At 34.3% G+C, this 58493-nt stretch overlaps 7 protein-coding genes and 1 long non-coding RNA gene across 10 annotated transcripts; 5 read left to right on the top strand and 3 right to left on the bottom strand.

The window, feature by feature from the left end:
- Positions 1-2675: 2675 nt before the first annotated feature.
- LOC133702951 (homeobox protein SBH1-like) lies at positions 2676-8023 on the top strand. Its single transcript, XM_062127298.1, has 4 exons — positions 2676-4020; positions 4411-4654; positions 6842-7086; positions 7612-8023. The coding sequence occupies exons 1-4, from the start codon at positions 3595-3597 to the stop codon at positions 7813-7815; spliced, it is 1119 nt and encodes a 372-aa protein (XP_061983282.1). The 5' UTR covers positions 2676-3594; the 3' UTR covers positions 7816-8023.
- A 2446-nt stretch (positions 8024-10469) lies between these two features.
- On the top strand, positions 10470-13223 carry LOC133702570 (uncharacterized). 3 transcript variants are annotated; one of them, XR_009843768.1, is made up of 5 exons: positions 10470-10680; positions 10783-11121; positions 11981-12130; positions 12422-12529; positions 12637-13223. It is a non-coding gene; the product is annotated as an uncharacterized LOC133702570 (long non-coding RNA). The 3 variants fall into 3 exon arrangements; XR_009843769.1 differs by lacking the exon at positions 11981-12130 and having other exon boundaries at positions 10472-10680; positions 10783-10844; positions 11002-11121; XR_009843767.1 differs by lacking the exon at positions 11981-12130.
- A 1632-nt stretch (positions 13224-14855) lies between these two features.
- On the top strand, positions 14856-19122 carry LOC133703107 (chromatin remodeling protein EBS-like). The gene is made up of 5 exons (XM_062127532.1): positions 14856-15190; positions 15367-15709; positions 15822-15890; positions 16947-17085; positions 18865-19122. Exons 1-5 carry the CDS (start codon positions 15091-15093, stop codon positions 18889-18891), a joined length of 678 nt encoding a protein of 225 aa, XP_061983516.1. The 5' UTR covers positions 14856-15090; the 3' UTR covers positions 18892-19122.
- Positions 19123-20717: 1595 nt separating this feature from the next.
- On the top strand, positions 20718-24195 carry LOC133703582 (subtilisin-like protease SBT2.4). Its single transcript, XM_062128199.1, has 10 exons — positions 20718-20911; positions 21056-21200; positions 21299-21696; positions 21796-21891; positions 21997-22066; positions 22166-22448; positions 22611-22951; positions 23033-23300; positions 23380-23652; positions 23729-24195. Exons 1-10 carry the CDS (start codon positions 20718-20720, stop codon positions 24139-24141), a joined length of 2481 nt encoding a protein of 826 aa, XP_061984183.1. The 3' UTR covers positions 24142-24195.
- Positions 24196-24466: 271 nt separating this feature from the next.
- LOC133703106 (O-fucosyltransferase 15-like) lies at positions 24467-29589 on the bottom strand. The gene is made up of 10 exons (XM_062127530.1): positions 29151-29589; positions 28688-28777; positions 28426-28519; positions 28190-28251; positions 27959-28047; positions 27449-27569; positions 27206-27349; positions 26758-27092; positions 25559-25799; positions 24467-24959 (listed from the first exon to the last, which is right to left on the bottom strand). Exons 1-10 carry the CDS (start codon positions 29421-29423, stop codon positions 24651-24653), a joined length of 1758 nt encoding a protein of 585 aa, XP_061983514.1. The 5' UTR covers positions 29424-29589; the 3' UTR covers positions 24467-24650.
- A 1510-nt stretch (positions 29590-31099) lies between these two features.
- Positions 31100-37053, bottom strand: LOC133703766 (protein STRUBBELIG-RECEPTOR FAMILY 8-like). The gene is made up of 16 exons (XM_062128415.1): positions 36668-37053; positions 36064-36196; positions 35899-35970; positions 35730-35795; positions 35565-35636; positions 35406-35477; positions 34764-34835; positions 34577-34642; positions 34432-34497; positions 34027-34337; positions 33458-33714; positions 32830-33101; positions 32614-32749; positions 32344-32483; positions 32060-32216; positions 31100-31545 (listed from the first exon to the last, which is right to left on the bottom strand). The coding sequence occupies exons 1-16, from the start codon at positions 36768-36770 to the stop codon at positions 31393-31395; spliced, it is 2148 nt and encodes a 715-aa protein (XP_061984399.1). The 5' UTR covers positions 36771-37053; the 3' UTR covers positions 31100-31392.
- An 11459-nt stretch (positions 37054-48512) lies between these two features.
- On the top strand, positions 48513-55320 carry LOC133703837 (uncharacterized). The gene is given in 16 exon segments (XM_062128536.1): positions 48513-48758; positions 48854-48951; positions 49084-49174; positions 49260-49386; positions 49486-49672; positions 50364-50508; positions 50600-50690; positions 51183-51241; positions 51311-51388; positions 51849-51932; positions 52217-52395; positions 53184-53312; positions 53691-53763; positions 54043-54128; positions 54720-54804; positions 54940-55320. Coding segments are annotated over 16 exon segments (1608 nt in total). The 5' UTR covers positions 48513-48695; the 3' UTR covers positions 54973-55320.
- On the bottom strand, positions 55285-56773 carry LOC133703838 (chaperonin-like RBCX protein 1, chloroplastic). Its single transcript, XM_062128537.1, has 6 exons — positions 56426-56773; positions 56252-56346; positions 56032-56149; positions 55873-55889; positions 55698-55760; positions 55285-55595 (listed from the first exon to the last, which is right to left on the bottom strand). Exons 1-6 carry the CDS (start codon positions 56571-56573, stop codon positions 55518-55520), a joined length of 519 nt encoding a protein of 172 aa, XP_061984521.1. The 5' UTR covers positions 56574-56773; the 3' UTR covers positions 55285-55517.
- Between the last annotated feature and the right edge of the window lie 1720 nt (positions 56774-58493).

The raw sequence follows: 58493 nt of genomic DNA, 5'->3' as shown, positions 1-58493 counted from the left end.
AATATTTAATAAAAAAATCTGAATCATATTTATTTATATGGAGAGCCTTTTCGTTTGAACTCTATGTTCTCGTACTTGCTTAATTTCTTGTGTTATTTTCATGCATGTCACAAAAATATAATATAAATTTGTTTAGTAGGGATCTAAAAATCAAAAAACTACTTGGTAAAGAAAATTACTAGATGTCACATGTCAAATTAATGCATCATATAATTTCACTAAAGGACATAAAAAAATACACTAAATTATTAAAACACTATAGCAATTCAAATAACTCAAAAATGTTATTCCATTTTACTTTTTTTTTATAGTCATCGAGAGTATATTGAGAAGGCCATAAAGCGAATAGCCAAAAAGAAATACAAGCGATATAAAAAAGAAAAAAGAAAGAAAAAAACTGATCTACAACAAACAACAAGAAGACTACCTAAGATTTCTTATTACACCATAATTTGATGTCATTAGAAGATCTTAAGAGGTCATTTCCTGTATAATTGAAGTTTGAATCTTGAGTATGCAACCAAATAGCAACCCGATGAAGGATGGTGGAGAAACAATCAAACAAGTTTATAATTCCCTCCTCAAAAACAATTTTGTTCCTCAGCAACCATATACTCTAAATAGTACTACTTGAAATTAATTTCCAAGCTGATATTTGGAATTTGCCATGAACCATTTCAGTTTTATTCTGTTTTACTCATCGTATTTTTTTCAATTGCAATCTTTCATGACTGAATCAATGACCAGTTTCTTAAAACTTGTTAAGGCAAAAGATGACCAATTTGTAAAACAAGTAAAAATCTCATGGTCAATCTCAAATTCGTTATAAAATAGATATATTTAGTTTATATACTTTGTTTTTTCTTACTTTATAATCTATTTAGTTTTTGCAATTTTTATTTGGTAAAAAAATTTCGTTCTTATAACATTTCAATTCACGAGTTTTATAAATAAAAGAGAAAGTCACTTAAAATTAACAAATGATAGAGAAAAATGACAAATGATTACTTTTCAATGATAAAACATGTCATTCTTGGTATTAACAAGTCCATTTTGACGAGAAAAGTTTGATGATGGTGGGCATTTTTCTATAAACATGTATAGAAAAGAAGATCGAGCTCCACTTAAATTTTTTTATTTAGTTGATTTTTATTTTTTGAGTTATTTTAGAGTCATTAAGTGGTCTATGAAGATTTTTAAAATGTTTTTTAGATGTTTTCGAGTCACGATTACTAGAACAATAAGTTTTTAGGTTTTAAAACTTGAATCTTATTTATTTTTTCTGATCAATATAGATAATTAAGAAACATAACAACATGCGATATGTCGCATGCTATTGGTAGGTTAAATAGGGCCGACTTGAGTAATTTTTTTAATTGATTTTTTTAATTTCACCATTAAACATTAGGTTTATTGATAATTAAGTTTTTAAATTTATTTTAATTTATTTTGTATGATGTTAATGTAGTCTCATAATCTAACATGTAAATTTAGAGGTTAAACTAAATTGATATAATATGTTTTGTCTTGATATTTATATAAAACAAATTTCACATTGAATATTTATTTTAAGTCAAGTTATATTATCATCAATCTGGGATGTTTTTAGATTTACAGAGTTGATATGGTTTGTCCCCGCAATCATGGGTTTTATAAAAATAAAAACAAATTGTTATTAGCCACAACAATTGGCCACCAAAATAAAATAAATGAAAGCATTTCAAATAAATTAATGACACTTGGTGTTAAACACTTACAAGTATATCTATCTTCTATTTACACTAAAAAATGTAGCTTTTCACTTTAATATTTAATTAGTACTAACAACTTTTTTTTATTTATAAGTTCATATATTTCTCAATTTACTATACAAAACATAAACATCATCTTTTAGTTTCCAAGTTAAAAAGAAAATCATGTTAAGAATCAAGTCTCTTGTGACTTATTTTAGTTTGTTTTCTATAATGTTTATTGTGATTTTAAACAAATATTTCAATATTGAGTTGATGCTTGATTTTTTAAATTAATTTTTTATTATATAATTAAATAAAAAATAATTTTATAAAAACATAAAGTTTTTAAACCTAGTAGATTTTAAGATCCAAATCATTGTTTTGAAGAGTTAATTTAGTTTGATTAAATTATTATTATTTTTAAAATTAAAAAATTATATTATATTTTTACTGTTAGTTTTCTTTATACATTATAAAAATTGTTCAAGGCACATTGATTTGAGTCATGAGGCAGATAAAAAACCATAATTTGGATATAACATAACCTAATTTTTTTATTTATTTATGTTGAAAGAACTTTATCCGACGCAACGTACGTAGCGTGGATTAGTTCACCAACAAAGACTTTTAGCTAGCATATATTTATTTTTATCATCAAGATTTATTCTTCACAAGAGATTTGTGAAAAAATAACATAGCATGATGAGTTGGAGAGGGGTGGCATTGAAGAGCTCGAAGCCCACCGAAACAACAAGAAGGACAAGTGTGGCCACTGTCACAGCAAAAAACGAAAGATGAACAAGAAGAAGGGGAGAGGGTTGGTGGGCATAACACTGGGAGTTTTAAGGCCCTAGGGTTAAGGTTAAGGTGGAGAAGAGGACAGCATATAAGTTAGGGAGAATATTAATGGACAAATTGCTATCAAACCCCCGCATTAAATATTAGAGATGAAAGGAAGAAAGAAACTGTAGTGTACTCTACAGATACTGTATGTGAGTGAGAGAGAGAGAGAGAGAGAGAGAGAGAGGAGAGACTTGTGTAGGGTTATATTGATAACCGTGCCCCATCAAAACCTCCATTTTACACCACAAAGAGACTAGAGGCGGATTTCTTTCGTGGCTGGTTTCTCATATTTCCTCGATTTGATCGTTCATATTTTTCTTTCTTCGCAACTTTGGCTTTCTCTCTCTCTTTTTTCTTCTTTGCCAGTAATGGCAGTGGCAGTGCAAGAAAAGAGGGAGGTAGAGACTTGAGTTTTCATTGGGAAGGTAAAGTTTTGGAACAGTCCCTCAAAGATAACCCAAATATTTCCTTTCATTTTACCATCTATCAACCCACCGCCACATCTGCTGCTGCGGCTTCTCTCTCTCTCTCTCGCGTGCACTCTGCTATTACCCCTTTCTTTTTAAAGACCAGAAACTCACTCGCTCCCTCACTCATTTTCCAAAGGAAATCTGTGCAGTCTTTTTTGGCAGACAGAGACTCTTATCTCGCTTGCCAAGATAGCACCAAACCCTCTTACCAACATATAACAAGATACTGACTCTTTTGCTACTTCTATCTACACTATCACTATTTAGGATTTCTCTGAAAAAGTCTGTTCTTTGAAGCATAAATCCCGGGAGAGCACTGCACAATACTAATACTACACCCCACTTTTCGAGCAAAGAAAATACAAGGTTTTGCATAGGTAGGTGGGAAGAAAAAGAGAGAAGAAGAGAGAGAGGGGGGGGGGGATGGGGTTAAAATTTGTAGTACTACTACTAATACTTCACTAGTAGCTACCAAGTTGCAAAGCACACAAGTGAACAACTAAGAAAAAGATAAGATAGTGAGAGAGAGAGAGAGAGAGAGAGAGATAATGGAGGGTGGTGGTGGTGATGGTGGTTCAAGTACCACTTCATGTATGATGGCTTTTGGAGACAACAGTAATGGACTATGCCCTATGATGATGATGACGCCTCTCATGTCTTCTTCGTCTTCTGCTCATCATCAGCATCCTCATCATCATCATCGGGCTAATGAGGGCGATTCGTCAATATCAAATACCTTATTCCTTCCTCTACCTCCTACAAACAATCAAGGCCATAACCGTATCCATAGTAATGCTAGTGGCTCTTCTTCTATGATTATTGACGATCACAACCGCAACCACAACAACACTGTCACTGCTACTGGGTGTTATTTCATGGATAACAATGATGGTAGTAGTTCTTCTGTTAAGGCCAAAATTATGGCTCATCCTCACTACCATCGTCTCCTTGCTGCCTATGCTAATTGTCAAAAGGTGAAGAACGAAGCTGAATTTCCAGTCTCTGTAACCCTATTAACTAAACACCCCAAACCCATATATCTGTGTTTCTTCCTGCTCTCATGCATGTCTAGTAGCAACACTCTTTCTCTTGTGGAAGTAGACTAACTCAGTTATCCTCAAATTTATCCAAAAGTTCTTGTAATTATGGATCTAAGAAGTAAACATCTCCCAATTCCTGAACTCTTTCGGGGTTCATTTGATGCATCCAAGAAAAATTCTGTTGCAAAGAAAGTGAGAGGTCAAACCCTTTTAAGCAAATACACATGATAGAGACATGAGCTTAATTAGTTCTCCTCTTTCCTTCCTTCCCCTTTCATTCATGGGATATATATATATATCTCACACATGTCAGTATTTCTTCAGGTTGGAGCACCACCTGAAGTGGTGGCTAGGCTAGAAGAAGCTTGCGCATCGGCTGCTTCTATTGCCCCCGCTAACACAGGCTGCATCGGTGAAGATCCAGCCCTTGACCAATTCATGGAGGCTTACTGTGAGATGCTGACCAAGTATGAGCAAGAGCTCTCTAAACCCTTAAAGGAAGCCATGCTTTTTCTTCAGAGGGTTGAGTGTCAATTCAAAGCTCTCACTCTTTCCTCTCCAATTTCTGGTGATCATAACCTCTCCCTCTACCCCCACCCCCTCCCCTCTTTTTCTTTCCTTCTCTCGGTGTGTTAAGGTCTTTTGAGCTCCAAATTAAAATATTTTTACTTGTTTATTACTGTTGATTTGATTCTTTATTAAAATACTAATAGGACTTCATGCATGTGTTTGTTTCCAAGAAGGATTAATTGACAACATCGAAGAGCTTGTTTCCCAAAGTGGGTGCTGTTATATTTATTTCCCTGGCATGTACATTTTTTTTTCTTCCCTAGATGGAACTGTTTGAGGTGATAGGGTATCCATAGAGAAGACGGTCTTTCTTGCCGAACATCGATGGGGTGGTAGGGTTAATGTTCTCTGATTTGATTCTCTTCTCGGTGCTTGTGTATTTTGTTTTGTTTTTCTTCAATTCCACTTCCTGTATTGGTAGATATTGACCCATTTATTTCCAATCAATATTGTACTAGTACTGTTGTTGATGTTGTTGAAAGCTAGGTTCTTAAAATTTATATGCGTTTTTGCCATACAATTGTAAGTACTTTTGGAGATTGCTAGTTTAATATCTGGCTGCTAGAGTCTCGATTGCATAGAAGATTCTTCGTAGAAAGCAACTCGTACATCTCGCTGATAAGATGGCAATTGCAGGGCTTGAATGTTTAAAGTTTTGAAAATACATGAGATACACTAGTGATCATATTTTAGCGAGTTGAGGGATGATATTGTTCATATTTTTAGGGTTCCTTTGGAATTTTAGTGTTCAGATTATGGATCACGAGCTTGAAACTTTTAAGGATGACGGAAACATGGATGGGGGTAATGCGATTAGAGGTGGATGATTTGTGATATGTGAAGGAGATCTGCATCCATTGTGAAAGGACCTTTTCACTAATGGTTGTGTATTTTATGGAAATCAGAACAGCTTGTAGTGTCTTTCTTTTGTTATTTTGACAGCAAAGCACTAGTATTGCTAGAATTGGAGTAGGTTCTCCCATTTGATACGTAAATCACAATACATGTCAAGGGACTAAATTTGATTCACAATCTTTCATTTATTTCTGTAGTGATAACCGTGTATTTAAGGGACGATGTCTCTCCCTCTTGAAAGATTTCTGTAATACAACTAACAATTTCTTTGCTAAATTAGAGTTATATGAAGCTGTGAGAGCTTATTTCCAACCTTATTATAAGGTAATTGTCTTCTTATAATGAGTGTTGTGCGTTAAATGTTGCATCTAGGTAGAATTTCTTGATCTATCTGGTTCTGCATGGACAGTAATGCAGTCCTCTATGGATTAAGATGTATGCATATATTCTTCTTACTTTGTTGGCTTCGGAGCAAGATATACTGAGTCGGAAAACAAGCACTTGTAGGCCTTTAATGGACTTGGAAATCCATTTGTTGTAATTAAAATGCAATCCGTTTCATTTGCATCTCCTAAATATTAATGGACTTCATTCATGCTCACTAGTTACAGTGATACTGCCATGATTTCTTTAATTATAATGTAGGATCGAATGAGCGTGAACAAGGTGTAAGAGTTTCTGGATTGCTTTTCAATCTTAACAACGAAACCCTAATCTGCCTGATGAATTTTTCGAAGTCAGTACCATGATGAATTTCTTAGTGCTAGAACGGTGCAGAACTTGTATTCAGATTATCTCATCTTTTCCCTCTGCAAATATAGGGCAAATTCATAATGAGGTGGTATATGTTGAGTTTTGTCGATCTATTTTCATGAAGCCTTACTCATTGATGCAAGGATCTCTTTCGTTGTCTTAGTTTATTGCTATATATAGTATAGTTCACTCCAATACTTTTTGTATACCTTTTAGGTAAATGGTTGTTTGATTAGAGTTTTAAGGATGGTTCATCAGAATCAGATGTCATTCAATGTGTTACTGACTCTTTCATTGTAATTCATGAAAAAAGTAAGAAAGGATAGGAGCAGTAAATATATTTGAAGGACTAGCTTCCCTCTTTTTTAATGAAAATGGTGGAAGTTTAAATAATTGTATATTTCCATATGTAAGTGGTTATGGAGCAAGGTTTTTCTGTTGAAGCAGCAGTATGGGTGCTGCTTTACTGTCTTTCAATACACATTTACTACGAAAATATCATGCTAGTTGATGCAGTAACTTTTCATGGGACCTTTTAATGCGTTTTGGGATGCTAACTCATTTATGTTGTCTTCAGGTTGTGGTGATGGCAATGATAGGAATGTGTCATCTGAAGAAGAGGTTGATGTGAATAACAACTTCATAGATCCTCAAGCTGAAGATCAAGAACTGAAGGGTCAGCTACTTCGCAGGTACAGTGGATATTTAGGCAGTCTCAAGCAGGAGTTCATGAAAAAGAGAAAGAAAGGGAAGTTACCGAAAGAAGCCAGGCAACAGCTGCTGGATTGGTGGAGCAGGCATTACAAATGGCCATATCCATCGGTATGTATGTTTTTTATCATCTAACTTCGTCAATGCCATTCCTTGTTGAGCCTTAGTGTAAGAATTAGAAGCCGGGGAAGCATTTATGACCCTCTTCATGTCATAGCACCGTAAAAGCTAATTTTTCTCCTCTCCTTTCTCTCATCATTTGCTTCTGTTTCATGCGACAAGTGGTTCGTGAAGACTTTTACTGGATCTAAATGAACCCTTGTTTGCTTCCCCTCGGTTAATTACCTCTTGGTTTAGATTTCCTTGTTTTCTCAAAGCTGTTTTTGGTGTCTGCTGGATGATTCTCAAACCTTCTCTCACAAATTTGTTTGTGCCGAGTGGAATTTTATTTAAAGTTAAAACTACAAGTAATTCAACTCTTGTTCGGAGATTGCATTATGTTTGACAATTGTTTATGTATATTTTTGTTCATAGATATTTTAGTTGTTTTATTGCATTATGTTTGACAATTGTTTATGTATATTTTTGTTCATAGATATTTTAGTTGTTTTATTCGTTGAAACATTGCGTCAACAGGAGTCGCAGAAGCTGGCCCTTGCTGAATCCACTGGTCTGGATCAGAAGCAAATAAACAACTGGTTCATTAACCAAAGGAAACGACACTGGAAACCATCGGAAGACATGCAGTTTGTGGTGATGGATGCCGGCCATCCTCATTACTACATGGATAATGTTTTGGGCAATCCTTTTCCAATGGACATCTCTCCCACAATGCTTTGAAGATCATGCATGATACATGGTTGATCTTTACTGCTGGAATGCAAGTGAATGCAAGTGAAATTCTTAATACGCTTGCCCCATTTGACATGCAAATTATATATGTTGTGTACTTTTTATGCATCCAGAGGCTATCTAATGTAGTTGAATGTTGTGAAACCAGCCCGTCTCTTAATTATATACATATATAGTATAGTAATGCTGTTCTCAAGTGCTGTTTATAGATGGGTGTGGTCAAACCGGTGCCTGGTTCCTGCTAGGTCAAGACTCTCAGGGCATGAAGAAATGTCAATTTTTTACTGGGGGCTCCTTGCATGAATCATAACCCGCTTAAGCCTGTTTTGGAGCCATGGATATCAAATTGAAGCTTACGGGTTTCTACGCTTGTCATCGGTGCATGGCTCCATTTCCCGTTTACACTTGACTCTTTTTTGGCTGAAATGAAATTCTTGCTCATGCGATAGTTCATGTCCTATTTATGAAGTTTTCATGTCAGTCTTTTTTGTTTCGAGTGTTGATCATCATGTTATGTATCTGCTTTTGCATGTCCTTGTGGAAGTCTTGAAACTTCCTGTGGGTGAGTTCGATAACAGACTCGTATTTACTTTCGACAATTTTGGGATCTAGTCTTGAAAAAGGGGGCCATATCTGGTGACTTGGTAGGGGGTCCGGACCAGGCTTTGAAGGGTTAACTTGCAGGGCTAGATCTAGTTTAATGGCTACATCTGTCACAATGTATATAGGGGCATGAGAATTTACTAGATTCTCATTTGATAATGCACAAGCAATGTATCATTCCTGCTACAGCCACAGCACTCGTAAGATGGTTAATTTGGATTTTGAACTTGGGATTTTTTATGGGAATTTTACGAGTTAGAATATCTGTTAAAAGGAAACAAGATTGAGAAGTAAAATTTTTAGAATGTAAGTCATGTAATTTTATAACTGGAAAGAATTTAAATCTCATGTAATTTTAATTTATTGCAATATTACTCTTATTAATCCATTACAAGCTCTATAATAATCTAATCGATTCTTCATGCCTGTTGACTTCTACAACTATAATTATTGGCTTTGGTATAGGTTTTTTATTTTTAATAATCAACTTTATATTTGAATATTTTGTGTAGTACTGAAAGGGTTACAGAAATTGAGGTATACTTGTTTTTGGGGTTTGGATGGTGAGAAATTAGGAATTATTTTATTTTTATGAGTGTTGATCATTGATCGAATGTTCTGATATTACGAAATAAAAAAAATATAAAATAGAAAAAAGTAGAATTATAAAGAGAAATTTCCTCGTGTATATTAAATTGTGTTGATGGTCCAATTATATACAATAATTAAAAAATATTCTAACTAACTTATTCTATACAATATCAATATTACAGAGACAACAAATAACAAAGTAACAAAATTCAGGTAACCATGTCATTTTTTTTTTCATTTAGTGGTGTGGTGATGATTCATCATTTAATAATTAATTTTATATCTTTTTAGAAAAATTAATTTGAATATTTTGTATAGTACTGAAAAGACTTTTATGTATACATCCAGCTATTTAGAAATTCTTTTCATCTGTATGATATACTTGCTTTCTTTGATTTGTAATTGTTTTGAAAGAAAGTGGATTTTCTTCCCTTCTCTTAGATGCTCTACCAATACATTTGTTAAATCCATAATTTCATCTTATAATACTTAAAAAGTAACTGCAGAAATCATAATAAAACTTAACTTTAAATTTTCCTCCAATACCTCATTTACAAATACTATATATCTAGTACCTATAATAGCATAATATTTTTCATAACCTAGATAAAATAACTTCACTGCTAACATTTCTTCTTGAAGAACAAAAATATTATTTATATTGATGGCAAACAAGGTATGAATAGATCAATATCATGCTTGCTAACACTTTATTATCATGCATACTCAAGTATTATCATCTAAATATCATGAAATAATGCATCATACGATTTGACTGAAAATGCTTTATGCGTTCTTATTGTAATTCTCCATTTGAAAAAAAAGAAACCCATAAGGAAACTTCTATTTGAAAAAAGATGCTTCTATTAAATTGAAAATGGATGATTTTTTTGATCCATTTGAAAATTACAAGCTAATTTTTGAATGAAGGGTTATTTTTTTCACTACCATGCATATTCTCTAGTTATAAAACGTGGGCTGATCTAAGAGGTGGGTTGTATCCAGGTTGATTTGTAACCTGATTTTTTAAGATTAGTTGATTTTTTTTGTCAAAACAATATTGTTTTGATCATTGTTTTTTTATATTAATTCGAGTTAATTTTTTTGATTTGGAATCTAGACCTTTTCATGAGTGAATTTAATTATTAGGTTTTAAAACCATCATATATTCTTTACCTAATGGGACCTTAAATAATTTTTTTTTTACAAAAAACAGCATATGTTTCGTTTTTGAAAGCAGCCCATAATTCTCAAAGCCTTCTTGTCAAGAGAGGAGTGGCCCATTAAACTTCCCACGAATCCCCGTTTTAAAACTATGATATATTCTTTACCTAATGGGACCTCAAATAAAAAAAAAATAAATATGTTGGCATATGTTTTGTTTTTGAAGGCAGCCCATAATTCTCATAGGCTTCTTGTCAAGAGAGGAGTGGCCCATTAAACTTCCCACGAAATCCCATGGGAAGAAAGCTTTGAGTAATAGATGAACAAGTGAAGTGGCATTGGCTTGCTTGGATCAGTGGAGTTGTGCTTCTAGGTAGTTAGAGTTATGAATGTCGATTTCAAGAAGGATTTTGCGTTCTTTTGGATACTTCTCTCGGCTTGGTCGCTGTGGTGATTCTTCAAGTCTCACTAGTCAATCATTTCGAGCTTCTCACGGTAAAGGAACTTGCTTTCCTGGATTTTTTCTGTGTTTTTTTTTTTTTAGATTTTTAGCTTTTTAGCTTTTTTTTTAAAATTTTGTTACCTTTGTTGTAACAGATTTGTATGGACATTTTTCTGGGGATTGTTTATTTTCTGCAGAATCTTGTAGCTTTATCAAGGTTTGTACTCATTGTTTCTAAATTTTTTCCTTCTTCGCCCACATCAAATTCTGAACCTGGAGGATGTCGCTTATTTATGTGCAGCTTGTCAAACTCGTTTTGGATTTGCATCGACTGGTAAACTCATGAACTGATGGTATTGCATGTTTTAATGTAGGGTGGGGGCTCTTCCCTTGCTTATGGAAGGGTTTCGACGTCCAACCTGAATCTACTGATGGATTGTTTCCTTCTGATTTATTATGTGCAAAGAATGTGGTAACGCCACAATGTGAGATAGGTACGGACTATGAAGAGAGTTTAAATTTCACTTGTATGGCAATGCAGTGATATGCTGTGCACTTGTTTTGCATTTCTCCACATTTAGTTCAATGGAGTCCTCCCTGTGGTATTAAATGATAAAAGGGTGATTGGGATTGGAACATTTATTTTTTTAACTTGCTGCTGAACAGAGACTCTCGAATCAGCAACTTAATATGGTTCTGGTTTCAACTCTTTTGGTGTGGTTACACAATATTATCAAATCCTGGTCATGTAGTTGGTCTGGTTGTACAATTATCTAGCTATTTTTCTAGATTGATCTTTTAGTTGGATGTTTCTTGATTAAATGAGAAAAAAAACCAAGGAAAAGGTAGGTAGAATAGTTTTGACCTGAGTTCTTAAACAGTTTTATCTTACTTCAGATTTTTATTAATGATTACCACTTCTCCCCCCATCAAATTTATAAGGAAGAGGAAAAAGAAAAAAAATCACATGCTGAAGGGGATTCTAACTCTTTTGCAATATTTTTTTCCCTTCTGCCAATTCACCTATTTTTGCATGTTATGTGTCCTCCATGATGTTTAATCTCTTCCATGGAACATGCAATATCATGTGAATACAATCCAATAAAAGTTCACTTTTCTTACTGGTTGACGCTGCATCGTGAGTTTTGACTCTTGGGAGTGATTTAAATACAGTTTTAGTTATGTTCTTTCCTTTTGCATATATAAAATTGTGAGAATGAGATTTATCTTATTGGGCTTATTGGTTCACTGCATAAGTTTTAATAGCTCTGAATTTAATTGTCTTCATCTTTTTTTTTTAAAAAAAAATAATTACAATTAGGCATATTATATTAACATGATGTTTTGATACAGGACTTTATCAGGACCTTGTAATTCCAGCGACAAATTTTCATAACTAGTACAAGGGCTTAATGGTTTTTGGCTGGTGATGTTTTTGATTTCCCTATCAGGAATGATATTATTCACTGTGTCGTGTGATGGCAGCTTGCAAAACAACAATAGGTAGTCTCAAACCACCATGCTTAAATCTTCAAAGAAATTAATGGATTATGACAAATGTAGAACTCTCTTCCTAATCATATCATTGATAAAACCTGTTGGGTTTGTTTTTATGAAAATCTGTCTGATGACTTGCTAGTTCTTATCTTGCTATGTGTCATGGACCGTGACAAGTATTTTGTTCCTAATTGGATCAACTTTCATGTTCTTAAAAAAATCTGCTACCTGCACGTTAAGCTTTCCTCTTTATAAAGTGGAGGCCTCTTATACTGGTATCAATTGATTTGTCGACAGGAAGCACATTCAACTAAAACAGTCAGTGAGGTTAGTGGGACTGGAAGAAAGCCATATAGACAAAAGGGCACTGGCCGAGCAAGGTATGGAACGTTGTGTTGGCCCCAGGTAAAGAGCCTCTTTCACCCTTGTTGATCTTTGTTTTATTTGAGTGTCAATGCTTCTTTAACTTGAAGATTAGTTAGGTGGGCCTAACATTAATGTTTGGATCACAGTTTAGAGGTGGTGCTGTTATGCATGGTCCTAAACCACAAAGTCATGCTATTGAATTAAACAAGAAGGTGAGGCGTTTGGGGTTGAAGATTGCTTTGTCAGCTCGTGCAGCAGAAGGAAAGCCATGTCTCTCTGTCTCTGCGTCTTTGATTTTTGCACACTCCAATGAAACGATGAAGCGCATGCGATTTAGTTTGCACTGTAAGCTCTGTTCCATGAGGAATCCTTTTTTACCTTTCACAGGAGAACAGCCAACCAAAATAATTCATTTCTTTGCTGTTTTTGTTATAAGATTCAAATACGTGGCCAAGATGTTCATTCCATGCATGCTAGTTTTGTCTTCGAGCTAGGAATTTTTACAGTTGAATTTTGGTGGGGTAGTTAAAACCTAGGCATGGCTTTTTTTGTTGTTTTGAACATGGCTTAGCTTTTGCAAATTGTGCATCGGTAATTGAAGAGGTTATTAGGGTTGCGATTTTATTTTCTCATAATAGAAGATTTTATTTCCTCGGAGATGAAAATTGTTAATACTGAGAAAACATGTAAATATACAAAAAGTTACTTTAAAATTATTTATTTTATATTTCTGTCTCTTCTCTGTCTGTATTTTTTGGTTTTGTAACACCAAAAAAACAGCCTAATGTACTCAATGTGCCTCAGGACAAGCCATTCGATGATTAATATTTCTGAGATATGCATTTCAAGATGAAATTTGGCATTGACGCTGTGAAATTTGTTGAGGTTGAATTGATACTCAATGCCACATGGAATCCCACTCAGGATTATGCGTGTTGCTAAAGCTATAAGCTTGGCAACATAATGACCGTTGTCAGGTCAAGAACACAAGGCTTAAGAGTTGGTGCACTTTAGGGCCTAGCTAGTTGCTGTGGTCAATCGTGTGATTTGTTCCGTTTCTGTTTCGGGTTTGACTCTTTATGTGCATGCCTGTCATCCCCGCGGTGCCTAACCTGTCCCTGGGCTTGCAGGATATCCAGTGAGCCATGAGGAATAATCATGGTGCGTGCAAGCTGGCCTAAACACTCCACATAAATAAAAAAAAAAAAAGTTGGTAGGTCAGCATCACATCGTAAATTGTGGGCGTTTTGATTTGGACATATCATACATGTTGAGAATGCGTAAGGATCAATGTCCTCCAATGGCCTAAGTTCACTCTTATGGGTCGCTTCTCATGCCAGGACAAGATGCCCTGAAAACTTTTGAAAATTCTATCATCAAGTCAAGATGGGTCTGACTATTCCGTAACAAAATTGTTAATTAGAGACTAGGTTTGATTGAGTCTTTTGAATAGTTTTGATTTAAAAAGTCAAAATTATATTAAAAAAATAATATTTCAGTCAATTTATTTTTAGAAAAATATTTGAATTTTATTATTGAACATATAATTATACTATTCAGTTAATTTAATTTATATCTGAATGGTTTTAAATTGAATTTATATGATTGTAATTTGATCTTAGAATAATTAAGTATGAAAATTAGTGTTATTAAACTTGATTTAATTTAATTTTTAAATTAAATTAGATAAGAATTAATTCGATCAAACTTGATAAACTTAGTCAAACTTGCAACATTATTAAACTTGATCTAGCTTGGTTTTTAAATTAAATTAGGTAAAAATTGATTCGTTAAATTTGTGTGATTTGATCAATTTAATCAAAACTTGGTTTGATTTATTTTTAAAATAATATTATTTTAATTTTTTAAAATAAAAATAATAAAATAACAAGATTTTAGATTGAGTTAAGTTAATTCAAATTAACTTATCTAATATATAAGGGGTGTTTTGCAGCGCAGCTAAAATTTTTTTTGTTAAAATTTTAAATTTTTTAATATTTTTAAATTATTTTAATATGTTAATATAAAAAATAAATTTTAAAAAATAAAAAATTATTTTAATATATTTTTAAATAAAAAAATATTTTAAAACGCTAGACTGACAATAATAACTTTATTCGACGATAAAACAAAAAATATATTTCAGTGTCAAGTAAAATTACTAAACTGCCTCACATTTATGACCATTAGATTATTTACGTGGGATGGGACATAAAGACAAAACTCAGGAAAGACAATCCAATATTTACACAAATTGGGTTACATGGCAACACCCCATTAGCCAAAACCCAATGACAAAACTTAACCAAATACAAAACCAATCCTCGAAGGCTTAAACTCTTACAAGAAAATGAAAATCCATATCATTACAACCAAACTACATAGTTTGTGGTTATTTAAGCTTACACACACACGCTTAAGAAAAAAAAAATGACACTGTAACAGGTCAAGGGTCACAGCATCTTCTTCTGTTGTCTTCTCTCTCTCTTCAATGTCAAGAAGCTAGGGTTTCTCTCCCTCCAAAATCTCCACTCCGCTTTCTACCAAAATCCCTCTTCATCAGTATCAAGAAGAGAAGACACTTGAAGTCTTAAGGTCCCATGGCTAAAACCAGACCAGGAGGCATCATCTCCAAGCCTAAAACAGGCAAGAGGGACCTTGACTCCTACACAATTCGTGGCACTACCAAAGTTGTTAGAGGTAATAACATTCTCAAAATGCGTTTTCGCAGTTATATTTATCTGGGTTGTTGTAAAGTTCTGATTTTCGTTTGTTTTGTGGTGTTTCTGATAATGGGTTGTTGTCGTTTTGGTGTATTTGATAATGGGTTGTTGTAAAGTTTTGATCTTTTTGTGTGTTTTCTTGTGTTTATGTAGCGGGGGATTGCGTATTGATGAGACCATCTGATACTGGTAGGCCTTCATACGTGGCAAAAATTGAGGCGATTGAGGCTGATAGCAGAAACAATGTGAAGGTTAGAGTGAGATGGTACTATAGGCCAGAAGAGTCTTTGGGAGGGCGCAGGCAGTTTCATGGAGCAAAAGAGTTGTTCTTATCAGATCATTATGATGTACAAAGTGCTCACACCATTGAAGGGAAGTGTATAGTTCACTCTTTTAAGAACTATACTAAGCTCGAGAATGTTGGAGCTGAGGATTATTATTGTAGGTTTGAGTATAAGGCTGCTACTGGAGGTTTCACACCAGACCGTGTTGCTGTGTGAGTTTTTTCTTTCAACATGGTTTAGATTTGAGTATGCTGGAATGTGTTTTATTTTTTTGTTAGTGTGTTGTTGTTTGATTGAGGTCCTAGTGCTTTTTGATATTTGAAGGTATTGCAAATGTGAGATGCCATATAACCCAGATGATCTCATGGTGCAATGTGAGGGTTGCAAGGACTGGTAATGTAGCTTTCTTGTTTCTGTTGTTTTTTTTTTTTTCTTAATTCTCCTTCTCTCTTTTTGGTTATTTAGTCAGTTAGTTTTCTCCAAGGTAGTCCCGTGACAATAAAAGTTTTGGGAAATGTGTTCTATAGGAAGTTGAAAATGGGGAAAAATAAAAAAAAAAGTGAAATTTTGTGTCCTAAGGCAAAGGAGCTAAGGACGACCACTCTTAAACCCATTTCCAAGAGAAGGCTTGTAAATTAAAAAAAATAAGAGTTTTGTTGGTGAGGTTCTCAGCCATTCAATTATCAATGCTGGACAGAGAAAGGAGCACAAGGATTAGAAAGAGGCAATTCTCCGTATCAAGAAACAAAGTGCAAATATACAAAAACAAGTTGCTTGATGTGGGACAATTGACTGCTATTTGAGCTGATAGCTTGATCTCATCAAGTGTTATCCTCCCTATGCCCACCTTTTCCCTTTAGATCATAAATCTGGACTTTAGTGGGCAGTTATTCTAGTTAAATTTTACAAATAATATTGGCATCATTCTCGGGCCATATATTTTTGCTTTGCTGTTCAACACTATTTTGTCTATTGCTTTAAGTCGATGGCAGTGAACAAGATGTGATTTTTCTGGTTTTTCCTTTTCCCCATGTAAGATTGTTACCATTTCTATGGGCTTTTATGCTCTCAAATACATCTCAAACATCATAGTTCTAATGGTATTAAACTGACTCACCCATGTGTTATATCTACTTGCACGTAGAAGACGCAAAACGCAAAACGTTCTTTGTCGTGCATTTCTAGTGCTTACTAACCCACAGAGAATGTAAATTACTTTGCTATACTCCCAAATTCAGGCCTTTTGGATGTAGTTTGAATGGCAGGGGATAGTATGCTTTTATAGTTATGCATCTATTACTTTTTGGAGGCATTGTGAATAGTTATGTTTCTATTACATTTTGGAGGTATCGTGAATAGTAAGGGAATTTCGTCTATATGCTCATGTGTGATAGCCTTAAAAAAGGTTTTAGTCTCCTTTAATAGTTATGCTACTCATGTTCTTTGTAGGTATCATCCTGCTTGTGTTGACATGACAATTGAAGAGGCAAAGAAATTGGATCACTTCATGTGTTCTGAGTGTGCATCTGATGATGATGTGAAAAGATCACAGAATGGATTTTCAGCATCATCATTAGCTGAAGTCAAGGCGAGACTTTTCTCTATCCTGTTTCCTTTTTTCTGGAGATTCATTTTTGTGGCCTTAATATACCCCATTTACCGTGCATGACATGCTGTGAGCTTGTTTTCTGTGATGATTTTTGGGTTGTGATTTAAGAAGTTAACAGGATTTGTTACTAATATTGTGTGGAGTAGGTTGTTGATATTAGTGTTTTGATAACTCTAATGATTGGTGTATGGTGTGGATAAGTAGATAAGTAGTGATACATGAGTCTCCATTACCATTGTGGCATCAACCATCCTTTTGGGTAAAATGTACTGAACATTTAGCTGGTACCAAAGAATATATTTGTAGGATGCACTACTGCTTTCATGTATGAAATTGAATACATGGGTTGGGGCTGCATTTTGGCCGCAATAGCTTGCTGATATTGAAAAGAAAAGAATTTTTTACCTGTAGTAAGCATGATCCATGTATTTCACATAGCAGTTTGGCTTCATGCTCATGTTCATTTATTAATCTATATCTTATTTGTTATGGACTGTGATTAATCAATCATTTATGTTTCTATTACTTTGTGTTAGAAATATCTTGCTCTTATATAGTTTCATTGGTTGTGCTACACTGGCAATACAATTTTCACTTCTACACTTGCCTGATCCCTATCTTCTTATGGAATTTGAAGTGTAGGTTGGTTTATAATGCTCAGAAGATTGTAACTTTGATGCACACATTACCATTTGAAAATTTGAGTTATTGTATTGATTTGCTTGGATGAGATGGATCTGGGTCCAATAGTTGCATCTTCATCTGAATTGTTGTGATATAGTGGGCTATGCTTGGGTGGTGCAAATGCTAGAAGTTGTTTGATATAGATTTTTATGTTCATTTCTCTTTCCAATCCTGCAATGTACAAGACATCCTGAACTGTCAATCTAAATTTGGCTCCATGGTTACAGAGTATAATTAGAAGTTTGGTCTGTCATTATATCAAAATCCACAGTGATATATTTACCCATTTTGTCCGTTGTGTGCTCAATACTGCCACTTATTGGTTCTTTTCTAAACTCCAATATTCCTGTTTGAAAACAAGTTCTTTTCTGTGGCAGAGTTTGATTTTGTTGAAATTAAGGCGAGGTATTCACTGCAATTATGAATGCTCATTATTCCCATTATAACACATTTAGGATGTTGAGATTGGGATATAATTTAAAAAAAAAAGGAAGGTCGGGATATGATGTTATAGTCAGTTGGAGAGTGTACCTGCATGTTTCTACATGGAAGGCTACTATCAACTTCATGTTGTCTTCAAGGCATGTCAGAAACATTGAGCCATTTTCACATATGGTTTTCTATATGTAATCCATATAAAACCTTCATGGTGCGATTTTGTTTACAGTCACTTCTAGCTTCTTACCACGATCTTACAACTATTTTATTTCATCATCATTTATTGGAATTAAGTTATTTGTCTACGCCAAGGGATTCCAATCCACAATGGATGGATGGCTTTCCGTCTTCATCCAAAATGTTGCATTAGGGTATTGGAATTTGGAAATATTATGTAGAGACACCAATACTGTTCTTGCAAAGTTTGGATGTTATTGGTTAGGGAAAAATATCAGGGTATTGGAATTTGGATATATTACATGAAGACACTCACTAATATTGTTCTTGCAAAGTTTGGATGTTGGTTAGGGAAAAACATTGATCACATACATAGCCCAATCTTCATAAATGATGGCATGTTTTCCCTCTTTATTGTTCTCTGAAATGAATGATTGTTGAAGTCTCTGAACTTTACAGGTAGAGAACAAGCGCCGGAAGAGATGATGAGTGCAGTTAGGTCAGTGAAATGCACAGGGAGACCTAAATCTTCTTGCAGGTTTAACTTGTAGATTGTCAGTGTTTGAGATGTATAGTGCAAAAGACCATGGTGTGCTTTGCTCAAACTGGGCTGTCAGTAATTTCTTGTGTTTTGTCATGTGGAATATGTAAGCTATGCTAGGTTCAGGACATAATTAATTTATTATGAATCTATCCTGAAAAAGGTTTCATTTTGGATGTTTTCTGACATCAAACCTATTGCATGGAGTAGACATTCTTAGTTTCTGGTTTTCCCTTTTTTGAAGCCAAGACAGAAACCCCATTTATGCTGATGGTTCACTTGCCAGTTTGATAGCAACCAGCTTAACTTATGTTGTAGTTGCTCATTTGTGGTCTATGTTCCACACGCAAAGTTTTCACAACAACTCTCACTATAGACTTGTGATGCATTGCCCAAGTCTGAACTGATGGCCACAAACTGAAATGAGGACCTTAGTTCGAAGCAGGAACGCCTCCTTGATTTTCGTTTTTACACTGTTAAAAATCATGTGGGCTTAGACGAAGAAAAATGGTCCCAGCTTGGGTCTTCTTTCCTACACTATTTTCATTTTCGAAAGCTGACCTCAAGATCTTGGAGCCTGACTGCCGGTGGGCCTTGCTGTCTTTTTGGTTATTTCTTTATGCTATTCATTTGGCAAGATTAAATTGTCAAGTCTACAACACTATTCTACCACATCAGAGCTTAACTACATGCACAGGGCTACAAACAATGGAGTATAAATCATGTGGCCCTAGGGCACCGCTTCTTACTGTGTGTTATTGGATTAGGTGATAATGCGAGCGTTACTTGGCAATCTATGAAGTTTGCAATCGAGACATCCGCCTTTCAAAACCGTGGCTAAGAGCCTAAGAGTACTATATTTGTACCCAGTGCTCGAGGATGGAGTGCAAAGTGTGCAGCCCATTACAGTACTGAAAACCCTCTGGAGTTATCCTGTTCATATTTGTCGAGAGGATTATAATCGACTTAAAAAGAGTCTAAATCATTACATTATTAGATTAACTCATGGGTTAATCGTTTTTATTAAATCTTTTAATTATATTATTTTTTATTAGGCAATATTAAACAGATCACTAAAAATTTAGTTAGATCAAACTGGTTTTTTCATATCAATATTTTATCTAGCTTAACTAGAAATTCAAATTATGTTCTTAGCCCGTGTTTTTCGGATCATTTCGTCAAGTTGGGTTGTATTTTACAACCTTATTTCGTCCTTCCTACATGTTTGTAATAAATTCTTATTTTGACAGGAGGCCTAGAAGTTGCCAATCAATCCGACTGTGAAGGTCATTTCATTACCATATTTGTTTCAATTTCATCAAAATTTAATCTATCAAAATCCCTCCTAGATTAAAAAAAGGAGTCGAATTTAATCAATAAAGAATAGAGAACCTCCCAAAATCAACATATTGGTAGTAAATATTATCGGTAAGTCCTAGCAACATGCTTCTTGTCTACATAAACCAGGTCTCTAGTAGTTTTTTTGATACGCATGGCAGCATGCATGCCCAAGTACCTCTAAAAGCCTTTCCTCGATATTCTCCACCATCTTTGCATTCTATACAAGGTAATAATCAAAGGGAATAGTAACGGTTTAATTAAGTCCAAAGCAGGGCTTCCTTTCCATATCAGCTAAACCGTTACTGCTTTATTCACATGGACAATGTGTCTAAGAATTATTGCTTTACGTTTTTGCATGCTGTGTATATGGCAGCTTATTTTTCTCAACATCCTGGTGCCTGAGCTCATGTTTCCTTCACTGAAAATGATCATGGCAAACAAGGTTGAGACATCGGCTTCTTCGAGTTATTATGCACTTCTGATTACTGTCCTTGTCTTTGTTATTGTTGGTACTTGTTGTGCAGAAGAAAGATCAGTATACTTGGTCTTAATGGAAGAAGAGCCAGTGGCATTTCATGGAAGCCATTTATCTCATGAAGGACGAAAAGTACTTGCACTTGACAGGTATTACTACTGTTGTTTTCCTGTCTTGAACATCTTACAAATTTGTCCTAGACTTCTAGGGCAAGGGAGAGGATGTAGATTTTTAGGGTTGAATTCATTTTCTTCTATTGTTACTGATCAGGATATATATTTTTGTATGGATAGTGAAGTTTCCAAGGCTCATGCAAAGCACTTGGTGGATTCTCATGACCAACTTCTGCAAAGCAATCTAGAAACTGGAAGCTACAACAAGCTCTACAGCTTCAAACACATTGTTAATGGCTTTTCTGTTCATACAACCCCTTCTCAGGTTTCTTTCCTAGTTTCTTAGCCTTCTCTTTCTCTATATATATTTTCTCAAAGTTGACGGTAAAAGTAAATGCAAGTTTTGTTGGTTGAAAATTCCAGGCAAACAAATTGAAAGTTGCTCCTGGAGTGAAGCTGGTGGAGAAAGATAGAGGAGCCAAATTGATGACAACATACACTCCTCAATTCCTAGGGTTACCTCAAGAAGTATGGGCAAAGGAAGGAGGAGACAAAAATGGAGGTGAAGGGATTGTTATTGGTTTTGTTGACACAGGAATCACCCCAGAACATCCAAGTTTTACGTATGATCCCTTGAATCCTTTCACATCAAATATTTCTCATTTTTCGGGTGCTTGCGAAACGGGGCCTAGATTTCCATCTAGTTCTTGCAATGGTAAGATAGTGTCAGCTAGGTACTTCTCAGCTGGGGCTCAAGCAATTGCTACTCTCAACACTTCAGTGGACTTCCTCTCTCCCTTTGATGCTGCTGGGCATGGCAGGTACGTACTGCAATGATCACTATGTAAAATGCTCTTGAATATAATCAAATAGCCATCTGCTGAAGATGTCATTGATAAAAATGAATATACTATGTTTAGTCATGTGGCATCAATTGCTGCTGGAAATGCTGGGGTCCCAGTGATTGTGGATGGCTTCTATTATGGGCGAGCTAGTGGGATGGCTCCTCGTGCTCGGTATGCTCTTTGTTTTATACAGTAACCTTAATTAATTTACTTGCATGGCGTTTAGGCAACAGTTTGATGAGAAGTAGATGACCTTTTAACATATATTGGCCTCAGAATTGCTGTTTATAAGGCTGTGTATCCAACAGTGGGAACTATAACAGATGTGGTTGCAGCAATAGATCAAGTAAGTCTTGAGGTTTACTAGTCTGTAACGCAAAATATCTACAGCATTTATATTGTTGATTGGATCTTATTAATCTCATGTGCTGAATCTGTGGCACAGGCAACAATGGATGGAGTGGACATATTAACACTCTCAGTTGGACCAGATGAACCACCAGAAGATACCATTACATTCTTAAGTGTGTTTGATGTTTTCATGTTATTTGCTCGACGAGCTGGAGTTTTCGTTGCTCAAGCTGCAGGTAACCACGGGCCAGACTTTTCAACTGTTGTATCTTACAGCCCTTGGGCTTTAGGTGTAGCTGCTTGCAGCACAGACAGAAGTTACCCCGGTTCTCTTCTTCTTGGAAATGGGCTAAAGGTTGGAGGCGTAGGTTTATCAGGTATGAGGTATCCGATGTAGTATAATTGGCACAATACCAATGTATGTTCTTGCAGAATGGAGAAAAAGGATCCATTTAGCGAACCCCAACTAGTTTAAAAGGTTGAGGCTTGGTTGTCGCCGTCCTCGTTGTTGTACTTATGCATTGCATAATCTTTTCCAGGTCCTTCTTTTGGAGACGGGGAGTTTCTGTGTAAGTTGGTGCTGGCTAAAGATGCAGTTAGGGTAAATGGGGCATTCCCAAGGACTCCAGCATATGTTGAAGAATGTCAATTTCCAGAAGCATTGGACCCTATTATTGTGCGAGGACGAATAGTTATCTGTATCTTCTCAGCCGGCTTCTATAATGGGACATCAAACATCAATGCCATTATTGACACAGCAAGAACTCTGGGATTTATGGGTTTTGCTTTTGTTGCAAACCCGGCCTACGGTGATTTCATTGCAGAACCTATTCCTTTTGCTGTTTCAGGCATTATAATTCCAAAAGTTGCTGATGCACAGGTATTAAATGCTGCATCAGAAAACATTAAGCACCATGAATACTTTGTCTTGTGAGAAATATAATGCAGTCTCTATATGCAGATAATATCTCAGTACTACGAGCAAAATATCCAGAGGGATGAGAGAGGATTTGTGATTCAATACTGTGCAAGAGCAGCTATAAGAGAGGGTAGAGTTGCTTCTTTTGTGGGGCAAGCACCTATTGTCAGCAGATTCTCTTCCAGGGGGCCAGATTTTGTTGACATTAACAGGAATCCTGCCGATGTACTTAAGCCAGACATTCTTGCCCCAGGACACCAAATATGGGCAGCTTGGAGCCCCCTCAGTGCCTTAGAACCCATACTAACTGGTAAGCAAGTCAGTATTATAAAGCTATTATCATTAGATTGATGAGAGTATCTTGTAAGGCGAGCTTGCTAATTATTTAGGATACCATTTCGCACTACTGTCTGGTACAAGTATGGCAACACCTCATACAGTGGGAATAGCAGCCCTTATCAAGCAATATAATCCTTCGTGGACTCCATCTATGATTGCATCTGCCATCTCCACTACTGCTACCAAGTATGACAATTATGGAGAAGTCATACTAGCAGAAGGATCTTATCTTAATAGCTATTATCCGTCCACTCATTTCGATCGTGGCGCTGGACTTGTGAATCCTGCTCGTGCTATTGATCCAGGCCTTGTCTTACCCGCAGGTAACATTTAACCTCTCTAAGTTTTTTACTTTTTTAGTATTCGTCTGAAGTTGAACTGATGTGTAATATGAAGCAGAATTTGAAGACCACATAAACTTTTTGTGCTCATTGCCTGGTATTGATTGGTCTGTGATCAATGCTGCAACTGGAGAGAGGTGCAACCGATCGCTTAGCCATCCGGCCAACCTGAACCTACCTTCAGTGACGATATCTACACTAAGAAACTCTCTAACAGTCAAGCGGAGTCTGAAGAATGTAGGCAGCAGACCAGAGACATACACATGCTCAGTCATATCGCCTAATGGGACCATGGTAAACTTGTCTCCAACTTGGTTTAGAATAGCTCCACAAGAAATACAAGATATTGAGATACAGTTTCGAGTGATCCAAGCAGGGGGTGAGTTTAGCTTTGGTGAAATTGTTCTGACAGGAAGTTTAAATCATATTGTCAGACTACCATTATCTGTTTTGCCTATTTCAACATCATAGACATGGGTTGGAAATGTATAAGAAAATATATTTGAGGAACATAAATTTCTGTTTTACAGCGGCTAGACTCTAGAGGAATCCACAAATCAAAAGCAACAAGAAATCAGACATAACCAATACCTAACAGCTGCTCCCTCCTGTTCACAAACAATACCATTGGGTATTTTGTATTTATAAACAAATACTAAATTTTGACAATGTCCTGTTAGGTACCAAGGATACAGTTCACTGCCTGAAAAAGTAGAAAAGCCAAAGGCATTTTAGGAGCATCAAAAGCAATATATTCACTAGAGAGTGAGCCATGCTAGAAAAGACAGGGCTAAGCTAAAAGAAAGGGAAAGAATGCAATATTTCTATTAAGATAGTCTCGTGTATGTTACTCTATTTGTATTTTGGGCGTTTCCCCAATTTGTCTATCTTTCACTCACAGAAATGAGAAAGAATCAAATACATCAGATTAATAAAAAAATGGAAGCTACAATGGCATCAAATGTCAGATAAGGAACACATTATTCTGTTAGGCACATACACTCTTTACACCGTGGATATCTGTAAACACTCCTAGCCTTTGGCCTTTGCAGCACATGTTTAGTTTGTCTAACTGCCTTTCTAACTCTCTGCTCAAATATCTTCCATTCAATACTGTTGTTCTTCCTGAAAATGTCAGCAAGTCTCCGCTTGTTTGGTCGTATTGTTGGCATCTTCCCTCCACCATAGTATATTCGAAAACCAGAAACCAAAGATGACAACTGACTCCCAGAGTCCGTCATGGCAAATGCATCAGACGCGGTGCAGGCTATGAAGTCCAGCGCTGCAAGCTGCACAAGAAATAAGCTCATCATGCATCAAGACTGATTAAAAAGGAAAAACAGTTCAATGATGTAAGAAAACAAAATCTGACAAGGACAGCAGGGTTCATGTATCATTTCATGGTCATGGTGCAGTGATAATGGTGAAGCCCCACTCCAAAAAAAAATTGATGGCGAACTGAACAGGAAAGGCTGAAATACAGTAGTAGAATGCAAAAAAGGCATTCCTTAGTCATAGATCCACCAAAACCATACTGGGTTAGGAATGCTTTGAAAAAGGTCCTCTTAGACCTACCCTATGAGGAATGAAATGTGTTGCTCTCAACCCAAATCCACACAATAACAGCTGCCTAAGATGTTTAGCATGAGATACAAGTTCAGGTTCAGCATGATGCAAGCTACAACAGAAGGATCATCCAAAGTACTGGTCTCCGTCCCATGTTCACTTCAATCACCAAGATACCATATATTAATAAAGAGCTAACTTGAGGATTCAGACATCCTCCTATTTACACTACATGGCTCCACCTAATGCACTATATCAAATTAAATAGATGATAACCACAAAATTACACAATAAAAAGTGGTGAAAAATGTCACTTTATTACCTGAGATGAAAAATTCATGAATGGTTCGAGTTCAGTTGCTGAAAGCAGTTTCTCTTTAGTAACTAAATTAGGATACAAGCTGGTTAAAGCAGTTAATCTTGATCTCCCTCCATATATATTTGCACCTGCTATGAATATATGTGTCTTCCTACTGAACCCTAGAGCTGCAAGCATAAGTACTGCTTCCTCAGGAGTTAAGGGACATAAGCCTTCTTCCCTCAGCATTGCAGGAGAAGGTAGCCTGCCATAAATCAAACAACGTACCCAGGAAATAAGCCAAATCAAACAACGTACCCAGGAAATAAGCCAAGGCAATTGTAGCATGTATGCTATCCCTTCAATAATAAAAAAAATAAATCAAAAAAATCAGAAGGATATCTCTCTGCTACACATGTTTCAAGGAAAAAGTATTCTCTCAAATAAGTTATCCTTGGAATAGGAGAATGATGACTAGGTTTAGACCTACAAAATGGCAACTGGAACCAAAAAGTATTCTCTCAAATTAGTAATCCAACTATGTAAAGCTTTAGGAGTGTGTGAGTTCACAAATAACTATGCTGGCGATGCTTCATTTTAGAGAATCAGTTTATGAATGTAACTTCCAGCAACTATGTTTTGCACACAATCTCTTGTAGGTGTGACTCCTTAGAACCACAGGTGTGATGCTTAGGTATTTCCTCCTTTTAGGTGTGTAAACTCTACTGGTGTGGCTCCATTAGCTTTTTCACATACATCGCAATTCCTTTAAACAAAGATCTTTATCCTAACCACCAAACAACCTCAATCGAACTCCAAAACACCCACACACATTCATACCCAATCAATCCTATATCCCATAGCCACCAAAAGACCAATTCAAACCCTCAAATATCTATTCACATTACTGTTCACATCCCCTTGAAAATATCCCCCTAAGCTGCCCTGCATCAGATATGTTGTGGCATTAAGCATGCGTGGCATACATGGGGCATACTTATTTGAAAGGTGGGCTTCGAAAACAATATTTTTACACCTATCTGTCTACATATATAAAGACCAGAAAAAAAAATTGAAAGATAGGGAAACAAAGGCACTACGGTTCTTAACTATTGCCTTATATAAGATAGGTATAACTTAGGGCACCTGTTGACCAGCACGCTACAATGCATGCCTACATACAGGGGATAATGCACATATAGAAAAAATGTATAGTTGCGTACTTATTTGTCTTCTTAAGAAGTGTCAGAGCAGGGAAATGAATCTCACGATACGCTTCCAACTCTTTCCTCTCTTCTTCTCCTCCACCGTATTCACACAAAGAGTGTGCTACCATGTCAATTTCGAACCTCAGATGTAGAGCTAGATATCTTGAAGCTTTGACAGCATGACCCACTTTCACTTGCAGATTTTTTTCTGCATAAGGACCGATAAGATAATGATCCAGTGGCCCTGAATGGGCAGCATTTTTACGCAACCTTTGGATGAGCAAGGCACCAGTTTCTTGTATCTTGGGAGAAAATTGCAGGGCATGAAAATTACATCTGCACCGAAGTGTCTAGATGAAGTCCCCGACATTAGGATGAGCAAAGCAGGAAGGAAATGAAATAAGGATGACAATCTTATACCATCATATGCAGCAAACTAGAGTACAAAAGGAAAGAGATTTACCTGTAACTGAAATGGTATTGGATCAAATGCCAAGCGATTCCCAAATCCAACAAAATGGACAACTCTATTTTTTAGTACTATAGGGAGAATGTTTTTCAAATAAAAACTTGGCTTCGATTCTTTCCCAATATCTGCATCTGTCACCTGCATGATATTGTAATATCATTACTAACAACAAATCACGCAAGATAAGAACAAATCAGGTGTGAGTGCACTCAGAATTATTATGGATAAGAAACTCACAACACTACCAATTGCCTCCAAATCTAGCGACTGCAGCTCTTTAGGCAGTTCCTTCACTATCCGAATATCAGGAGTGAGGTAATTAATAAAATGCTCCTCCTGATAGATGTCACTGAATTGACTATGAAATAAAGAATTGATCGTCACTTTTCCATCCAAATCACATGTAAGAGTAAGAATGACTCAAATAAATTGCTTTGATTTGCAGTGATGAAGCATTGCACTTCTGGCACTTATGGGAGAAGAAGTTAACTAACTCATTATGGGTACACAATAGCAGTAAATATCACAAGCAGCAATCACCTTAAAATCAAGGCATCCACAAGATTATTTCTCCAATCTAATTATTAAAAAATGCACGCACTTTCCTTCAAGATAGATATACCAATTTCAAGCCACACCACTAGGCAAGCAACAACTATCACAAGCAATTATGTTTTATCCAACAATCAAAATGTACACTTTCTCTAAAGGGAAAAAATGAGAGAAAACAAAGATAAAAAATATTACCTCACATCTCTCCAGACGCTGCTGTACATAAATCTAGGAATAACAAGAGTTGAATTCAACAACCGTGCAATAACAACAGCATTGCAAACCTGTTTTTAAAATAGAACAAAGTTGAATCAGTTGAAAATACAAAATATATCCCTTCAGAAGCAAAGACAGTTGCACACAAACTATGAAACTGGGTCACAAAGGAGTAATATGAAAGCTGCAATTAGTCAAAGCATTGCTTACAGCTACTCTTTGCTGGTTCATCCCACCATTCGCAGTGACCAAAATGTAACCATTGTTTCCCTCTACAAAGCACCACCGAGAAATACCAAGTTAGAACCAGTTTTGCACCACTATAACACGTGTTTACTCAAATTAAGATATCCAAGACATATTTCCACATGAGACAGGCAGAAACACATGCGAATGCAGACATCAAGTCAAATGTCCACACGCACAACACAGAAAGAGTGAGTTACCACTGTGATTCCAATTACGATGATCAGCACAAGGTCTCCAAGCAGAAGCAGGAACAAACAGCTCCTGCCACAAATCTTTCGGCTCACGTTTATTCTGTTATCATGTTACATGGAGGGAAAAAAAATCAAACAATACAGAACGCAAAAAGAAAAAAATTGCAGCTACATAAAGATTAAATCAGTAGAGATTGAATCCAAATAGCTCACAAACCAAAACAAACTATACCCATATAACAAGATAAAAACTTGGCAATTCAAATACCTCAGCAAGGGAATGAGCAGCCAAAGCCAACATCCTATCATAAGTACCCTTTCGCAGCCTTTTTCCTTTACCAATCGTTTTCAATTCTCCCTGCATTCAATCCAGTTAAACATATAAAAAATTATAATGGGAATGTTTTTTTATCATTTTCTATTCACTCATGATCTGGCCTGCTCGACTCAAGATCAGATTCTCCAAATGAATCACAAATTACATAAACCATGCATCTTTTATATATTAACAAAGATGAAATACAGTAATTTAAACAACTTTTTAACTTCTCCAAATTAATATAAAGAATCAAAACAGGAAGTTTTTATGCTGCAATCTTCCTAATTAATCACAGATTACATAAATCATGTATCTTTATTAAGTTACCAAACCGTGTATCCATAAAGTCACTCCATTCCTTCTCCAAATCCACAAATTATTAACCACAGCTAAGTTTCAAAGAAAAATGTACCTTTATCGAAACTGAAATTGAAGAAGAATTCCGAACAGACACATCTTTGTTGCCGCTGATTTCATCATCAAGTTGAAGCCTTAAAACCATGAACCCATTGAAAATAAAAAACAAACCCACCAAACAAATCAAACCCACAATTCCTTTGGCTCCCTTCTTCTGATACCAAAAAACCTTCTCCCTCTCTCTCTTTCTCCTCCCTTTCTTTTGTCCGGGCCGAGGAGACTGACTCGGTGATGAGGGTATATTATAGAAGTCAGCTGAGGAGGACATATGAAAAATATTGCTTCTTTCTGCTAAAAATGAAAGCTTCTTTCGTGGGTTTGCTTCGAAATGGGTTCTTGTTCTTGTTGTTGTCTGAATCTGGGATAGAGATATGTAATAAACTGTGGACTAACTGGCTTTTGTTTTGAGTTTGCTGTCATGAGTTTTGGTATCACAAGCTGCTTGTTTATGAACACAAGAGTTGGTTATAAGTCCCTGTATTTTGTCAGAACTAATCGAATAGTCCCTATAAATATAGTATTAAAAATAATTATATAGTTGCTCAACAATATTGACCATTCTTAATTTAATATTTTTTCAGAATAAAAAATAGTATTTCGTCAATATTAAAATATGTACAAATATACCACTATTTTTATATAATAATTATAAAAAAATAATAAACGTGAGAATTGAATTAAAAGAGATTAAATATATAGTTTCTAGGTTTATATACTAAGTAAGTTAATTAAGCTTGTTAACTACAAGGATTAATAAAAATTAATCTCCCAAGACAAATTGACCTTTTATTATTTGATGGGTATAGTATAGAATATCTTTGTCATGAAATACTGCTATCAATTCAATTATTAAATTGAATAAAATAATAATTTTTTTTATGAAATATAAACCTAATTGTTGTTTAATTGGCTTTTATATTTTTACTCATACCATGTAGTAACCCCTATTATTCCTTAGGTTAAAAAAAAATCCTACTTTTATTTCAAATGGAGTAATAAAGATATTAGGGATAAGTAAAAACCCCAAAAAACCAATTAAATCAAGAAAACAAAAAAAAATTAACAAAATAATTGAATGAAAATTTTTTTTAACCTATTAGAAAACCCAAATAAAGTGGCTTCATGAGGGTTTTTCAAATTCTATCAACCATTTGAGAAGATTGATGTTTTGTAAAATCAATCAACTGAATCTAGCTTGATATAGAATAAACAACATTTTTAATTAGAACGTAATAATATTTTTAATTTAAAGGACACAGATTAAGATATAAAAATAAATTTTATTATAAAATAATTTTAGAATGAATTTATATATTTAAAAAATAAAAGACACACCTGACACGTCTTCTTTATCACAACCATGCCTATTTCTTTTGTTATAAAAGAATAATCAAATACAATTCGAAAAACTAATTGATGGTTTGTGTAACTTCCACTCACATGCTTAATTGAGAAAATGCAAGATTCAATTGCGTTGTGACTTTACTTTTTTTTTCTTTGTTACAATGGAGTTCAAAAGGGCTAATCTTTTCAAAAGATTGTTATGGGAAAAATATTCAACAAAATCAATACTAAACCCTAAACCTTATTCCACAAGATATGAAGATTGTTGCGAGTCCCGAAGAAAATTCCAAAACACAAGTCTTCATGCAAAAGACGACAACAACTTCTTCACCCATTTCCATTATGGAGTTTGAGAGGCACGTGGAACAACCTGTTCACTGTCTTTTTCGAGGTCATATGTCAGCCATAATCCACTTGCTCCTTCATGCTTCCAATATGCAATGAAAGGAGGAACCACCTGCCTCTCTGACATTGTTTTTGTCTTTCCCCAGATTCCCTGCCTTTTCGGCTTTTGGTTGGCAGTTTCTGGTGTGGAGCAGCATGTTCAAATTGACAGTTCAAATCTAACTGCAGGTGAGTAATCTTTGCGAAAATGTAAACTTGCTAGGATCAAGTGGAAATTCTTTTATTAGGATGCATTATATCGTATATGTTACAACAAAAGATGAAGGAAAATTTTGGAATACAGTTTTAAATCATTTACAGCTAAAGATGGAGTTATAAGTAAGCAACTCTCAATGTTTCAGACATAATTACATATCTTTCTGATCTGATTTTATAGCTTTTAAGCATCTTTCCTCTTTATCTGTGCATGATTTCATCGGCCATCGACTTCTGCATGGCTGTATGCAAAACCAGATGCTTCACTTCCAAGTTCAATAACGCCAAGACACTCAAAGTGATGAATCGATTGCCTCATGATCCGGGGTTTTATATGCAAATCCTGAATCATCACTGGGTCGTCTCTTGACCACACTGGCCCTTTGCACTAGTCGTACTAATGCTTGCACAACTTCAGACATGGGAGGGCGGAACTCCGGTTCCGGCTATAAAGAAAACAAAAATCAAATGGTGACCATTCTCAGCAAACGGAGAATGATAATAAATAAAGCTGCAGGTAAAATTCAAGAACTCCATGCAGAGCATACATGTGCGTGCATATTCTGACCCATAATCACATCTGAAGGAAATGAATCAATGGAAGCAAATGGGAATGCATGTCAAGACAAGAATAGGCTCTATATGATGCACAGATGATTTTAAGCTCAAAAGTTTACACGTTAGATGAATCATCAACTGATGTATTTCTCTCCAAAAATAATTAACGGAAGTATTAGATTGCTCACTGCATTCAGGCTTCAATTTCCAGAGAGGTCAGCTGAATAACCTTTATTTCTTTCATTCTTTTTTATTCTTTTCCAGCATGGCAAAATGACTCCAGATAACCATTTCAGAATTCTTAAAGTAGAATAAACTGTCTTCCGTCTTTTACATGCTTGATTTTTCATGAAAGCTAAAGATAGGTTTGTTTTTAGTCTTGTCATCAGAATAGAAGCTTACCTGAACACAGAGGGCAATGATGTCAGCAAAACGTGAAAGAGACTTTGCAGGATACATGCCATTCAGGGCAGGATCAACCATTTTTGCCAAGGCATCGATATCATGCAGTTGAGGAGTAGCCCATCTAACAAGTGACTGCTCTGATCTCACCCTCGAACTATGAAACCCAAAAAATTGGATAAGGGATACATATAAACCAAGTTCAAGAATAACCAGAAAAATAAATGCCTAAACAAGTCTAAAGAACTAAAGCACAATAGATCAGCAAACAAGAGAAACATTACCTGTCCAGTGGCTTCCGACCGGTCAATAGCTCCAACATCACCACCCCAAAGCTGTAGACATCACTTTTTACAGTGTATATTCCTGACAGGGCAAATTCAGGAGCACTATAACCAAAGGAACCAACCATCTGTGTTGAAACCTGTCAATGTGAGTAGACTTAGTCAGTCCAAACACAAGAAGAGGGATGCTAACCAAAAGTTCCACAAAGCATGAACTTAATGAAAGTTTGCATTGACAACACAGAAGACTATTCCATCCTTTTGCTTTACCTGTCTCTCTGTGTTTGGTGTCAGAGCAGCTAAACCACAGTCTGACAAGTGGGGATTGAGTTCTTCATCAAGTAAAATATTAGCTGACTTGAAGTTTCTATGTACAACAGAAGGCAAACAGACTTCATGCAAGTACCTGAGTAAGCAGGCTACAGTTAAGAGAGGATGTAGGGCAAGCTGTATGAGAGTTTTATAATGCACACATGGATAACATACTCTAAAGCCCGGGCAGTGCCAAGTGCTACTCTAACACGTGCATTCCAAGATAAAGTCTTGCTGCCATCATCAGCAAAGTGCAGTATATCATGCAGACTCCCATTTGCTATAAATTCATAAACCAAAAGTCGCTGCCCATGCTCTACACAGTATCCTACTAGGGAAACGATGTTTGGGTGCCTCAAGTGTGACATATTTGAAACAGCTTCAAGAAAGTTATCTTCCTCCTGTAATGACAGTGCTGCATTGTCGATCTTCTTAACAGCCATTATCTAGCTCAACAGAACATAAGTTAATTAGTTAGCTTGCTAAAGAGGTTGGCAGAATCTGTAAAAACAAAGAAGTAACCCAACCAGAAAACTGAGTGAAGAGAAACTCTCACATTCAAGATGGCTTTATTTTAATGTCCTTTTGATCAAAAGAAGAATCGTGAATTAAATCAAATTACTAGATAAAGGCGAGTCAACGACTCAGCAAGCACAAAAAAACATGATCAATATGGCTAGCAACAGGACCCTTTCAAGTGCATGCAATACTGGCAGCTCCACTGATTCATACCAATACAAGTATAGAAACCAGCATAACTATAAGAATATAGATATCATTTTATATCCAATGATTAAGTTACCTTTCCATGAGGAAAGTCCCCTCTGTAAACACGACCAAGAGAACCTTCACCAATTATAAACTCTTGACTAAAGCTATTTGTTGCTGTTTGAAGAGAAGCAACACTATATGAAGTGGCAGTGATGGGTGACTTCATTCTCTTTATGGATCCAGAATTCCCTAGTAATCTCTCAACCACCAATTTCTCAGCAGGTGGGGGCTTCAGATCCGTAACAGCAGCCATGTTTTTCACCCTTGGCTCTTGCATCTCTGCACCAGCTAGAAAAACAATGCAACAATGCAGTGTAAAAACCCAAGTGGTTAGGATTATTAGATGATCTTCCAGTTTCAAACTATTAAGCAACAAATTTTTGAAGCATGTTGAATGAAGGAGGGATTCAGCATTATATTGTGCATTAATACGCAGACAAACCAGCTAATCACATTCAATCTTAATTGCCTCATGGATACTACAGTGTTATAGATACTGCAACCCCACATGAAACCAATTAGGCAAAAATGTGGCCCCATATTGTGAAAATTCAAAAGGTTGTGTCAGAAGAATAAAGATACAAGGGACAGAAAACCTACTATAATATGTATCAGCAGGACGACTTCCCCGGGAAGCTAGAGGATCAATTTCCTTGCCTTGATGCTTTTTAATGCAAAAGACAAGAGCAAGTAGTGCAATGAGAACCAGAACAACAGAACCTAGGGCTACGCCTACAATTGCTCCCACTGATATCCCCTTATCTGACTCAGATGGTTGACCATCAGAAGATGAGGTCCTAGGTGCACCAGATCCTGGATGAGTACGGTTTCTGTGAGATTTACCAGAAGGTGGAGAGGTATATGGTGGCGGAGGTGGAGCAGGACCATTGTCAAAAGAATTTCCATTGTATCTGATTTAATTATTCAAAGAGCTTATTTAAGATATTGCAGAAGCAGAACATGATAAATTTGGCATGGAGGGATATACAGAGCATGAAAACTTACATAAAGTTTGGGATTGAACTAAGCTCTTGAGGTATCCATCCACTCAAATTGTTGTTTGCAACATTTCTGTTGAAAATACAAGGTGCAATAAGAACATATTGGCAGATGATACATTTACAATCCCACTATTGCTTTAGGAACTTACAGAGTCGTCAAAGGCAAACCAGTAAGAACATTAAGAGAACCTGTCAGTAGATTGTTCTGAACATTGCTGCAAAGTTTAAGAATATCACAAGACTTTAATCAAAATGTCCAAGAGTTTGCAATCTTTTTCTTTTGCTCAATATATATGTTATTTAGTTAATTTTGAAAGGAGTCAGCACTCTACTCACAGTGTAGAAAGATTGGACAATGAACTAAAGGAACTGGGAATATCTCCACTAAGGTTGTTGAAAGAGACATCCCTGCATGCATGCACAAGCAATAGTAAACATCCAAGAGTAATATCTATTGAAAAAGTATGTAAGGGCATTATATTGTGCTGGAAACTGAAGAAAATCAAAGAATAACATGACAAAAGCTCCCATGGTAGGCAATTGGGATACAATTCATATAGATGAAATATGCTTTCCTGATCGTTCTCTGATTGGCACTATCTTTCCACCATGTTAGACACCAAAACACCATAGTTTTGCTTTTCCTGCTTGGCACTCCCATTTACCATTCATTTATCTCTCCTAACAAAATATATTTCATTGCAATAAAGTGAATTCTACTTCAACAGATCCCTAATCTCCTCAACAGCCTAACACTTTATGCCACTTGTGGATCATTCTTATTGTGTTGCTTCCCTTCCTCTTGTATTATCTTGAATAGTCAAGTTTGTCAAAATATTATAATGCTGTGGCTTTTCCATCAGCCATCATAATTCTTTGCATAGTACTGAAAAGTCAGTTGCACATGTATTCTAAAGATTAAATCTCTAATGAAAATTAAAACCCAAATAACATCTGTTTTAAAGTAAGAAATCTCACATGGTTGAGAGGAGAGAAAGATTATGGAAAACATCTCCAATTGACTGGGACAGTGAATTACGGCTTACATTCCTGAAACCAAAGATGTTGAATCAGCGAATAACCCAAATTCTGCAATTTCTTGACAAAACTTCAATGCATTCAAGATGAGTCACTCACAGGTAGCTAAGAGAAACCATGGTAGAAATGGAATAAGGAAGATTCCCACTGAAGTTGTTTATGGCAAGATTTCTGCATTATGCAAGAATAGAATGAACACATTATTAGACAATAAAATCAAACAGCTCGAAGAAATTAGAAACAATTGACATGATGGAACATTACAAGCTTGTAAGATTCGGTGGCAACTGATATGGGAGTGGATCATGAATGTTGTTGTCACTTAGATCACTGGCACGCACAAACAGCTGATATCAGCAACTCAAATAACGAATGAAAGCAACAATACAATTTCATACACCCAACAGATGAAATAAAGCATTTAATCTCTCACAATGTTCTCAATGACATGAGGTTTGAAAGCATGTATCCCATTGTTCCGTCAAGTCCTAACCCAGAAATCTGACTGTCAACAACAGCAGCACAAAACCATTGAACAAAAGAAACAAAGCAAACCACCAATCAATTAAAAGCCTAAATTCTCAATGCACTTTCTTACACGGAAACAACAGCTGATCCTTCACAGGTGATCCCTTTCCATGACTCTCCACATGGATCACCACCAATACTTTTCCAACTGGTCAGCTGTGAAGGACTATTCAGTGAAGAGTACATAGATTGTAGAGCTTGAACTGCAACAACAGAAAATACCTTCAATCCTCAAAACCAACTAATTTAACCCCGAAAAAAAAGCCGCCGACATAAACCCTTGATTATTTCACTGGGAAATGAAAGCAAATAAATAACAAAAATTGCAATCTAAATGAAATGAGAGAGCATTTCAATCATTATTAGCCTACTTTAGCCATAAAAACACTATCATACTTTCATGAGCTAAACACAAAAGGTAGAACACCATTGCCAGCACATTTTCCTAGGAAACAAACACAAAATAAACTGATCTTCCAAAGAAAAAAAAACAAAAAGATTATCGTAGTAAAAGTTCATTTCTTGACTCTAGCTCACTCCAACCAAAGAAAAAGAAAGAACCAAAATTCAATAACTTTAACCGCACCAATCACCATCAAACTAACAAAAAACAATCGATCAGTCAAAAAACCAAAACCCCATTAAAAAATATTTCAAAAAAATGCAAACTTTACCATCATTAGCATCAGTAGTGCATTGGACAAGAACTGGGAAACCAAAGATCAAAACTTTAACCACAAACACAAACAAAAGCAGCTCAAAGTGCTTCAATGCCATTGCTTTTACCGACAAACTTAACAAGTTTGGTGTTTTTCTCTTCTGGGGTGTTTTTGTTCAGTCTAGTTTAGACTTTAGAGGTTGGCGGTGATCAGTTTGATCAAGTGAGGGAAAGGCTCATGGTTTCGTCAAATATGGAGACCCAAGAAGCAAACAAGAAGAAGAGGAGAGGATGTTAATGAGGTGGAGATCACAGTCAGTAGTTAGAGACGTTGTCATTAAAGACAATGACAGCTAGAGAGACATACTGTTTATAGCGTGAGTGAGAAACTGTGTTTGTGTTTGTGTTTTGGGTGTCGGCGCAAAAAGGAAAGAATTGGAAAGAGAAAAATAATTGATGCCAAGAAATATACATTTTAATGTTAATTTCAGTTTTACCAAAAACCACTTTCCAAAGTTATTGTTTATCGCTAATAAATATGGATCTCTTCAATAAATAAATTTCTTATTAATATTTTTAGCATAATTATCAGATTCGGGGCAAGATAAAAAAATAAATCCTAGTCATAGAACTAAATCAATAGATCAATTATTTTTTTATAAAAATTATATATATATTTTTTATTTTTTTAAATAGTTGATATTAACTTCATCAGGTTTAGTTAAATTAATATATTTATTATTAATCTTTTAAATCAATAAAATTAAGTTAATAAATTTTTTAATTTAAATTAAAAATTAATTCAAGTCAAGTTTTGAATGGCGAGTTTTTCAGATGGGAGGTTTAATAACTATAATTTTTTAAAAATTATTAATTTCAATTGTTTTAAAAATTATTGCCAAAATGTATACAATTTCTACGTAAACGAGAAGGTACAGCGATTTTGAAGAATAAATGAGTTACTTTCTGTTCGAACTTAAAAGGGAGTTTTAAATAATTAAATTTTTATGATTGTATATTTAATTAAAGAAGTTGTCGGTAGAACATAAAATTATTTTTTAGTATATGAAAGTTGATCAAAACATTGGCAAAAGGGATTTATAAGTGTTGAAATAAAAGGAAATTATGTAGACAAAAAGAATAAGAAAAGGGTTAGGCAAGTGAGTAACGTCCATCTTAATACATTTGGATACTTTTCTCTTGTTATGGATCTTTCCTCTTCACCTTTCCTCCTTTTACTTTCCTCCCTTTGCGATTTCGAATTCCAATTAATCGATGATTTGTTAATTTGATTTTTAGATTGGGTAAGTTTTTTTTTACCTCAACTAATATAGAGAAACCTGGTCGAGATTTGATTAGTTAATCTCAGAATGGTTGAAATCCGATTAATTCTTTTAAAAAAAATATTTTGTTGTTTTTTTATTATTTTTCTACTTAAAATAGCATTATTCATGACTATTTTTTTAAAAAAAAACCATTGATTCTGCGTTGACTTACCCAATTCATGACGGTTCATGGTTCAAAACATTGCACTCTTTTTTTTTTTTTTTTGCAATTCACCACCATATCAAACATAAATACTATATATTCTAATTTTGAGCGGTGTAGCTCAACTGGTCAGATTCTGAATTTACACTTTAAAAATCATCAGTTTGAGTCTCACAAACTTCATGGTTACTAGAGGCTTATATAATCGTTAGCTTTAGGGTCCGTAGAACTAGTCGAGATACGTGCAAGCTAACCCGAACACCATATTAATCTAAAAAAATATTGCACATTCTCCCTTGCCTTTCCATGTTACATTTGTATTCAAATTATCTTACATTATTCTAGTTTGTGGCTTCATTAGAGATAAAAATATTACATTGATTGTCTTTCGTAAAAACATTTTGGATAACTAATGTTAACTTCCACGCCTGTCTAATATTATATACTAAATATGTGTATTGGAGAGTGTAATGGAACTGACTCCCTTGTTTGTCCCTGCATGCAAGCATCCGTCGCCCGTGTCTTGTTGCAGAGCGAAGAGCCCAGAGCATCATTCGAAGACAAAGAATGATGGGAAGGCATCTGCTGTAGAAGATTAAGTTTTTTTTTTTGTTTGAACAAAATCCATTGCTACCTAGTCATCTCACGAGCTCTTTTAAACATAGTTAAATTACTAAACTTGGAGTGGAAATCCACGAAATAACCCAAGTTTTGATTTAAAAAAATATCATAAAATGATGTTCAAGTATTTTAGTAACAAAATTTTTTAAGATAAAAGCAAATTTAGATCAAATTTCGAGTTAACGAGTTACCGGATCGGCTCGGGAAGCTTTACGGTTTTACAGCTATGCTTTTAAAAGAAATGGTTAAGTTCATCAATGTTACCCTCAATAATTGAGTGAACAATTTGGGCAGAAATGTTACATGCTGTGCTATTTTTTGTGAAGGGGACAATATTTTCGTGTTGACTGACCAGCTCCTAGCCATGGCCCTTGCAGGCACAGACAGAATGGGACTAGGACTGGCACTAAGAGGGTCTGTGAAGATGACTAAAATGTCCAATGTGAACTGATGGTGGGAATCTCCCCCTTTTGACTTGCCTTGCTTTAGGGTTTTTTAGGGCATGAAATAAACGCTGTGAATGTTTCTTGTCCTGTTTCTTTTGCACAATTGCCTTTCTTCAATGATTATTTTGATTTATTTTCAAGTATTTTCGGAATCATATAGCAGAGGTTGGGAATGGAGGGTCGGGGACGGTGGTCGTTGGCTGGCTGGCTGGCTGCCAGGAGAATTGCATTATTTTCTGTAGGCGGTAGAAAGAGAATTGCATGGTATGACTTCAAATCTTAATAAATATTTCATATTAGGGCTTAAATTGTTTTTGTCTATGAAAAAAAATCTTCGTAGGGTTATGATTATAACTAATCCTCTATATATCCTTTAAAACTAATACTTTTTCTAATATATATATATATATATATATATATATATATATATATATATATCCCAGAATCAAAGATTGCTTGCCAACACGAAAATTCTTTCTTTTTTTTTCTTGAATAGAAAGGCAAAATCATGCTCGTGATCTGTCTTAGATTCGTGAAAAACTGTTAAATAAATCAGACCATCCCACTGTTGACCTTAATTAATTATTGTTAAATATCTATTAACGAATCTAAGCACAAGACCCATCATGACTATTCGACAGTAACATCAGCTCATCAACCATCGTTAAGTAATTAGCTTGCATTCCTCCAGACTCACTGAGTAGGGGGACAATCATTTATCCTCTCCATGTTAGTATTTGATTTTCGAATCTAAATTGGAGTCAAATAGAAAATTTATTTATAAATTCTTTATAAAAACATTGTTATAAAAACTCGTTAAATCAACCTGATCATCTCGTGAATCAATAAAAATTAATTTGAACCAATCAAAAATCATATGAATTGTTGATTTAAAATGATTGGATTGATTTAACATCAAGCCATCATATGTTACTTAATAAAAAAAACTGAAAAAATAATAAATTTTTAAGATAACAAATAAGTCTCAATTGAATTGATAAATATGAGCCTATTATTTGAGATTATAATAGATGTTATTGTTTAAAATAATTTTTGTTTAAAAATATATTCAAATAATATTTTTTATTTTTGATATTAAAAAAAATTAAAAACTCTTAAAAATACAGCAAGGCACAAACAAAGACAACCTAAGCACATCTCCGAGCAAGTTTGGCCGGCGGGTAAGCTACTGGTGAATTGGTAACATAGAATTCTTTTCCCCATGGTTGCATTGCATACCTTGAGACTCATTAATTATTCCTCACCCACCTTCGGCAAGAGGCCCCATTATTCATAGTGAGTCGTGAAGATAGACGACAGGTTTTTGAAGTGATTGGCTCTGCCAAGTCCCTTCATCCCAGCATCAAATTTGGCATCTTCAGTATGATCTAATACTACAATGTTGTTGTATCCAGTTCGTCCTGTTCAATTCAGAATTTAATTTGAATTAAATCTTAGTTTAAATTATATAATAATGAATAAGTCAATCTAATAAAACAACTCATAATCTGATTGAAAACTATATTGTATATAATGATTAATTAAGTCAATTTAACAAAAATAACTTATAATATGATTGATTTGATCAAAAACTATATAGTATACGATGCAATAATTATAACATATGCCTTAAAACTGCCGATTTTAATGAGTTTGGTGATGTATGTACTTTTCAATTCAAGATCATTAGTATTTGTATAATGATGTTGTGTAGCCCAGAGAGATTTATGTCGTGATTGACACAATGCATGCAAGGAAGAGGAGATCAATTCTGAAAACGACAAGGGAGAACATTAGTCAAGAAGCAAAATAATCACGACCATGAAAGGTAGGTGTGGAGTAAAAAGAAAAGCAGTCACATGCATACAGCCACGTTACTATAAATATTAGCGGGAAAGGCACACCGCAATTTATGAGGTTATATATATATATATATATATATATATATATATATATATATATATATATATATATGCAGGAAAATGTGAGAAAAAATTCTAGTTTCATCACTTGTAAATTAATAAAGTAAGCATCCATGTTGGCTAGCTCACACTGTAATTAAGACGGAGAAGATTCATTCAGCTTAAAGATTTCAGATTTGAATTTCGTCACTAGTTTCTTAAAGACTTCATTTCTAAAGATATATGGATGCATTGAAGTTTTTTTTTCCGTCAAAGTAATATCATTTTTATTTTTTAGTCAAGCAATTAGTTATGGGAAAATCATGTCAACATTCATTGATTTTTTTTTTCATTGATTTTTTTTATCAAAATAATGTTATTTTTACTTTCTCCATAATAAAAAAATCTAATTAACCTCAGTAACCCTGATCATTCGATCCAACCCATGACCTGAGATATGAAAGGATCGACTCCTGGATAGAATTGTAAAAGTATGATAAAAAAAAAACTAAATATGATATAAGAATTCAATGAAATCAAATAATAAGGGATGAAATTACCAAAAATAAACAATCAAGAAGAGAACTAAAAAATAAAAAGAAATGCAATAATAAGAATGAGGATCAAATTAAAAAAAAATTACTTGTGAATGACACAGACCAGCCCACCGTGTAAAGGGTGCGGCGCCACTTTGGATATTGTCCTTGAAGGCGACCAATGGCTACTGAGAGATGTCGCACTCGCCACTTGAACGAGTGCCTTCCATCTACTATCGCCTGCTCTGCATGCTCTAGCCATCTTTTCTTTTTTGATTTATAAAAAGATCATAATACATTTGACTCTACACGATAATTGAAAAAACCGAGGTCAACAAATCAAAAATTTTCCTTTACCTTAGGCAAAAAAAAAAATTGACTCCAAGGACCATGGAGTAATTAGACTGAACAAAAAATGTGAAATTAAAAAAAAAAACCATGAAACATTAGCTGTGTTTTTCTTTTTTCAAGAAGATAGCAGTAATTATACCTTGCAATAAAGATATGAAAATATAAAATTACACTTGGTGTTTTTTCAACTATTTGATATTTGCTTTTTTCTTTTAAGAAAGATATCAATCATTTTACACTAAATTGCACTGTCACAATTCACTCATGGTAAAAGAATAATTCCTTTTAATTTTATTTGTAATTGGTTTCTATCCTAAAAGGTGTGGAAATTCAATGTCTTTGACTTTTTGGGCGGTAATAATAAGAATATTTAAAAATATGAATATGGTTGTTTTATAAAGTATTTTTTATTTAAAAAAATATTAAAAAAATATTTTTTTTATTTTTTTAAAATTATTTTTAACATCAACATATTAAAATGATTTGAAAACACTAAAAAAATAAAAAAAATTTAAATTTTTTCAAAAATATTTTTAAAACATAAAATCAAATAGAATAAAAGCAAACACATTGAACGTTTACGGTGAAAATGGCTTCAAAATATATTATATTATTATTATATATGCACATTTAACTTGATCTTCCATTGTACACGACAAGTCATAATCTTTTCTAAATTAGTGGGGTGATGAGACACCACCAATCAGCAGTGACTTGAGACAATATTAGGTAGAGAGAATATAATTGTTAGCAAAGCTGGCTGAAGTTGAACCATGTTAAGCGACAAATAACTTTATATTGTTCATTCAATCCTTTTTTTAATGCAAGAATGGAGGCAAAGAATCCCACAGTTGGCTATAATCCACCTTGTTCTTGTCATTTTCTTGAATTTTAAGTAAGATATGCATTAAAAGTAGTAGAACCCCATGAGCACCATACTCCCAGCCAGAAAATAGCAATCTCCAGACACTTTTTTTTGTGTGAATTAATATAGAGTATAATTATATATATATATATATATATGTTTACATCTGAATATCATTATTTTTGTAATTAAAATGAGATTCATTATATTTTTATTTTAGATAAACTGATAGTCTATACAATATTTAAGAGAAATTAAAATTCCAAACCGACATGTTACTATTTTTATTTGAGGTTATTGATTCAATTCCAAGTTTATACAATTCATTTAATAAGAATAAGTGGAAATCAATTAAGAATTATTTGTCCTGTTGGTCTAAACCGTTGAATTGATTCAATATCAACTCATTATGTGTTACTTAAAAAAAATAAAAATAAAATATGTTTTTAGATATTAAACAAGACTCAATTGAATTGATAAATAGTCAGCTGGATCACTAAACTAATGAATTGACATCTTTACCAATTCGAACTCCAGTTCTGCTCTAAGAACATCCCCCAGCCAGGGAGGAGGGTAAGCTTCTGGGGAATCGGTACCTTATATATTTTGGCCATGGCTGCAGGTCTCATCAAAGTCTCATTATTTGATTCACTGTTTGTAATTATTTTTCAACGACCTTTGGCACATAGGCCCCATTGCTTCTTTATTATTCATCTGGCCATGAAGATAGACGTCACGGTTTTGAAGTGATTGCCTCCGCCGGTCCCTTCATTTCTGCATCGAAAGTGACATCCTAGTCTGCATTTTTCATTAGTATATTAACTATATAGTTGTATTTACAGGTCTGATTCAATTTTATTTTTAATATATCAAAGAAATTTCCAGGTATTATTAGCACTTTGCAAGGAAATATTTTTTTAAATTGTGCGAAGTTGACATGATATAATTTAATTGACTTGAAGCATTTAAAAATAATTTAGATAATTAATAAAAATATAATTTGATTCATAAAAATTCAAGATAATATCTTTTTTTTAAATAATATTAAAATAACAATATATTGGATTCATCTTACCTATCCCAGATTAACCTATTAAATCCACGACCTGAATCATAAGACCACGATAACCCCATATAAAGCAAATCAAAACAAATTATGAATTCCAATTCTCAACCAACCCAATGTTAAAGAATAAAATTAAAAAAATAAAATAAAAAAATAACCTAAGTTAACATGCTAAACTTGTAACCAGGATCATGAAATCAAGATAACGTCATAAAAAATAAACGAAAAAAATAACTTGAGTCAATCTAGATTAATCTGCCAAACTCGCAACCAAGATCATGAGATTGTGATAACTATATAAAAAGCAACTTAAAACAAATTATGAGACCTAATTCTTAATAAACCCATTGTAAAATATTGAAAATGAAAAAAAAATCACAATCTAAAAACAGAACACAATAAAACGACTTGAGTCTACCTGAGTTAACCCAAAAAACACATGACATAAGTCATAAGACTTTGATAACTTTATAGAAAGCAAACAAAAAAAAAACCATGAAGTCTAATTTATAATCAATCCAATGCCTAATGATGAAATAGAAAGAAATGCCAATTAGAAAAGAAAAAAAATACTCAAGTCAACCTGTCAAACTTGTGACACGAGTTATGAGATCAAGATAACCTTATAGAAAGCAAACCAACATAAATTATGAAGCCTAATTCTCAATTAGTCAAATGTTAAGGGATAAAATTGAAAAAAAATTATTAATTAAAAAAAGATAAAAAAAACTTGAGTCAATTAAGTGAGCTCATCAAACTCGTGTCATGAGTTATGAGATCGATCTAACCACATATAAAATAAATCATAATAAATTATGAGGACTAATCTCAAATAAACTAAATATTGGTGTATGAAATTAGAAAAAAAATAGATTTAGAAAAAAAGGTAAAAAGCCCACTATTGAAAGAAATAGTATTTTGTGAGGTGGTGCACAATAAAAACACCACCTCTTTTAGATTATACTAGCCATTTAACCTGCGCTTCGCCGCGGGTCATAATGTTTTTTTTTTAATGTTTTTAACATAAAAAAATTAAAAGTATAAATTGAAAAGTTTATGCAAGTATCTCATTAAATAAATTAATAATCATTTATGTAAAAAAATAGGAAAAAATTGATAGATAAATAGCTCGCGCTTCGTTGCTGGACGAGCTGATTTTTTGGCACCGTAAAACAACAATGCTTCAACGCTGTCATTGAATTTTAAAGAACGAAAAAAATCCATGACTCAACATCATTAAAAGAGAACTTAAAAAAATAATGATCATCAATCTCCATGAATAAAAATGTAAAATGATAAAATCAAGAAAAATCAATGAAAAATCAATGAAAAAAAGTTTTAAAAAACAAAGCACTAGCAAAACCAAGCGAGGATGTCAAATCTGCAAGTAGGATCATGCAAACAGGATAATCCAATATAAAGCAAAACAGAAAAAAAAAAACAAAGTTTAATTTTAAAAAGAATCGAATTTTTAAGGACAAAATTAAAAAAAGGATAAAAAATGTGACATAAAAAACCCCTGGGCCACCCAGATAAACTTTATACCTAGATTATGAGATGAGGATAATCTGACTGAAAAGAAAACCAAAGAAAATAATGAAGTTTATTTTTTGAAATGAACAATTTTAAAGGATGTAATCGGGAAAGAAAACAACAATCTATGTTAACTTTTCAAATATATGACCCTAGATTGTGACTAAAATGGAAGCACCGTATCTAAAAAACAACTATTTTAAATTTTGGCTTGACTTGATGGGTTGACCTGTGATCTCAGTGACCCTTGGCTTAGATCGGGTTAAGTTTCAAAAGAAATTGAGAGAGAATTCATTAAGTGTAAGACGACCAAACACTTAGGTTGAAACATGGTTCGGTTAACTCGGGGAAAATCCAGTCAAGTCATAGTCAAAACCCGTTGGCTATTTTCTTTTCTTTTCTTTTAAAAAATGGTATCATTTGGATTTTTTTTATAAAAATAAAATTGGTAGACTTGGGTTAAATTGAGTCATCTTACTTGACCCGTAACCCAATAATTGTTCCAGATTGATTCATGGGTAGGCCTTAGAAATAATAAGAAAATCTCAATAAATAAAATATCAAATGATGAAATAAAAAAATGAAGGATAAAAAAATAGAAATTAAGAGAATAAGGACCTCATTTGAAAAAACAATTGAGAGGATAAACAAAATTTTTGAATTGAAGGGAAAAATTGAAAAAAAATTCAAATTAAAAAATGAATCCAAAATAAAAAAAAATCAAGAGAATGAGGACCAAATCTTATTTTTTTTTAAAAAATCAAGATTATAGATCTAAGGATGAAATTGAAAATAAATTAAAATTTGATAAAAAAAGCTAAAAATAAAAATTAGAAATTAAAACATTGAAGGTCAAATCTTAAATATCATCAAATATTGACTCGAATGACAAAATTGAAAAGAAAAATTAAATTCACAAAAGAATAATAATAACAAAATACCAATTTCCAATAAATTCAATGATAATGGATGAAATTTTTTAAAAATAGTTAAAAATAACTGAAGCCAACCTGATTCAACTTTCAGAATTTATGACATGAATCACGAGGTCAAATCACAATATTTTTTTTTATTTTTCTTATTAAGTTAATTTGTTTTTTAATTTAATTTCTTAACGTTTGATATTTAAATTGGATTACATTGACCCGCTGAGTTATTTTAGATTTAGTAACAATATTACCTAAATATTATTTTAAACTAAACCTAAACCTAAACCTAGTATACACCAGGTTAAAAAAAATTAAAATTTAATTGGTGTAATTCAGTCGACGTGGTGGGTTAGCTTGTGATAAATAATTATTTTTAAGAAAATAAAAAAAATTTTGTTTTAATAATTTTAAAAAAATTAAAATAATGTTATCTTGTCGTTTTGATTGATTCGAATTAATAACTTTGATAGAAGGCAGAGAAAAAATAATTGCTAGCAAAGTCGGTTGATGCTGAAATATGTTATGCATTGAAAAGAAGGGCACAATTAAAGTGACAGAACTTTAATATTGTATACATTCATTCAACCTTTTCTTAATGCATGAATGGAGGCAAAGAATCCCACAGTTGGCAAAAATCCACCTTGTTCTTGTCATTTTATTGAATTTTATGTAAGATATGGATTAAAAGTAGGAGAACACATGAGCACCATATACTTTTGAGGTTGAAAATAGCTGGCTACAAACATTTTTTGTGAAATAATATAGAGTATAGAACTTATTATTTTTTGTGGTCGATGTAGTTTGCAGTGAATCTATTGAGATTTTGGAGCATTGAATCTTCACACAGATCTAGAATGGCCACAGATCTAGCAAACACAGAACTATATAGGCCAGCGAGAGAGATTGTCTGCATCACTAGAATTAATCTATATATATATTGCTCCACCCTTTGCAAATTCACCAGCTAATAATTGGGGTGTTTATTTTCGGTTTTGATTCGGTTCAGTTTGGTTTTTTAGAGTAAAAACTGGTTCAAACTGGTTTGCCTTAGTTTTTTCGGCTTGGCTCGGTTTTGGCTCGGTTTTTTTAGGTTTTTCGGTTCGGTTTTTCCAGTTTCAGACTTAAAAAACCAAAACCGAACCGAACCGGTTGGTTTTTTTAAAATTTTAATCGGTTTTTTTTCACGGTTCGATTTTTTCGGTTATTTTTTTCCCGGTTTTCTCGGTTTAATCAATTTTTTAGTTTTTTTAAATACCCTTACCAGCTATGTGACCCAAGTTCATACACAGATGGCATGTGTGTGTGTATATATATATATATATATATATATATATATATATATATATATATGCATGTCTTAAGTATATAAAACACGATTTTGCCCAGCAGTTTAGCACAGAAACCTGCAAGTCGGACCGGGATTGATCATGCATGTGTCTAACCTGCAAGCACAACACCTTTGAATTTTAGCATAGTTAGGATTGCATTCTACTTGACCCTAAGTTTTTACCTTAGCATAGCTATCCGACCTGGATACGGACTCGGAAAAGACTAGGGTCATTGAGTTATTAGGTTGACTTGATAGATTTGTTCATATTAACCAGGTTTTGTCGGATTAATGTTTTATGTAGCTCAATTACAAACTTAATTTTAATTAAATCTAGAGCCTTAATTTTTTTAAGTCATTAAAGGTGTTTGAATAAGTAATAAAATTTAATTTTTAAAGTGAATTTTACTTGAAAATATATTAAAATAATATATATTTTAATTTTTTAAAATTTATTTTTAATATTAGAATATTAAAATAATAATAAAAAAATTAATTTAAAATAAAAAAATTAAAATCTTTAAAACGTAGCACAAACACCCCATGTTAAATGCGGTTTAACAATTAAGAGTTTTTCTCGATCGAGTAGAGTAGAAAGAATCTCACAAATTAACAAGTAATGGACTTAAGAAAGATTTATGAATAGGGAGTTTTGAATCGCCTCTAATTAATTAATATTGTACAATTTAATTTGAGCCAAAATAATGTAATAGGGTCTAATTTGAACAAATAACAAAAGTATAAGGATCAAAAGTAATTCTTAGCATGCTTTAGAGTTTAGACACTAAAGATGCGGCGAAGGCAGGTGAAATAAGGTTCAGTTCGTGGACAGCAATGTATCATCAACAACGAAGGCAAAAGAGAAACCTCAAAATTTCTAAAAATTGAATTAAATTAAAATTTAATTGAACTGAAAATAATTAATGAAAAAAACTGTAAGTGTTGTGATTATAAATGAACAAGGAAGGATAATCGATTTTAATGCGAACCAAAATGAGACTTAATAATGACCCCTCGAAGCTTTCTATCTCTCCTTTAGTCTCTGTAAGTGCTGTGATTTTTTCTTGTAACTTATTTCAAAATTTTAAGAATCTTTTTGTTAATTTTTGAAAACACTAATTTGTTTTTTTCAAAAACAGAATGGGATTAGTCAAATGATGTCTAATCCTCCAAGAAATGAAGGGTCTTCAGCGGATTCAAGCATCAAGTCCAGTGCTTTTGGAAATCATACTGAGAGGTTTTGTTATTTTTTTTTAATGTTAATTGTTGTTGATTTTTAATTATATTTAATGGGTTTTGATTACTTTATTTGTTTTACTTGTTCTATAAATTAAATAATTCTTTTTGTTATTTTATATTGATTTTATAGGAATTTTGATGTAGTAAAGGATTCCATAGGCTTGGCAATATCTTTGAACAAAACTGAATCTTTGGATGCTGTACTTGATGATTTCTCTGAGGTAGATATAGATGTAAAAAGTTAAGAATTTGTAATTAATTTTGTTGTTTAAGTACTGATTTGATGATTTAAATTGTGGTTTTTAGGGTTATTTTAGTCTTTCAAATGAAAATCGGAAGAAATTGTTGCTTGTGCTTGCAAAAGAGTATGATCTTAATTGGAATCAAGTTCGTGAATTGTTGAAGCAATATCTTGGACTTGAACTTCAATGTGGTGAGGCTTTTGCTGGATATGTTAAGATTGGTGTGTTAGTGTTGAGGTTTGTTTGGATGCTTTTCTGAGATTGATGGGTATTGATGTTTTGATTTTCAGGTAATGAAGGTGAATCGAGTAATGTTGATGATGGGAGTGTGTTGTTTTCTGCTTTCTATCAGATTGAGAAAAACTTGAGACAAGCTCTTAAGCCGGCGTATGATGTTCTTTTTGAACGGTTCAATAATCATACTGGGGGTTTGAAGTTCCTGTCGATTCTTCGAGCTGATATCTTGTCCATTCTCGAGTAAGGTTATTTTTTTTCCTGCATATTTGCATGAATTTTTTGTTCAGATTTGGATCTGTTTAGAATGTCATGTTATTTGCAACATATATCTACTAGAAACTTGTATGGAAAAAGGGAAAAGAAAACCTTTGCTTCTCATTGGGTTGTCTTTTGAGGGGCGTTTGGCAGTGCGACCAATCTGTTTGCCTATAATTTGAAAATTTTCTTTTTGCTTAATATTAATTTTTTTTGGTGTTTTTCGATCGTTTTGATGTGTTAATGTAAAAAATAAATTTTAAAAAATAAAAAAACATTATTTTAATACATTTTCGAGCGAAAAACACTTTAAAACACAATTTCTACTATACTCCCAAACAAGCCCTGAGTATACTGGATGTTGAACATAGAAATAACCATAAACACTGTTGTCAAAGTGTCGCAGGTTCTACCTTTTCATGCTTTAACGTTACGCTCGCAGCAGTTTTACACAATTCCATTCCCTATCAAATGAAATGGTTCTTTGTACAAGGTCTTGCAAATTAACTGACAGTTAGGATGCATAATTTTTTTTCCTAAAGAAACTTTTGGTTGATCATTATTGTTAGTTTGTTACTGATGGTATTAACTTTTTAATAAGCTAAATTCTTGGAGTACCAACCACAATATACAATGACGGATCAAAATTTCCTTCATGGATTCTTTATGTATGCAGACATGAAAATATCGTGTCTTTGTGAGCATTAGAATACTTCTTAAAGGAGAAACTTAGTACTTGGCTTAGTCCAGCTGCACTGGAGCTTCACCAGATTACATGGGATGATTCTGCTTCTTTGCTGGAGAAAATTGTGGCTTATGAGGTGTGATTCCTTGACCTGTCTTGCACTACTCGTGGATGTAATTGTTTCCGTGTTTAGGCTGTGCATTTTCTAATGGTGTTGTTTCATCCAGGCTGTGCATCCAATCAACAATCTTTTGGATCTTAAAAGAAGGTTGGGCATTGGCCGCCATTGTTTTGGGTATTTGCATACATCAATACCAGGTTAGCAAATCTTCTCACTGCTTGTGTGGACAATCCAGTTCATCTACCTTTTTCCCTTAACATTTGGTTGATGTTATGGATACAGGTGATAGAAGGTCCATACCTCACAGCATTAGACCAATTATTTCACTTCCTTTGAAATTGATATGCGATATTAAATGTTTCATAAACTGTTTCATATCCTGCACACATCACTGATGAAATTTTTTAATGGAGATTACCCTTCCCAATGCAAGAAAGGCAGAAACCTCACAAATGAAAATAGTGTTAATCAGCCTCTTTAGCAGTAAATTTGAAGTGCATAGATTGAGTCAAGAGCTTGAATCTGTCTCAAGCAAATTGTTTAAAATGTTCACCAGAAATCACAGGACTAGATTGATACATTATGAATTGGAGTTATAGCATCTATGCATGAAACTGTTGCTTCTGGGTTTTTTAAAAGAACTTTTAACTATGTACTTGCTGTGATAAAAAAATTGAATTTCTTTTTAGGTGAGCCCCTTATTTTCATAGAAGTTGTGCTTCTGAAGAATGTGGCTCAGACAATACAGGTTCGTTTCATAAATTGAAGTTTCCATTTCACCTTAGTGTATTATTGACAATTTCTTAAATTCTAACAGGAAGTTTTGTGGGACGATCCTTCCATACCTGAACCTGATGCCACATGTGCATTATTTTATTCTATATCGTCTACGCAGGTAAGAATAGTTAACATTGCCTATTCTCTATTGATTACAGATTGAAGGCATGTCTGGTTGTGAAAATTTTGATGGTTGATTATCAATTATGGCATGCCTAAAGTCTAATATACTACTACACCATGTATTTCTGCTCTCTTGTTGCCTGAGCCTTTGCCTTTAGTTGAACTACACTTTCAAGTATATCTTTTGTGAGAGAAAACATTCACCCTGCCCTTGCATTGAAGCTTCTTCTTCTTTCCCGATGATGTGTCCTATAGTAGTTGCTGTTTTTTGTTTACGATATGCACCTTTTACTAATGTGTACATAGACATGATGGTTGTAACTTACAAGTGTTTTTCAGTGTGCATGAATATTTACTGATGACAGCAATTCTTCATCAATAACAGAGTGTTGAACAATGAACTTTGATTATCGGCTTCCTTTTCATCTGATTACATACTTACAGAAAGTTGACAGCCTGGCTTGGCAGGGATCAATCTAGGGAAGTTTCTTATTAAACGTGTGATCACATTGGTGAAAAGAGATATGCCACAAGTATCTGTAAGTATTTTTTTTCTCATTCTCATCTTTTTAAAATTAAAATTCCGGTATCTTTATTCGACAAAATTTCCTTTAAACCTTGTTGCTTCAATAGAGTGAAGAATGGAATGTGTTTGTTAAGACTACATTTTTCTGCTCATTCAAAGTCACTTGATAGTAGTAGCTTTGTTGGAAATGAAGAAGTTATAATTAATCCTTGCTTTTTCTGGAATTTCATGGTTAAATAAGGTATTTTGTTTGTGAGATTCTATTAGTTGCTGACATTTTTCATTTATTCTACAAAGACATTTGCAACACTAAGCCCAATCCCCGTATACATGCAATGGTTGCTATCTAAGCTGGCATCTCAATCAGTACTTGCTAAAGGAGACAACACGGAACAACCAGCAGGGGGATCTGGTTCCACTTTTCAGGAGAATTTACTTGAACCAGATGAAGAAAGAATGCTCATGAATTCTGCTCCGTAAGTTTCTATTTGTTATCCGTCTCTTCGAATTTTGATTATTCTGTGGTTTGTATCCTTGAGAGAGTCTTTTCCCCAATAGCATCTGGAATAGTATTCTTATAAAACTAAAAAAATGTCTCTCTCACAGGCTGCTTCAAAGTTTCCTCGTTTTTCTTGCTTCTAGGTCATACTCAAGCATCAATCCTTTCTAAGCTGTAATTTCCTACAATTTGTTTTACCATCCTAACACATTAGACAACTAATTCCCTCATTCAGCAATTTATTTTTTCATTTCAGTTCCACTTTTGCACCATCATGCTTCACTATTTTCCAACTGAAGCAGATTCTAAAGAGTCCTAAACGTTTTCTTTTACCAAGGGCTTTTAGCAGTTTTTTACCAGCATGGAAAACATATGTACACAGATTTTGCAAATATGTCATACATTCTGATAATTTAGGATGATCAGAAGCCTGCCACCTAATGAAGGCAGTATAATCCTCTTATATTGTACAACAGTACTTTGTGTTGAAAGAAGCTGTAAGAATCTCATTGAACAACATTGAAAGGTGGCAGGTCCAGTCTCCAGCAGATAAAATATGGATACACGATCCTTGTTGCTCTCTGTTTTCCTCAAAATTGCAGTGCTTTTGTACATGACATCTCAAAGGTCATCTTGTACCAATCATTATGATATCATAGTCTCATCATAGTATCAACAGTTGCTTCTCTTATGTTTCTTAAAACTATGACTAATTAAGAACTTGCATCAAAATGCTATAGATGGATAACACACTTCAGTCTGTAGGTAGACTTGTGCTGGAAAAAATGGCATGGAAGCGATGCTGAACTTGCTGACATCAACAAACTATGAGTGGACCAGTTCAGCTGAATTAGTCTCTGCCTTGAAGCCCCCTCTAATGCGGTTGTGTGCCAGGTAAGATAACTTTTAACATTTAAGTCTAATGAAACTGCTGGCCAGGGGCTTTGAATCCCCTGCAAAAGGTTATATTTCTAATTGAAAATCTCGAATGAACCAAATTGTCACAAGGCATGGCAGTTGAAGCAACATACAATATTGATTGAAATTGTAACTTTCTCTGCCTTTGGTGCATATAATTGTAACTTTCTTTTCCTTACGTACAAAGAACACTTCCTCATAAAGTTGTTCCATTTGTTTCATAGAAATGACAGGTCATGTGTAGTAAGTGACACAGAGGTCTAATAACCGGGTGTGGTGGAGGTGGCCTTATATTTCTCAGTTCTGGTGTTGGATAAAGCCTTAATTTTTTCATTTTATAAAATGCTATTGCAGGTACCTTCTGCAAGAGAAGAAGGGAGGAAAAGCTCTAGATTCTGTGGCAAATTTTCACTTGCAAAATGGAGCGGTATATCATCTAACCTTAAATTTGTAAATTAGCAATTGAATCACTTTTAGCAATCACATCTACTGGCAGACCCGGTATGGTCTCACTTAATGTATTATATTTTCTTTTTGTTTATTTTTTTATCCGGGGTTGATTTTGAAACCTGCAGATGTAGAGTTTGAACATGCTCCCAGTGATTTTATGTGGTTTATCAACTGAAAGTTGGAAAGATTAGAAACAAAATGATCTCAGGTTGAAAACTTTATGAATACTGAAGTTATGTATTGCAATGTGAAACAGATGGTTGAAAGATTAAATTGGATGGCAGACCGGTCTGAGAAAGGTGTTCGTCAAAGTGGAGGTATCATGGTGAACTACATGTACAGGTGACTCTCTTCACAAAACCAGCATTGTTTTCAGACTGTGCATGATTGGAAAGGCTGGTTCCACATATAATACTCACAGAATGGATTAGATATAACCTATGAAGCACAGATGCTTCAAAATCCGTTACATTTCCGTATCGAGCCTGTTTCCATTTCGATAAATGATCCAATACTTCTAGATACGAATGAAATTCTTCTAAAACACATTCAAAATTAATAAAATTGTAATTTCTTTTGGATACTTGGGATATTTAAAAAATGCTTCTATAAATGTATCTGGGACCTCCCTGTTACTTCTTTAGTGCAGTTTCATCCATTCTTATATTGAAAAAAAATATATTTTGCATATTTGAATTTTACAATATTAAACTAAACTTTAATATAGATGGACAATAATTGATGAATATTGCTGGTATAATTCCCTATCCACAATGTATCACATCCTAAATTCTCAAGAATTGATGTATCAATGTATCCGTATCATGTCTTATAGCTTGTATTCGTGTCTGTGCTTCCTTAGATCTAATATTTGACAGCTTTTACCTAGAATTTCAACCTCAAATGACATGATATATTGAAAATGACTTGCAGGGTGGAGCACATTGAAGAATATGCTCAATCATATTTCAGCACTGGGCATATACATGCTTCGAGTGACATTCGCCTCTATACCATGGTAACATGTTTTCCATATATAGCATGATTCTTCATTTTCGATGTATGAGCTAGTCAATCATGGAATCATCTGTGTTTTCAATAAACAATAAACCCCCATTTTGTTTACCCTCTCTGATTTGGTTATTGTCTGTAGCCACAGAAGGAACATGAGGCGACTGCACATTAGCTTTGCAGGATAAACATCCAGTACATAATTTTGCTCCAGTTTAGCTAGTTCTTGCATTTGTAGATTATTAAGAATACAAAGGAAGGGAAGCTCATGTCTTGCTCAATTTATGGTCTTGGATGAGCTTTGATCAAATAAGGTTCAAGAAGATGCCACACTCTGTTCCAGGTTGACAGAAGACGTCTTTCTTTTTGCTTCACTTCCTGTGTTTGTTTCTGTAACTTTGTATATTTGTTTTGCAATTTCCTTTTTATATGGAACAATAAACCAATAAAGTGTCAACAATGTACATGGATTGAATACTAGAAAGCATTACATTAAAAAGATATCTAGCGTAATCTTCATTAATTAACTCTTGTGTTCATATATTACAATAATTTGGTCTCCAACGCCTGCGATCGAACTTTGGAACCTTAACCATTCAAATGGCTATCATAGCTCATATCAGAAGGATATTTCCATTGCATAACATAGGTATATGGTGTAATCAGGCCAGAACACTGGATGGATTCAGACAGATACAACAACTGGTGCATATAGATTGATCACTTCTCACTTTCTTTAGTGGGGCTTGTTTCGACAACATAATCTCTCATGAGCCTTGTGTTTGATTCATCAACTATCTGTAAAAAAGAGGCCGAAGAACCACGAAACAATAAGAAGAATTATCCATCATCATTTATCAATGGCAAGAAGCATCAGAAACAAAATGACTGAATTCTGACCTTCACTGATAATCTCTTTAAGTTGTCCCACTCAAAATCGTTCTTACAGTACGCAGATCGAACCTACAGCAGCTTGCCATAGATTCAGATTATTGTTGATCAATACATGCAGATGTGGCTGGCATTTCTGGATTAAAAAAATGAAATTTTGAACAAGAACAAAAAGTGTTCTGACCTCTAAGATTCGCATAGCTGTAATGTGGACATGATGTTGTAATTTGAATCATAGGATTTGGGCACGTTTGAGAGAAAAAAGGATATAATGTTAGAGAGGAAGAATTAAGAACAGAAATAGAAAATTAAGAACCAATAAGAGATGTGTGGTTAGCATTACCCAAACCCTTATGCCTAGAAGATTCCCTCATCAATTCAGCACAAAATTTGTCTCCATCATTCAAGGAATGCCTACTCAAAAACTCCATCAACTCTTCATATGCTTCGGGGCTATAGCTCTGCTCTGGGAGATAATTGTTAACAGATGAAATCATCCAAATAAACAATCCTAAGCTTATAAACAAAACAGATGAAACTTCAGCAGCAAGGAAAGGAGGCACCTCTAGCTGTGCAGTGACAATTCTAACAGCAATGTAAGTGAAGAAATCATGCAGGTTTTTTGCTGCCTTTTTCTCTGGTGATGCTTCTCCAAATCCTACATAATACATCTAACAATTAAAACTTAAAAAAGATAAAGAAACACAAAAATGTATATTTCTCTGTGTGACACCCACCAGGGACATACATCTTTTGGCAGTACAAGCGAGTTGGTTGAGTGGTTCTTGGTTTCTTGCATGGCCAAGAAGGATAAGCTTTGTTCCTGTAAGGTTTTGGTAAGAAAAAAGAGAGCTGAGAGAGTGACAGAACTGAAGAGGTTTCCATGCTTGCTGATAGAAATCTTAGTTTTGGTCTGAGAAGTGAAGATTTGGGTCCTGTTTTTTGTGATGCTTTGAGCAGAGGCTGAGACCACCCAAACTGATTCAAGCAAAAAAAAAAAAAATCCTATCTGCCTCAGCTTTGCTTCCAGTAGTTGATGCAAAAATATCTTACGAGTCCATCTGGAAAAGTGGTAAAATCTCTCTCAGTAGTCACACTTTCTTTCATATCCTCCAGGATCGAGCCCCACCACTGTTGTCTTAGGTGCAAAGGGAAGGTGCTCCTGCCAAATTGCACAAAACTACAAATCTGGACCAGGTAGAGTCATGTGGATAGCAATTGTGTCGCCTCTAGTTTTTTAAAAATTTAACCAAGTATTTCCATCCATACTTGATAGCAGATTCCATATATCCAAATTGTGGTTCTTGTTGGTTTTTTTTTTTGTTAAAGAATTATGATAGAAGGCTTCAACTGACGAAATCAAAATTGCTTGGAGCTAAAAGATAGCAATCCAATAGTCGAGGGGTTTCTTTGAGATTTGCTAAAACAAAGTTATGACCTCTTAACTAATTTTTGAAGCTAGGGACAGTGATAGAACTTGATGACTTGTACGTCTTCATTTTGCTTTGAAGAAGGGAGACTAATTCCTTCCTCATTTATTTTTTTTATTTAGAAATATATTTGGGTTTGTTATAAAAATATATTTGATTTAAAAAATTATTAAAAAAATATTTTTTATATCAAAATTAAAAAAAAATCATTTTAAAACATCTTCAAATAAGTATGGATGTAAAGTTATTAAAACCGGCTTGATCTATGACCTTGATCAAACTCTTAAGCACAAATTGAGTGAGTTTATTTGAGTTGATTTAGGTTAATTAAAATGATGTTGTTTTATTTTATTTTTTAAAATCAAATCAGGTTTTGATTGAGTAGATCAGGTTGTAGGTTGTCATGTAAAGTTGACTGGTTCAAATCAGGTTAGTTTGGCTTGATTTGTTTTAACTGTAGTTTTGAAACCTGGACTGGCCCGGCGGGTTAACCAGGGCTTGGAATCGGTCCAGGTCTAAGTAAAAACTCGTCTGGAAGTTGGCCTGGGAAAACCCGGGCGACCCGGGTAAACCCAGCTAAGACCCAACTTTTTTTTTTAATATATATATAAGTTTGCAGGTGTCTACAACTGCATTTAAGTCGCTTGGCTGGCGGGAACGAGTGCAGGTGAACGGAGAAGCTTACCATTCCGCCGTCGGTCAGTTATTCAGCTAGATAGGATATCAATGACACCATAAAGCAAGCTAACCTACCCTATACAGCATGCCGAACCAAAATCTGCCTCTTCTCTGTTGGTTGAGAAGTACTCTTCTTTGGTAGGGGAACCGTTTGCAAGGGAAGAGTCGGTAAGAGCAGCCTAGAGATGAGAGGAAGAGCGTCTATGAAAGAGAAAAGCAGGCGCTGTGGTTGGGCACAATAAACTGGGGGGGGGGGGGTTAGAGAGACAGAAACCATGCAGTTTGAATTTTGTGGTCCATGAGCTTGATTTTTTTCTTTTTCAGTGGTCCACTACTCCACTCCACTGTGACCAACTGGTTTGAATTTTGTGTGCGCCTGTGAATAAAATACCAAGGGTCTAACTTGGACTGGCTTTTACCTGATTTTTTTTAGGTTGACTTGGGTTAATCCATTTGATCCGTGACCCGATTATTATATCAGGTCGATTACCGGATCGAGTTTAAAAATTATAATTTTAATACTCGGTTCAGGGATTAGATTAGCAGATATTGGATCAACATGACGACACAAGCGAGTCCGCGAGTATAATAATTGTAGATGGATGATGATATTTGCTTTAACAAAGGGAGGGTCGGTCCTTAAAAAAGAATGAATGCATTGTCTTAAACTCATCATTGGTATCAAAGTCTTGATTAC

Source organism: Populus nigra, chromosome 9 (assembly GCF_951802175.1).
Source record: "Populus nigra chromosome 9, ddPopNigr1.1, whole genome shotgun sequence".
In the NCBI taxonomy this organism is placed as follows: Eukaryota; Viridiplantae; Streptophyta; class Magnoliopsida; order Malpighiales; family Salicaceae; genus Populus; species Populus nigra.
The sequence above is the reverse complement of the archived record's forward strand: the minus strand, read 5'-3'. Positions and strand labels throughout refer to the sequence as shown.

Excerpts from the sequence above, each read along its gene's own strand:
- LOC133703766 (XM_062128415.1), bottom strand. The coding sequence starts at position 36,770 with ATGGCATTGAAGCACTTTGAGCTGCTTTTGTTTGTGTTTGTGGTTAAA. Across the intron at positions 35,478-35,564 it reads ATGGTTTCTCTTAGCTACCT|GAATGTAAGCCGTAATTCAC; the intron begins GTGAGTGACTCA and ends CTTTGGTTTCAG. Across the intron at positions 34,643-34,763 it reads TTGTCCAATCTTTCTACACT|CAATGTTCAGAACAATCTAC; the intron begins GTGAGTAGAGTG and ends TAAACTTTGCAG.
- LOC133702951 (XM_062127298.1), top strand. The coding sequence starts at position 3,595 with ATGGAGGGTGGTGGTGGTGATGGTGGTTCAAGTACCACTTCATGTATG. Across the intron at positions 4,021-4,410 it reads CCTATGCTAATTGTCAAAAG|GTTGGAGCACCACCTGAAGT; the intron begins GTGAAGAACGAA and ends GTATTTCTTCAG. Across the intron at positions 7,087-7,611 it reads ACAAATGGCCATATCCATCG|GAGTCGCAGAAGCTGGCCCT; the intron begins GTATGTATGTTT and ends TTGCGTCAACAG.
- LOC133703838 (XM_062128537.1), bottom strand. The coding sequence starts at position 56,573 with ATGGAAACCTCTTCAGTTCTGTCACTCTCTCAGCTCTCTTTTTTCTTA. Across the intron at positions 56,347-56,425 it reads CCAAAAGATGTATGTCCCTG|GATTTGGAGAAGCATCACCA; the intron begins GTGGGTGTCACA and ends TGTATTATGTAG. Across the intron at positions 55,596-55,697 it reads TAAAGAGATTATCAGTGAAG|ATAGTTGATGAATCAAACAC; the intron begins GTCAGAATTCAG and ends TCTTTTTTACAG.
- LOC133703106 (XM_062127530.1), bottom strand. The coding sequence starts at position 29,423 with ATGTCCTCCTCAGCTGACTTCTATAATATACCCTCATCACCGAGTCAG. Across the intron at positions 28,778-29,150 it reads CAATTTCAGTTTCGATAAAG|GGAGAATTGAAAACGATTGG; the intron begins GTACATTTTTCT and ends GATTGAATGCAG. Across the intron at positions 24,960-25,558 it reads TCATGAATTTTTCATCTCAG|CTTGCAGCGCTGGACTTCAT; the intron begins GTAATAAAGTGA and ends TTTCTTGTGCAG.
- LOC133703582 (XM_062128199.1), top strand. The coding sequence starts at position 20,718 with ATGGCAAACAAGGTTGAGACATCGGCTTCTTCGAGTTATTATGCACTT. Across the intron at positions 23,301-23,379 it reads CTTAGAACCCATACTAACTG|GATACCATTTCGCACTACTG; the intron begins GTAAGCAAGTCA and ends CTAATTATTTAG. Across the intron at positions 23,653-23,728 it reads AGGCCTTGTCTTACCCGCAG|AATTTGAAGACCACATAAAC; the intron begins GTAACATTTAAC and ends AATATGAAGCAG.
- LOC133703107 (XM_062127532.1), top strand. The coding sequence starts at position 15,091 with ATGGCTAAAACCAGACCAGGAGGCATCATCTCCAAGCCTAAAACAGGC. Across the intron at positions 15,191-15,366 it reads CACTACCAAAGTTGTTAGAG|CGGGGGATTGCGTATTGATG; the intron begins GTAATAACATTC and ends GTGTTTATGTAG. Across the intron at positions 15,891-16,946 it reads TGTGAGGGTTGCAAGGACTG|GTATCATCCTGCTTGTGTTG; the intron begins GTAATGTAGCTT and ends TGTTCTTTGTAG.